At 44.2% G+C, this 72,089-nt stretch overlaps 1 protein-coding gene across 1 annotated transcript; it reads right to left on the bottom strand.

Annotated features, from left to right (window-relative positions):
* Positions 1-16,761: 16,761 nt before the first annotated feature.
* Positions 16,762-42,690, bottom strand: EGLN3 (egl-9 family hypoxia inducible factor 3). Its single transcript, XM_028114736.2, has 5 exons — positions 42,004-42,690; positions 23,375-23,494; positions 21,650-21,786; positions 19,838-19,911; positions 16,762-18,406 (listed from the first exon to the last, which is right to left on the bottom strand). Exons 1-5 carry the CDS (start codon positions 42,358-42,360, stop codon positions 18,375-18,377), a joined length of 720 nt encoding a protein of 239 aa, XP_027970537.1. The 5' UTR covers positions 42,361-42,690; the 3' UTR covers positions 16,762-18,374.
* Positions 42,691-72,089: the final 29,399 nt, after the last annotated feature.

Raw genomic sequence — 72,089 nt, 5'->3', positions numbered from 1 at the left:
TGGTGAGATTGGACATCCCTGTCTTCTTCCTGACCTTAGGGGAGCAGCTCTGTTTTTTCCCCATTGAGGATGATATTAGCTGTGGGGCTTTCGCATATGGCCTTCGTGATGTTGAGGTATGTTGCCTCTATACCTACTTTGTTGAGGGTCAAAACCCTTGGAATTTCCTGTGATGAGAACAATAAAGGGAGCTTTCGTTAGGTTAATGAAGCGACTCCAGGAAAGCACCTACAGAAGGGCGCTGGTCACTGGTAGGGCCAATCAAGCAATTAGAGAGTTGGAATTTTCAGCCCCACTGCACACCACCCCTCCCCAACACACACCTCCTAGAAGGGGAGAGGCTGAAGACCGAGATCAATCACCAATGGCCAAGGATTTAATCAACTACACCTGTGTAATGAAGCCTCCATAAAAACCCGTAAGGCGAGGGTTTGGAGAGCTTCCCAGCTGGTGAACCTGCAGAGATGCCAGGAGAGTGGTGTCCCTAGATAGGGCTTGGAAACGATTCCCCCTACGTTGCCCTACGCTTCTCTTCCACCTGGCTGTTTCTAAGTTATAGCCTTTTATAGTAATAAACAGGTGACCTAGTAAAAATCCTTCTCTGAGTTCTAGGAGCTGTTCTAGCCAATCAGTCAAACCCAAAGAAGGGACTATTGAAACCTCCTGTCTACAGCTCTTCAGAACCCCCACTGACAACCTGGACCAAAATTGGTGACTAAAGTCGGGGATGGGGGCGGGGGGGACACTCTTGTAGGACTGAGCCCTCAATCTGTGGGATCTGACACTATCCCCAGGTAGTGTCAGAATTGAGAGAAATTGTAAGACACCCCACTGGTGTCAGAGGATTGCTTGGCGGTGTGTTAAGAAAACACAAACACATTAGAATTGGTGTCAGAATAGTCACTGGGATCAGAAGCAGAATCAGAAGGAGAGTCGTCCCTCAGTTACGCAACTGTTATTAAGCAGCTACTTTATAAAAGCTAATTCAGCTTAGGGACTTTGTTTCCCCAAGGGTATATACAGAACCAAGTAACATAAAACATGCTCATTAGTAGCCACAAAGGCAGTCTGTGATGAGTTCCTTGAAATTCATAGCGTAATGTAATGGGAAATTAAGACCCAGGATAAAATTGGAGTAGTATTTAATTTTGTCTTCAACAGGTAAGATTTTGGCAGGTAAAAGGACAGGAGAGTCAAGTTTTTTTTCCTCCTCCACTAGCTAATTGTTTTTCAGATATACTCTAATCCCGAAGTGAAAACAAACCCATCGCTGCTCCTGGATCAACAGTTCCAAAACCCAAATCTCGGGGGGGGGGGGGGGGGGTGTTGGACCAAGGATGTCATTGTTATACAAAAACCAGTGCCCACGTGGGAAAGGAGTTCAGAGCTGCACCCGACAAAGCCTGCCACTAAGAATCAACTCCTTCTCCTGGTGCAGATCCAAACCCTGCACTGAGCAACCTTGAAAGTCCTTCGAGTCAAGGGGAAGGCATTCGAGGCAGCGGGCTGCGCACAGGTAGTTAAATGCAGAGGTTGTGCTCCCTTGATTTTGTAGCCTTAGAAAACAGGGCCTTTCCATTACTGCTAATAATGTAGGCCGAGAGGCAGAGACAAGAATGCTTTGCTTTTGAAGCTGAATCCCCACAGGAAAGCTGCTCTGCTCTGTGTAGGCAGAAAGAGACAAAGAGCTCCAAGAAAACAGTCACATCCACCAGCACTTTTATCTGCTTGCTGCCTAGCTACCCTCATAGGTAGCTGCAGTATCAGATCTTGGCTTGAGGCTATGGCTTGGCCATCTGCTAGCTTTAGGATCTTGGTAAAGTTACTTAACCTCATTTTCCTCTTAGGGAAAATGGGGGAAACAATAGCTACCACCACCACGCGTCTCCTGAAGTTGTAAGAACTAATTCTAAAGCACTTACTAAGGTACAGACTACTTCATTCTCTCATTTCATATGCGTTCTATACACACACACAGCACTGGCAAATAAACAGCCATCTGCAGACCAAAAACTGAAGACTATCCACCCTCCAAAAGTCAGAGTAGACAGAAATAAATTGTCAGAGGAAACCATAAGACTTCAGAGCCTCTATGATAATAAGCTAGGGTATTTGGACAAGCCCTCTTGATAACAAAACAAAACCCTAAAATTACTTGGTAAAGTGTTAAAAAGTAAAAAACACAGATACATCTTTCTTAAAAGTAGGAGGAGCTGAGAACACAGAAATAACCAGAACAAAGGGAATTCTGGAGATAAACGAGCACGGAAGCCACTTTTGTCCTGAGATCGGTTTCTCCCATTAGACTTGAACTTGCATTTGAAAGACTTTTGGTGGCAAAAGGGACATATGTCAAAACAGACTCACACGAGATGGAATATCTAATGGGAGACTCTCCCCTCACTAAGCCAGGACCCATAGGGGAGGGCGAACCAGAGGAATCCAGGCCTTCTGTGAGATCTTGCATCCGAGATAGACCCCGAACTCCAGGCTTGAACTAGGATTAGGGTAGTCCTGGACTCGAATTGCCCTCAGGTGCCAAGCAGAAGCACCTGAATGCTCTCTGGAGCATTGTAGCTTTATTCTAGTTTGCCACTTGTTCTTAGAGATAGTCCAAGTGCAATAGTCGGGAATCAATGATGAGGATGCATGTTAAAACCAGTTACCTCAAGAGAGAAAAGCAGAATCAGGCATGGGTGCATGCGTGCTCACGCATGTGTACACACACATGCGTGCAAACCTGTGCACAAATCCACGAAAGATTTGGCCTGTGAGAGAATTGATTATGATTAATGAAATATGTATGCTATGCCTATGCAGGGAATGAGAAGTCTTCATCAAGTCATCTTGCAAATAAGAAAAAGAATCAAATAGAACGTCTACAATTAAAAAATGTGATAACCAAAGTTAAGAAGTCAGTGGATAAGTTAACAGAAGATCATAAGCAGGGATAAAAATCAAGTTATCCAGAATATAGCCCAGAGAAACAAACAGAAAAACGTGTAAGAGGTACAGATATAAGAACAAGGGGATCCAGTCAGGGTCCCCAAAGAAGGACAGAGACCACATTTGAAAAGATAATGGCTGAGAATCTTCCTTAACCTATCCAGATTCAAGGTCAGTGAATTCCAATTACAATAACTAAAAATAAGTCCATACCTAGACACATCATAGTAAAACTTCTAAAAAGCAAAGACAAGGAAGATACTCCTAAATGAAGTCTGAGGGGAAAAAAAACAGATTTTTTTAAACTATTTTATTTATTTGAGAGAGAGAAAGAGCACAAGCAGGGGTAGTGGCAGGCAGAGGGAGAGGGAGAAGCAGGCTCAATGTGGAGCTCCATCCCAGGACCCTGGGATCATGACCTGAGCAGAAGGCAGATGCTTAACCGACTGAGCCACCCAGGTGCCCCCCAAAACAATAGATTTTCTTTTTTTTAAAGATTTTATTTAGTGATTTATTTGAGAGAGAGAGGTCAAGAGAGGGAGCATGAGCAGGGTAAGGGGCAGAGGGAGAAGCAGGCTCTCTGCTGAGCAAGGAGCCCAACGTGGGCCTCGATCCTAGAACTCTGGAATCATGAGCTGAGGCGAAGGCAGACACTTAACTGAGCCACCCACATGCCCCACAATAGATTTTCTTAGAAGAACTGCTGGACTGACAGCAACAAGACAGAAAACAGTAGAATAATCATTTAGTATGTTGAAGATCATTTATCAACCTAACATTCCCAGTGAAAATATTTCTAGAACCAAGGTGAAGTAAAGACATTTTCAGAAAAAAAATTTATCACCGAAACAAAAAAAAAGCTAACAAATGTGCTGTGGGTAGTAGCAAATATGATCCAAAGTTGTTGATGAGAAACATGAAAAGGATTTGTGAGTTCATGTAAATAAACACTGAACGCATAAAGTAATCTTGCGGGTTCTAAATACAGAAAAGTCATTACCTTTTCTAGAAGGAGGACAGTTACCAATTAACTTTAGATTATGATACAGGTTGTGATTTTTCAGGATAACATATAAGAGGAATAGAGAAAGAATATATAATATCTAAACTAGTAGGGGGGAAAATGGAATTATAAAAAAATTTAAAAGATGCAAGAAAGGAAAAAAAGTGAAACACAGAAGTATAAAGCACAAAATAAGGTTCGATTTAAGCCAAATAAAGTGATCACACTTCATTTAATTGAAACATATACAAAAGGATGAAGAAAATCTCTACAAGCTGATAAAAATATGTCCTGAAAATCACCTAAGTGACAAAGCAAGAGGCAAAAAAAAAAAAAAAAAAAAAAATTACCTGTCACCTTTTGTGGAAGAAAGAATAGAAATGCTCATGCTTACTTTTGCAAAATAAAGCAAAAGATAAATGAGAAAATCAGTGGCCTTTGGGGGAAGAGGGCATTAATATCTATGAAGTAGAAGGGATGGAGAAGGGAAAGAGACTTCTAAATCTACCTGTTCTTAGAGTTTTGACTTTTGAACCATGTTAATATTTTATGCATTCAAAAATTAAATTAAAACAAGAATGGGGAAAACACGAAAGTGGAATGCAAATAGAAACAGAAGAACCCAACCATATATCACATTGACTGTATCTGTAATTATACACATAATTACACAGAAGGAAAAAAGTTAAATAATTTCTGACCACCGTAGTCTGACAATACACCCTCAGTGGAATACAGTGTAGTCTAAGGACAAAAAGAAAGCTGCAAAGAAAATGTTTAAATGACTTAGTAAGTTTGTTGTTGATGAAGCCATTATGAAATATTCTGAACTTATCACAGGACTGAACCAACATATTGTTGGGAACCCAGGTTCTCACTGTGGGAGATGAAAGGTACAAATATTGAAGGTGGACAGAAGAGAAAAAAATCCTGTGATACTATAATAGAATTAAGAGATCTTATCAGTGTCAACTTGAGATTGCTTAGCTTTCCACAGAAAGGACCTAGAAGCAATTACATCTCTGTACCAAAGAGCGCTGTGGCATCTACACCTGTTATGAACACTGTTCCCCACTATAAAGGAACATTCTGACATCCTAGAGAAAGGACAGATTGCAGGGCTGAGACAGGGGAAGTGAAAATGAAGCTTGGAAGATCTTGTCCCAGAAGAGTAAAGAAGTGCTCTCAAACCTGGTGGGTATTCTCACAAAAACAGGTTTCCTCGACACAGGAGCTTTAAAGAGCTCGAGATGGCCAAACCGGGGAGAATTTACACTTCAAAATGAATAATGACAGGAATAGATTATAACACTGAATCAACAAAATCATCCACGAATCCACCCTGATCCTAAAACTTTATTTTAAAAGGAATGGGGCAAGAGAGGAGACAAAGGGAAAGCTTTTCTGGAGAGTTAGAATGCCAACCAGTAACTGTAGAAGGAAGGAAAGAAATCGAAAATCATTATTTTGCAAGAGTAAAAATCACCAATGGATGATAAAATATGGGGTAAGAGATTGCGGGGGAGCAGAGTGTAGAGAAACCCTACAGACACCTACCTTAACCCAGGGCTCAAACTTATTATAATGCGACAAACTGTCCCATGTGCCCCTAACACACCCGCTGATGAGAACAGCGTTGTCTGGGTCATACTCCTGCCAGCAATGTTTACCTAGGCCTAAGCGGAGACAGGGAAGGAGTCAGACAAATACAAATAGAGAGATACCCTGCAAAAAAAAAAAAAAAAAACTGAACTGGGATCTTGAAAAAGACTACAGACAGACACACAGACAAAATGAAAAACCAAAGGGGGGCGGGGAAAGAGTCTCTGTTCTTCATTAGTAAATACGCTGGGATATTCCCTTGCTAAAGAAAAAAATCCAAAAGGAAGACATAGAAACCAATGGCAACCAAGAAAGCAATTAAAAACACAAAACAAAAAAAGCCCTCTGAAAATTCTTCATTACAGAAGAAAATAATAACCTGAGAACTAATATCTGAGATTGTGTTAATAGGAGAGGTGGTTGGAATCGAGAAGGAACTGAAGGCATGCAGACATGGTTATTTTGCACAAAAAGAAGCTATAGATTCTGATGAACTCCAGAGGATAAAGAAATATTTAGACACACATCAAAAATTCAAGGTTAACTACTAGAAAAATATAGTGTTTTGCTTCTGATTGACTTGAGTAAAAAACAGGAGCAAGAACAAAAGCAAACAAGAAGTTGATCAAAGACAGGAAAGTAACAAAACAAGAAGCACGGTAAAATAAGGTATGTTACTCCAAGCACATCAGGGACTCCAACGGAGGGCTTGTAGGAGGAGAAACAAAGCTAGGAGCTATTTACAAGAGATACCCCCAAAATAAACCACCACCTCGACGGTAAAAATAAAGAAATGAAAAAAACACCTGAAAAATGCGACAAGAATACAGTAATGTCAGATAATACAGAGTTGGAGGCAAGAGTCACTAACAGAAAACAGAGGCACATATTTAAAAAAAAAAAATCACAATCCACAAAAATCCTAATAGTCACACACAGTTGTGCTTTAGCCCCAGAATTTCCAAGTACAGAAAGCAAAAAATCTTCACAAAAATATAAGAAAGGAAAATCTATAAGCAAAGTCTAATATCCTTGAAATCCTCCCGTATATATCCTCTCCAGTTTTCTCATTTCTTAGCAAAGTCTTGTAAGTTGTTTAGTGCGTAAGTTACTTTTTCTCGGGTGTCTGTATACTTCTGTCCCCAGAGCATGCTAAAAACGGACAACTGATAGAGCTAAGGGTAACAAGGACGGCCGTGGCAGGCCTTGAGGAGAATGGGCATCCCCTTTCAAGACACCTGCTCTAGTTGAGGTGATCACGTAGGTTTCAAGAAAAGAAGGGCAAGCTCTTCAGTTACTGGTGGGCAGGACACTTCCAGGGACAAGGGAAGCTTGCGGTGATTTGGGGCTTTAAGACTGTTCATCAGAGTCTAACCTGACATTTCCATTCCAAGTTTCGGAATCCCATCCTTTCCCAGTCGATGCCCCAAACTCGAACAAAAGAAACTTAACACTATGAACTCAGCACTCCTAACTCAACAATCCACACAATTAAATTTTGTACCTGACTTTTAGCAAGATCAGCCCTGTGACTACAAGTAGTACTAATCCTTGGAGGGCTATAATAAAAGCTCTCTGCTATCCTATAATCACACCAGGATCTGAGCTGAGAACTAATGGACTTGAACTTGTCCTTTCCTCTCTGTAAGCACTCTAGTAGACTCAGGCCAATCCACCTCTACAGCTGTGTTCTTTAGTCCTTATTACTGATCTAACAGTCCAGTCCAGCAGTTGCTTGAGATCTCAAGACATTTGCTTCCATTGACATTGCATCACAATTAACCACAGGTGATAGCTCGATTCCTTGTGATTCCACGGCATGCCAAAGATTAGCAGCATCCCATTTCCCATTAGCAGGAGCAGAGCACCGCACTTAAGCCTAGACAAATCCCCAAATAGAGATAGATAGATAGATAGATGATAGATAGATAGATAGATAGATAGATAGAGAGTGTGTGTGTGAGTGTGTGTGAGTGTGTGTGTGAGAGAGATTTATCTTCTGGGACCACTCCCAGTACCAATTCTATCATTCAGGACCCAGGCACCAATCCAAGTACCATTCTATCATTCAGGACCCAGGCAAGAGACAAACTACATAGGCATTTGATCAGGGAAGATTAATATAGAGGAACTATCTACAGGGAGGCTATACTCATAGAGAACAGGGCTAAGGAAGAGCAACCAAGGAAGGAACAAACGTAAAAGGGCAGCCCCTTCACCAGAGATCCCCAGATTCAGATATCTTTCTAGAGGACAAGCCTACAGCCCACTGGATGATGGAGGAGCACTCTAGATGCCTAGGGTCAGACCTGGTCCGAAGTGGGGCAGCTGAGGCTAGGATCAGGAAGCCTCTGGCTGGGTGCCCACAAGCCGAGCAGATGGGCTAGGGGCTGGGGACACAACGTGCTAGAGAGTGAGCACCTCTCAGTGTCCTACATAGTCCACTGACAGCCAGGAGACAAGCCCAGCAGGAAGGCGCCCCCGCCTCCTGCAACGTCCCTCCAGCACCCTCTACCGACAAATGTTGGCATTGTGCCGGCTGGTAAAGGAGAAAGGCTTACAGAGTCTAGCTCCACTGTCCAGGCAGAGAAGGGCACGTTTGGGGTGGGGAGGCAGTAAATTGGTAACTAACTTATTCACTCTCCATTGCACCCCCCTTTCCTTCACCCAGCTCTATAGCTGTCCTGGGGCTCTTGACTTGGCTCAGTACCCTAAACCTTCATTCCCAGTGGGGTTAGCCCTGGGCAGTGCTGTCTGGAGAGTGCCCCTGGAGCCATCTGCCAATCTGTATTATGGACCTGGTGGTCCCAGGACAAAACCCACGGGGAGCCCTAGATGTCTGCTGTCCATATTTCTCCACATCTTCCTTGGGCAAGGAAACTCTCCTTTGATAGTTTAATCAATCACTCCAGTCAACAGTGGGTTGTGTTGTTTTCAGTCACTGTTGCCCATTTACCCGGTATGACTCCTGAAGCCAGGACGGCCAGGTGGCTCTCTCAACATCCAAATTCAAGAGAAATATCACTGTGCCTCCTGGAGGAAGCATGTGGCCTTTGGGTGCGAACACCTCGGGGCTCGCAGAGCCCAGAATCACAGGGACAGGAAACACTTTGTAAGTGAGTTATCATATCATCATTAGATGGAGTGGAGGGAAAGGTACAGAGGAAAAAACCGAAGCACATAAAGGTTAGATACCTCGCAGAGGTTGCACGGTTTACAGACTGCTGATCGGGAACTCAAAACCACGCCTGGCTCCCAAATCCACGTTGTTTCCAATATACCATGTGGCCTCCTGGCTAATCTGCCAGGCTGCTGTCAAGTATGAGCGATGACCACGACATCAGACCCCGACCTCCGGGGCTCCATCTCAGCACCCAAGAGAATCACCTACACCTCACAGACACACGACGCCTGTAGTCGTGCTTAGCTGCCTGCAGCTTCCCCTCCCTGTTCGTGCTGCTCATCACCCCCAAAACAGCATTTACCCAACAATGTTGAGCCTGGGAGCCTCACCTGTGCAGCGAGAGGGCTCTCCCCTTATGTCAGAGTCGGACTTCCTCGGAGCTACGGGGCCAGACCTCCAGCAACGGTCTGACCACACTTCCCACCCCGTGCGTGGCGGACGCCGAGTCTGCCTCCAGGGCGGCGACCATGATTTTGCAAGGAAGAAAAGGCACACAACAGGGACGAGCGGGAGAAACTTTAAGCTGCTGAGGGAGGAACCGCTGACCTCGGAGACCGCCTCCAAGCACTAGCGTGGCTGTTCGGGCAAAGAGCCGCAGCTGCAAAGGAGCCCTTCCACGTGGTGAGCTAACTAGCGTCTCCTTGGACGTGGTGGGCGTGACTGGCGCAGCTTCAAGACCTCGGCACTACGGTGATCTCTAACCCAGAGGCGCCCTAATGGTTGCAGGAGAAACACGTGGCTCAGATTTGGGGAAAGATCCGAACTAGATCCTACAGATCATGCTGAGTCTAACAGAGTCCTTTTTTTTTTTTTGAGAAGCAGCTGATCCTGATGTAGTTACTCCCTTTGAAGATGAAACTTCATAACAATACAACTTTTGAGCACATGGGTCAGCCCCAAGACCAGGCTCCACTGTGGGTTTTAGAAACATGATCTCATTTGTGTGGCTCTAAGTACTCACTCAGGGTCAGGCATGACTCATGTACTCATTCCATTTTACCACTGAGTCAAGGGAGGGACGAGGCAGAGCCCATCTTGGGAAATGGTGTAGAATGAGAACAAGTGCCCTGAGCTCTGGCATCCAGCTGGGTTGCCGCCACGCACCCCCCTGCATTCCTCCCTCCAGGTACGTGGAGACAGGCCCCCTTCCTGTCTGCTTCCTCCACGCCCTGCAACCCATGTCCTTCGTCTCTCGCCCTCAGACCCCAGATGTCCGCGGTGAACCTGATTCACAAATCAGGGCACGTGTGAAGCGACAAATAGGCAATGTACCATCATCTAAGTAGATCTGTAGTAAAATCTAGCTTTCACCTCTGAAGGGACAAGTGATTACAATGACTTCATTTCTGCTTTAAAAAAGAAAAGAAAAGAAAAGAAAAAAGAAAAGAAAGAAAGAGTGTGTGTGACCCTACGGGATCTGGAAGGGCCTGCACTGCCCACATCCCCTTTCTGAAGAAACAGCCTTATAGAGAACCCCATCCCCTCCACCCACGGCACTGGCAGACACCTGACCACAGAGTAGTCAGTCCAGACTTCCAGTCTGGCCCAAAAAGGTAAACTCTGCAAATTGTATTTTTTTCAGGAGAATTGGAAAACTGAAGGCAGCTAGAATGGCAGGTAGCTAGGGTATCACAGTCCGGAAGAAACTCTTCAGCCAAGAGAAGGAGGGCAAGGGGCGGGGGGGGATGGCTGCCTTGAGAGTTTCCTGAGTCCCTGGTTGCTTTCTAGGCTTCCAGAGCTAGTCCAAGGAGACTTCCCCTCCTCTTGGCCTGTTCTTGGATGTCCATGACATTTCCTCTTGAATTTCAACACTGTGATAGCACTACCTAGAGGGTGAACAAGGTCCATCCGTTAGCAGCAGAGCTTAAAGCAAAATCCTGGCCTCCAAACCAAAACCGATGTAAGGGCGATCATGAAAATACCCAACAATTGTATGGCAGAGGCCCCACTCATCGGAATGGAGGTCTGCCCCAGCAGACGCCAGCGGAGGTGCACTGGCCTCCAGCTTAAGGCGGGCGGTCGGTCATGGCCCTCGAAAGAAGGCCTTCGACAATGGCTTCACACCTCCCTAAATGAGATCATGCTGCAAGAGCTTACCATAAATTAGCAAGTGTGATCCGGTCTTCACATTTATCCCACCCAGACTCGGCCCTTTTGGTATTACCCCACTTTCCACGGTGCCTGAAAGGAGTGGGGGTGGGGCCCTTCTGAAACACAGGGAAAATCTCCCTGGTCTGGCACACAGACCAAATCCTCAGGTGGAACTCAGGTAGTCACTTCAAATTTTGGTTGCTCTGTATCCACACGAGTTCGAATGAGGCAGGGTGTGGCCGTCAGAGCAGGGAGAAAATCTCTCTGAAGTTCTCAGGGGTGGGGGGGTGGGGGTGAGATTGTGGATAAAGACAGTGTCAGTGTCCCCGTTAAAAAGCAGAGGCATGCTGTCTCCCGTAGAGGAGGACCACTCACTCCTTCACATGATCCCTGTTGAGCTCTGCTAATACCTAAATATTTCATTTTGATTTTAAACTGTTGCAAACAATATCACTTACAGTATATTGACATTTTAAAATAAAACTGTCCTATTAATTCCCTTAATAAATAGAAGCGGATAGTGAGATAGAGTATGACCAGAGGTTGAGATGGGAGGCTGAGAAAATCTCTTTACGGAGCTGAGATGATCAGGATCCAGGCAAAGTAGGAGGGCAAGAATTCTCTAGGCAGAGGAAACCAGTACAAAGGCCCTGAGGCAGGAACAAGCCTGGCTTATTTGAAAATCAGGACACTGTTAGTGTTGTGGACACATAGCAAAGAAAAGAGTAGTGAGAGGCTGTAAGAGAGAGGGATAGCCGGGGGGCTGGATCGTGTAGCATTCTGAAGGCCATTTGTGCTGATTTCTTTTGGTCCCTCCACACACTTCACCCCTATGCCCCTGTCCTGGGCTCCAGGAGCCTGACCTGTGTCTCTGTCCGTGGGCTTGGGTGACAGGTGACTTCTCGATGCGCTTAGCCAAGGGTCCACTCCAGCAGGTCTGAAGAGGAAAAAGCAGGAAGGTGGGATGTTTATTGCCCTGGCTCCCTTCTTGCAGGATCCCATGAGCCAGCTGGGTTCCTCCAGCGAAGATCCCAGCTCCTGTCAGGGAGCCTCTCCACCCCTGCCTCTGTTTCTGGTTACCACTTTCTTCCCCTGCCTTCCCCCTTCCCTTCGTGCCTGGGGTGATCCCACCTGCTGAGATAGCGGTGGGTACCTCTCTCTCTCTCTCTCTCTCTCTCTCTCTCTCTCGTGGTTTCCCTCCACCCTCCCCACATTGGGAAAAAGTCCCTTCAAGTAACTCCTCTCCAGTTATCCCAACTTGCATGGGTCATCTGTTTCCTCTTGGGACCCTGCTTGGTACACCAGGTTAAAGTGCTTACATTGTATTAAGCGGTATTCTCAGATCCTTTGATAATTGTCCCCCATCCTGTGAAATTATAAAGCCATATCACAGTTCGTTTTTATTTTAGCTTTCGTTTCCAGGGCTTTGACGGGGTTACAGGAAATGCAATGACCATACACACGATGCATGATGGAGCTACGCGATGCTTGAGAGACAACTGGTCCACTGAGAACAAAATGCAGTTGGAGGCCATGGAGTTCAAGTCTTGAGCGGCATTCCCAGGCACAACCCTCTCTCTGGGGAATGCGGCCACAGTAGCTGCAGGGCCCGCTCCCCTCTGCAGGTTAAAAACTTCCTCTTCACCCTACTGGTGTTGTTTGGACAACTTTTGAGCCACAACCATATTTAGTCATATTTGGGGAGGAGGGAGGCAGGGGCGGATCAAAAGCCAAAAAGAAAAATAAAGACAGTATATTATATATACTTCCATAGCTGAGATCAGTTTACTCCTAGCATACGGGTCTGGGAAAGCCTCAGTCAGAGGTCATGTGGCCAACAAAACCAACCAGAGCAGAAACCTTCTCCTTCAGTTGGGTGGACACTGGCTGCTTTCATTCATCTCAATCCAAGAGACATCATGTCCAGTCATGGCTTTGTCACTTGCTGGGAGCCTTAACTGGCTGCCAGGAAGACAGCCCATGCTAATCACTGCAAGTCACAGCTGTCTTGTTTTGTTTTTTTCTAAAGCGAGTTTCCTTCATCAAGATAACAGAAATGTACTGACAAAAGGAAACTTACAGACAGCCCAGAGGGGAAGCAGGAGGTAAGAGTGAATTGCCCAGTTAACAAGAGGAACATGTGCAGAGGAGAAAGTTTCCCTCCCCTTGGATGCTAAGCCAGGTTCCCAGCACCCTGAGCGGCTCCAGGACGGTACCCGGTCCCGGGGCCGTATGTTGTTACCAGACTCCGTGTTCACACCTTCTGAGAAAGCCAGGGAAGTCCAAGGGACGCGTGGGCTCAGGAAAATAAGAAGCGAAGAAGAAAGGATGTAGAGGTTGGTTAAAAATAAAACTTATCAGATGAGAATTAAGTCCGGAGAATGTTATCTCTCCCCACAGGAGGGTGGGAAATAAAAAATAGGCATGTCAAGGAGAACACAGGCCACAGGATGAATAAGCATAAAAATAGGAGGAAATGACCATGCGAACGTGCCAACTCTGCAGGAGGAGGGCCTTTCTTGAGGTTCCAGGACAGGCCAGGAACCCTCAAGGGGGTACCCAACAAATGGGCCAATGGACTGTTTCTCGCGCCAAAATAGATTTCTTTCCCTCTATCCCTCTTTCAAATCCCCCCCTCCACCCGCCATGTGCCTTTATTACCTTTTCAGAAAAAAATAGAGGTCTATGGAAAAGGTTCTTGGGGAATTCCTACTTACCAGCATTTTTATGGCAGGTAACCTCGTCCCCCATGAATTGTTCAAAAATCCAGAAGTTGGCAAGTGCTTAAGCCCTTCCCCAGCTGCTTGTTACTGCTTCAGTCGACCTTGCCCAGCCCTTAGGCGCTGGGCACAGCTGCTCACCCCCCACCCCCACCACCCACCGCTTGCCGGAGACCTACTCGGAGACCAACTCCCAAAGCTCCCTTTGCAACAGGCCGACCACACCCGGCCCCTGTTCTCTTCTAACTCCCGTTTCCCTGAAAGCTCAGGGATGATAAACAAAATGCTCCTTCCATTTCGCCGTCCCAAGTCACCTTCTGCCTTGTACATCCACCAGGCACCTGTCATTAAGGGTTACGCTGTTTTCCCTCAAAAAAAAAAAAAAAAACTGGGCACAAAACAAAGACTCCTTGTTAAGTTAATTTTTAATGACCCAGTGTTTATCTGCTCCTAAAATTATGAATTTCATTCCACAACTGCTCTTAAATCTGCAATGCAAAATAGTGACAATACAGCACAACAACCACTCTCCGAGCTCCTTCTCTGCCTTTAAAAAAGGAATCACAAAAATGGTCTTTATAAATTTTCTGAAAAATCTCAGCACTTGGGAGCATGAGCAGCAACCACGTCCAAAAAAGCTGACTTTTCCAAGTGCGAAGTTTATCAAAGGTCAAACAAACAGGATTCAAGAAAGAAATCTGGTGCTTTTTCGACACTCAAAGTATTTAAGTAAGCAAAAGAGCTGTGTGAAAAAAATTTAAATGACATCCTTCTACAAGCCACCTTAAAAAGATTAGGCAGAGACTGCCCAAGTGTCTTTGAGAATTAAAAATGTTTCTAAATCCCCACTCAAGGTCACTCAGAGGTGATGAAAGTATTGCTGAGATGCAGGGGCCTTGCTCTGTCTTCTCCCTTAGTTTCTACTTATCAAATGGAGAATCATCAGTATCAGAACAACACTGACATCTCAGCTCGACCTCAACCCCAAATTGGGAAGATGCATCAGAAAGAAAAATCTGCTTTCCTCCCCCCGAGTCCATCAAAACAGGGACAGGAGGGCAGCATTTTGCACACTGCCCAAACATCCTGATGAGGCACTGTGGTCTGCTGGGAGGCCTCCAAGTGGCACCCAGGAAATCCACTCTGTTTTCCCTTTCGTGGCCTCGCCCTGCTCCTGTCTAGCGTGAGCCTGAGAGGCCAATGTTGGACACAGACCCAAAGTTCCTCCAGGATCCGGGAGAGGCATGCAGGAAAGATCCCATTACCAAGTCAAGGGAGACCACCACTAGGAATTGGGTGATTTCTGTTCCTGTGGTTTACAGGGAATACCTGACATTCCTTTAGGAGGCTGGGCAGGAGACCCCTGTTGATAACCAAAACATTATGTAAAAATGCAAGAGGCAAGCCCCCCTTCTCCCAACTCCACTCATTCCCTCTCTTCTGTCTGCCCTCTCCTCCACAGGAAGCAGCGACCACCAAAGACCACGGTCACTGAGGACCCCCAAGTCCCAAGTCAAATCCTGGGTGCTACTCCATTACCTTGTCACCCTAGACGAGCCACCTCACTGTTGAGACCGTGTTGTATGGAGAGAAGAGCTGTGTCACAGCAGCGGCAAAAAAGAAACCTGTGAGAGCCCATAGTGCAGGCCTGGCCTACTGGTATTCTCAGATGCCCCAGAGTCATTTTACCAATTGTTCTTTGTCCAGACTCTTTAACCTCTGACCCTGGCCTTGCAAACGTAAAGGAGACAGGCCTTGGCAAATGCAGCCTCTCCAAGGACCTATCAACATGGAGAAACAGCAACATATTAAAGAATTCACATTCGGATGGGAGTTGAGTGGGTCTGAGAGTAGATTGGTTCTTGAATCTAAACCAGCGTCTATGACCCAACAGAGCTCAACTGTGACCAGCTTCATTTTGAGAAAAAAACTATTTGTCTCTACTCTGTTTTGACAAGTCTCTCGCCACCTCGCTGACCAGTAGTATTCTTTTCATGTCATTCAAAGGATTCAAGACTGAAGCTAGGTCAATCTTGTGTTCTTTGTACTTAAAATAACTTGACCAAGAACATCCTTTGGGCTAGTCCTTATAGTTAATCAAATACAAAAGTACCTGACATGTCCAAATTCCTCTTTTATACAAACTGCTGACCCAGCATGGCATTTCCCATCATTGCTTTCTAAATCACAGGAAATTTCGGGACTGAATGGCCAAAAGAAATTAGGATGACCTAGCCTCGAAAAAAACCTGAGCTATTTAAAGAAGAAAAACAAAATCACGTCTGAATGGATAATTCATGATTCAGACAGCCCAGCATTTAATTGATATTAACTACTCTAGTAGATCTATTTAATGCACTTAGGTAAGACTTTTTATTTCCATGAAATTGGATCTTTGGTTCAAAATTGAATCTCCTGCCGAGGACTCTGCACCATATAGGTGACGTAACACTGAGGTGGGCTCTTAACATTTCATTGCCAGGAACATAAAAGAAATTGATCGGATTATTTGCCAAATAATGTTTCTTCACAGGGGCTGAGTCCTCCCCTAAGTGGGCTGTCAAAGAGAGAAGCAAAAAGCAGACACTATTAGTTTTATTTTCCAGGTTCAATCTTCTAGGGCTCAGATTCAACCACGAGAAAAATCAGTGCATTCAAAATTGATCTGGTATTTAGCTTATTAGTTTACAGGACCTTTGAAAGGAATAAGCCAAGGCCCAAGAGGTCGGATCTTTTGGCAAGTCAAAATAATGACTCAGGTGAAAGATACAACACATACTATTGGAATGACATGATATTCCTTCAGAATCTTGTCACTAGCATCCTCATGACATTAGTAACCGTGGGAAAAACTTCATTACAATTTTGTGGGATATGAAATTCCTAGTGAACAACGTTCTTTCCTTCTCTCATCCTTTTGTTTTTCAAAATTGTTCCAAAGGAGGGATGTACTCTGTCCTGTCTGAGGCTATTCTCATGTTCCCCCTACAGTCCCAAGCTCCCGAAGGGCAGAATTTTTCTTTGTTCAGTTTTCAGACTCATGGTGGTCAAAGACCTATTCCAACAGGGAAACAGATACGGAATGACACTAGGACCAAAGCTTTCTAACACTCTTAGCCTCAATCTGTAAGTCAATGAGAGAAAGAGGTGTATAAAAACTTCTAGCGAGCCTTTTTTGCCAAGGATGGAGGAAATGAATCAAGCCACGAAAACACTAAGGTAGGAGAGGAAGTTTATTCAACAAAGTATTTACTGAGCCCTTAGTGTGCCAGGCACTATTTTAGGTGCTGGGAATACATTCCGTTGATTAAAAACATACAAAAATCCCTGTCTTCATTGTGCTTACACTCTAGAGAAAGGATACAAGACAACAAACATAATAAATAAGTAAATTACATGGGAAGTTAGAAGGTGATAAGCACTATGAAAAAAAATAGAGCAGTTGTGAGAATGAAGACAAGTCTTATCTGGGAATTTTCCAAAACCAGAAATGGAAAAAAAAAAAAATAAGCTTCTTTCTTGGAAAGTGTATATACCTATAAATGACAAAAGAAGAATATATTTCTGGCTCTTTCATGTTCATGGAATTTGTATGCAAGACACTAAGGGGATTTAAAAAACGAAAATGGAATTGAAAACTAGGAAGACTAAACTTTCATAGAATAGGTGCACAATTCAGAATTCTTGAGGCAGTGGAACCTGTGCTTCAGTTCTGTTGAAGAAAGACTACTAGGGACAGAAAACGTGGACAAACTCAAATAGCCTTCTGGGATTTTTGCTTTCCATCTCCTTTTTAAAATACAACACCCCATTTTTTGTTACTGTCTCATTCTGTTAAACAAGAAGGGTGAGCGCATTGAAAAGGAAAACTGAAACACGGGAATGCCTACATTTCCAACCCCACTGCCATTCTCCGACGGACCAAGATGCACACAGGTTTATCGTGTATTGGTAGACCCACGTCTCTCAATACCAGTTACCAGAGGTTGTTGCCGCTGAAGCTACCTGCCAGGTGGGTTCTTTTCCCCTTCGATTGAAATTCAAATTCCATTTCAACAAAGTAACCCAAACAATTAAGGTCTAGTTTTTGCCTCTGGGGAATTAGGTTCTCCAAGTAAGAAGTGAAAATAAAAGATAGATGGTAGATCATCTGTGACCAGAAAGCCCTACTTTCAGCAAAATGGGGCAGAGGCAGCAAGTCCAGGTTGCAGGACCAGGAAAAAGAGGGTGTCCACCCACAGGATACTTCTAAATTGAGAACTAGGACATTACCTCTAGCCCTTTCTAGAGGTAATAATGTCACTAGGTTGTGGTAATTCTCCAGAAACCCCAAAAGCCCGGGATTGAGAACATCTGGAAACTGTTCAGATGACACCAATTTCTGTCTCCTGCGGTGAAGGCTTCACGGATGCCTCTCGGTGGCATCTGTCGCCATTTTGTTTTTCTTTGCAAACCTCCTCCTTTCAAACCAGGAAGTGTACATAAAGTGCAAGTAAGATTCATTCCCTTGCCCATGCTTCCAGGATCTTGTGTTGATAGCCAGTATTACCAAATATATCGGTTCAACCGCTGGCCAGCTAGGTCGTCTGCAGGTATTTCTGGAGTTAGCAAATGAGTTCATCTGGCAAAGAGAGTGTCTGAAGGTGGACGCAGTTTTGGCAAGAAAACACAAAAGTACCATACGTAAGACAGGGATGTGAGGGATGCAAGCAGGAGGGGGGCTTCTTGTCACCGAGTCATGGAAGAGGCCTTCTTTGGATTTCAACTCTTAGAGAGACCTCAGGAACCATTACTAAAATGAACGAGGCCAGCAGATTTCAGAGCACAGTCAGTCTTCAGTGAGGGCAGATTCAGTTTTCCCTGGGTTGGGGACAGAAGAGAAAATAAAGAGGGTAAGGAGCCAGATCTGATGAGTTTAATGCCACAAATGGCATCAAAAAAGCCTCCAGCGAAGACTTCCCATCCTATAATACAAAGTTGAGCACAATGCCCCCTGCCCCATAGGACTTAGCATAATGTGTTTTCTTTGGTTCCAAATGGGTAACAGGCAATGTTGCATACATCTTTATTTCAATCTTAGATGAACTTCTCTTGATTAACATGCCAATGACCACTGTGACTCTTCAAGAGAAGGATACAGTATGTAACATTTCCCACATTTAGGGGGCCAGAAATTTACCTTTCACAAACCAACTTGGCAAGACCACTAGCGGGATGAGTGTTTCGAGACAGCGTATTTTGGGAAACGCTGCCTTACAGCTGGAGGCAGACAGGAATGGCGTTAAGGTTGGAGGGAACAGCGTTAAGTCATACTCAGTTTGTATTACGTGAGCCCAGTGTTTGTAGAGACAGTCACAGTCCCACACCAATATAATACATTAACCATTCTAGCTGCGCTCCATTGTATCCCCTATGAAATGTGCCAAAATCATGGGCCAAACTGAATGCTATGTTTGAGGGGTGAACATCAATGATAAAAGGTTAACTATTTACTGTCACACAATCAGTGGACATTCGCAGGGGAGGTCCTTTGCATTTTTTCTGATTTTTCCAGGGGAGCTAAGGCCAGGGTTTCGGGATTCAGCCCATCAAGACGTCATTACACGTGAGGCTAAGCCACAGCCCAGGACTGAACAGAGCACCATGACCCCTGAACAATATGGATTTGAACTGTATGGGTCCACGTCCACAAAAACTGTATTTGATAAATACAGCGCAGTAGTGAAAATGTATTTTCTTGGGCGCCTGGGTGGCTCAGTCGGTTAAGAGTCTGCCTTCGGCTCAGGTCATGATCCCAGTGTCCTGGGATCGAGTCCCACATCCAGCTCCCTGCTCAGCGGGGAGTCTGCTTCTCCCTCTGCCTCTGTACCCCCCCTGCTCGTGCTCTCTCTCTCATGCTCTCTCTCTCAAATAAATAAAATCTTTGGGGAAAAAAAAAGAAAACGTCTTTTTGGGGGCGGGGAAACAAAACGTCTTCCTAATGATTTTCTTAATAGCATTCTTTTCCTTAGCTTACTTTATTGTAATATAATATAGAATATACACAGAACATACAAAATGTGTGTTGATTGCCTGTTTATGTTTAAGGCTTCCTGTCAACAGGAAGCAATTATTAGTCAAGTGTTGGAGAGTCAAAAGGTATATGCAGATTTTCAATGAGGGAGGGTCAGCACCCCTAACCCCACCCTCATTGTTCAAGGGTCAAGTATATATCAGAATATATATACAAATGTTAACTGAAAGTCATAGATTGACCCGACTAAAAGTCACAGAAAAATTTCAAACACCTACTCGTTAAATTCCTGAATTTCTTTTTGGCTTCTGCCCTTTCTTCAGCATCAAAGTACCAAACGGTCATAGCGTATCTGTGATAAGCAGATATAAAAGAAGTTTAAAAATACTACCAAAAAATAAAAAATACTATGAATCTCACATCAGAGGCATTCTTAAAGCCAACATTTAAAGTCTTCCCTATTATTAGAAGTCCGTCCCAATTTTAATTTAAAATAAACTTCCCTGGTTTCAATTCTATTTAAATGTAATAAAACACGTAAGGAATTCCAAGTATGCAGCAGGCATTATCCTGAGCAATGGGAATTCAAATGATCCTGTGAATAAATCTGCCGCTTTCTCAAGGAGCTCAGGCTCTCACAGGGGAGACAGGCAATTTAACAAATAATGTGACAGGTCAAGATGATCTACACAGATAGGACTAGAAGGGAGTCATTCTAATCAAGACTCGAGAGACCCAAGCTTTTGGGGAGAACACAGAGAAGAGGAGGTGACAGTTGAGTAAAGCTTTGAAGAGTAAATTATTTAAATGACAGAACGCTTAAAGCTCTTGGCTTGCTTTCCTTAGTTTTGGATACTGAGGCAAGGATGCAACAGAATAATGATGCCCTCAAGCTTTCTACTGTGTTTCCATTAATTTGCTTTATCCCATCTATGGGACAGACTGTAATAGGAATCATTTCATGCATGAGTTTTCAAAAAGTTTCATTTCCTAATTATTATTAACTACTGGAATTTCTACAGCCCTTGATTTTTTTCAAGGGCTTCCCATCAACATCTGCTAATGTTTCTCCTGTGACTTAGGTCATCAAGAGATTGGGGAATCCTGAGGGAATTCGGGCACAAATGACAGGGGCCAATTTTCATACCCTATTAAACAAGCCACAACCAGGCTCTGGGGGTAGAATTAGTTACCTGCTCACCTAGGGCACATTCCAACTTGACATTTAATATGCAACTCTGTGTGGGGCTCAGATGGTGATTTCTGGAGGGGAACACCTATAAATCTTAACTACTTCACACATGTGATTCTAATTTAATTAGGCTTGTTAAGGTTCAAGTCATTATCCTACCAAAGTTCTCTCCCCCTGCCCCCAACTGTGATTCCCAGTTCAAGCTGCATCCCCACAGCATGGGGCCACCACCTGGTTTCCAGCTCAGGCCATAAAACAAAGGTAATGAGAGGCATATTCCGAAATTGGTATTAATCTAGAAACTCTTGGTGTAATCTTAACAAGTTTAATTGTTGAGTTACTCTGAAAACCTTCTCATGCTTGAGCTAAAGAAGGGGCTTTTAAAAAAATCCCATTCCTGGAACATGATGGGTACAGTGGGCCCAAACCAATTTTAAGGGAAAGAAAGGGTAAAAAGGAAAAGAAGTCGGAACAAATTCCTCTCTCTTTTCTCAAGGTTCTCTCTCTGTTTGCAATAGGCAACTTGTAAACCCATCCGGAGTTAACCATCAGAATTCCTGATATGTGAGTGCCAACAGTCTCTAGGGCTACTTCAATGTTAGATTTGTTTCAGGGAGGAATGGCAAAGGAAGAAGGGAAAAACACTGGGAAATCTGGAACCCACCATGCTCACCTAAGGGAAAACAATTTGTTAACAGTTCCAGTTGACATTAGGTTTTGTGAAGAACCTAAGGAATACTAGTTTCCCCTTTAACTGTGATTGCCTTCTAACAGGTTTGCTATCAGCCTTGGAGTGTGATTGGTCCCTCATATACACAGGACGCAAGTTTAGGGACTTCTCTGGGAACTGGGTTCTATACAGAAGCTTCTCAGGAGGAATCATGGCCCTGGCTATTACCTGGTCGCATAGGAAGGCTGGACTTCATGTGGGTTCCGGCGGTCTGACCAGAAGAACAAGAGTCTGTCAAAAATGGGCTCCACATCTGCTATGAATGATTTCCCTTCTGGAAATATCCGCAGGACCCCACCGTGTAGCTGAGGGCCACAAAGAAGATGGATTATTTCCTAGCCTCACACATAATTGGCTAACAATGGTATTTCAGCCTCATCTGGAAACAATGCCATCTTCCAACCTCCAGTCCAGGTGTATATTACTCCCAAAATTCTCTCCAACCTTACACCTTGTACTTCTTTTTCTTTCCAACTTAGCTAGTCATCTCTCCTTATCCACCTCATACGGAATGAAGCCTTCCTACCCCAGTCATGAAACCCGTGGACACAAAATGGAGTGCTATTACGTCCAATCACACAAACCTGTCAACATCTGTTTTTGACCTACAAAAACCCACCGGCAACTTCATATGGTTCCATCTAATATTAAGAACTTCCTAGGACAGTCATCACACATAACATCCCCTTCAATTAGAATTTACGGCTTTCTTTTGAATTTCTCCAGCTCCTATGTGATCTTATCAGCTGGAAGTTACATATTCTTTTTCTGAACTCAGACTACCTTATCTACACTTTTCAGTACATGCATCACTCTCTTCCTTGATTTCTTTTTAAAAATATGTACACCCAAATCTCCTGCTGGGATAACCATATCAAGGTAGAATCCAGGCCTCACACATCAATGCTTCTGCACAGCACAATGCCTGGCATTAACAGGCACTCAAATATTTGTTGCATGATTTCATACTTCATGATTTACTATCACTGACCTGATAACTTTACTCTCTTGCCTATAACACTACCTTTCAAGATTTTAAAAGACAACTAAGGGATGTATTCCAATCATGTTACCAAATAGGGAGAAGAGACATCTGACTCACTGGTTTCCCAGGTTTTGTTTCCCTGACACCAGATAAAATATCCTTGTGCTTTCGGACGACCGGTATCTGCCCCAATGAACAGAAAATGGAGATGCAGAAGGTTCAAATGCCAAATGAGCTTGAAAAGTTCTCTGACTTCTGACTCCTAAATCATCCTTAAGTTTCAGAAAGCATACAAATTCCAGACAAATGTCTGTAAGCGTGGAACCAGACTTCACATCTCTATCTATCTATATGTTCAAAAATACAAAAATAAGCCAGAAAGCCTTTGACATTCACAAACCATGGTGAGCCATGGCAAGCGGCCACCAACGAGACATATCACCCCAAGAGAACTGTGTGGGAAACCTCACTTGGGGCCGGTTTTATATCCTACAGTTAGTTCTATTTTTGTGGAATTCTCTCACAACATTGCTGCTGGAAGGAAGAAGTATGTATCTTACTGTGCACTGAAAGTCCTACCAGCTCTGGATTAGATCCCCCCCCCAAAAAAATTTATCCCCATTCCTAAAATAAATTACCTTCTCTTTATCAACCACCCTTCCCACAACCTAGTAATGACCCTCCCTACTGCCCCCCACCCCCGCTGCCCCCACCAGATTAATTTCACATCCATTATTTTCGTCTGATCAACTTAAGTACTAACACCATAGTAGGAGACAAAAAGGAAATGGTGAAGTAGACAAAATTCATCCGTGGGAATTATGAATTCCAAACCCTCCTCTAAGTCATCTGAATTATTTCCCCTAGAGTTTCTAGCCCCACGTTCTACTCCCTTTATGCCAGAGTACCTTGGCGTCCCAATTCTTGTTCAGATAGTAGATGCAGGTGATGCAGCGGCCATCGCCGTTGGGGTTGTCCACATGTCGAACATAACCCGTCCCATTTCCTGGGTAGCAAGCCACCATTGCCTATGGAGAAATCCCAAGAAAGCTGGTTAAACAAAGCCGAGACCATCTTCTCCCACCGGGGAACAGCTGAGTAATGCAGTTTCTTTGGGTGCTATGTGACATTTACAGGCGGCCACGGGCTTCTTAATTGCATGGACAGTACATAAATCGAGACTCACCGTCGTGGTGTAAGATTAACAGCCAAGTCATACCTTATGGCTCAGCCCAAGTGGAAAGTGGTTCAGCAATATTCCCACAGTTCTAGAACATTTCAGACAGTAACCCAGCTACATCATCATGAGGATGCCCTGCTTTTCTCCAATCCTCTTTGAAAAAGCAGATTCTGGGTTCCCATCCTAGACCCACAAAATCAGACTCACTGGGTAATGGAGTTTAGGGATTATGCCTGGTATAATAAGTGCTCCTCAATCACCGAATCACCAGCTGTCTTAGAACAATGGCTAAAGATCCGTGCATTGACAAAGAGATAGGAACCAATCACAAAGGCGGAAAAGATCAGGCTTGCTCAATAAAATACTTAGGACAGGAAGAAAAGGGAAAGGTCAGTCGGAAGGAAGGAAACTGTGCCCCAATTTGTTACCACAGGCAGCACAATCAGGTCCAATTCATAGAGGAAGCCACAGACACATCTAGGTATGTTTCACAATGCTCATCGTCTTGCCTACTGATAACTATCCCATCAGGCAATAACCTGAAGTTCTCTTCCTTTGCCCAGGCACTACCTGTAACAGCCAGGTGGAGGAATAAAGTAGAAAGCCATAAAAACAAATCCTACTAAAAATTACTATTAGAGAATTACTATTAAGCAGGTATCAAACCTCTAATTGTTCCATGGGAAAATTATAGCAAGGAATAGAAAACAAGGGGCAAAATGCAAAAGCTAGTTCTCTTCACAGGACACTGCCTTATTTCTCAAATATTCTCATAGGGATGAGGCATATGCAGGGAAGATACTGGAATTGACAACATAAGATGAGGAAAGGGGTATTTTTCCTATTTTGTTGGCTGAGGCAATCTTAGTGCCTAAAACAGTGCCTGCCACATGGAAGGTGTCTGTTAAAAATTTGATTAAGTGAATAAATAAGCAAATGGCTCTGTCCTCTAAAGGATAAGAGGTCTCTGTCATTTCTTTAAGATTTTATTTACTTATTTGACAGAGACAGCGAGAGAGGGAACACAAGCAGGGGGAGTGGGAGAGGGAGAAGCAGGCTTCCCGCTGAGCAGGGAGCCTGACATGGGGCTCGATCCCAGGACCCTGGGGTCATAACCTGAGCCGAAGGCAAACGCTTAACTGACTGAGCCACCCAGGTGTCCGGTCTCTAGTCATTTTATTTTAAAGATTTATTTCAGAGAGACAGCACAAGTCGGGGGGAGGAGCAGAGGGAGAGACAGAATCTCAAGCAGACTCCCTGCCGAGCAGGGAGCCCGATGCGGGGCTCATTCCCAGGACCCTGAGATCATGACCTGAGCTGAAGGCATAACCGACTGAGCCACCCAGGCGCCCCAAGATTTCTGTCATTTTTAAAAACCTATCTTCAAACATACACTTAGTGATCCAGTTGGTATTTTCCCTCATAAAGGGCAGGGCTGTTTCGCTGGTAAAACCATCAGTCAGGTAGAGGCCCAAACTAAGGCATTAGTGGCTCAATGAATCAGCTTCAACACTGTGGCCGCCAAGTCACTCCCAGCAGCAGCATGAAAACATGAACAAAGCACGGAGCTTCAAAGGCTTCACGCACACGGCATACTAGAACAATCAGGCTCAACAGCAACCTGGCTTTAACAATGATCGTAACTCTTAAATCACCGTATCCCTCATGCGGCTATCAATCCCCGCAACCCGCCTCTGAGCATCTAACAATGTCAATGCAATGTCGTATCTTGGAGCTGAAGTGAGGCTGTTGGCCCGAACCTCGTCCAGAAAGTGGAATGTTGAGGCCACTGCAATCAAGATTTAACAAATGATGGGACCACCAAGCAAAGGATGGCTTGAAGAAAGCTGACTGGTAGCAGGCGGAAATGATGGGCCTGGCTGGGAAGAAGAGATAAATGAAGTCACCTATACTGACTAGGGAATTACTCATCCCTGGGAGCAGCTATTAGGATTGTAAGAGCCACCACTGAGCCAATAATGAAAGTCACTTAAGCCACAAACATTTATAGGCTAGATTCCCTACCCTCTCAACCTCCCCCCACTGTGAGGCCCTGAAAAGCACAGTGCCCCATCCATACTATATAATCTTATATTCTTAAACAGTCCTACTCTACGGAAAAGGTCAGTGGTCTGGATGCCTGCCATCTGGTTCCCTCAGCAACGAATTGTGTGATCCCAGGCCTAGTTTTTTTTCTAGAAGGAGGGGCACAGGTTGGAGGGCCTCCAAAGGTCTGAGACTCTAGCTAAGCAGCAACCCCAGAAGGAGCAACAGGGTTCTTCAGGGCATTATGAAGCACCTGTCTGCCACAGAATTCAGTTTGCAGTAAATACTGAAAAAAGTAGATACAAACTCACAGTAGTACCTCCTTTACGAATACCTGCATCTACAAAAACACACACGCAGAAAAAGAGCTAGCACCTCCCAGGGACTTATTAGCACAAAACTCCTAAGTGTCAGCAAAGTATCTAACTGCTTAGGGGAGGGCAACAGAGGGAATTTTTCTGGCCAGAGCCAATCTTCACCCTCTCTCCTGGTTTCTGAAGCCACAGCATCAAATCTGAAACAATGGAAGGAAATTATTGTGGGCCTCGGTGGGCCCGTCGAAACTACACAGGCCAATTTTATCAGTGTTTTCTGGACAAGAGCCATAGGAGATAGGTCTTAGGCTTGGGCACATTCCCAACTATTTGTTGGTCTCTGACACAGTCTAGAACCAGGAGGCTAAGGATGTGTTGAGAAGCAACGCTCCCTTCAACAACCAGTCATGCATTTCTGTGCCAATTTGTGCAGAGGACAGAAACAAACCCCAGAAACAGAGCGGTTCGACTGCAGGGCTATCTAAGCCTCATCAAGCCTGGGAAGGGATTTATAATATATAAAGGCATCCACCATTTCTTCCTCTGATGCTGCTGTGCCCCCACCCCACAGTCCCCCCTCCCACCACCCCTGGAGGCCTTTCTAGAGCTCTGTGGCAAAAGGAAATGAGCGGAGGGGTGAACCCCTCCCAGGCTAGCTCTAGAGCAGAGCTAGGTGCTCTAGACATCTAGGTGGCCACATTCAGGCAGGGACTGTCTATGCATTCTTTGAAGATGCACACAGATACACAGAATTTTAATAGCCAAATCCAAGTAACAAAATCTGTTCCCCCAAAACCACAGGTAGAATAAAAAACAGTGGTTCTATTGGAGTTATCGCTGAGCTGGCTTAAGAAACCATATCTCATCAATCCCAAAGGTAACGTTGGAAAAGGAAAGCTGAAGATTTCCATTCCAATGCCTACACAGAATGCTCTTGACTGAAAGCAGCCACAGCTTGACTGCATGTATAAACCAGTTTCAAAAAGTGCCATCGGCAACCTCCACTGTCCATCCAGCGATGATGATCACTTCAGACCCCCAGGTGGGAAGGGGGCACACCTGACCCATCCAGCCTCCAGTTAGACTAACCACCTCCCTAATAACAATCAATGATCTAGATTTTGATAGAAACGTATTTCACATCGTTCATGACTTTGGAGTCAGATTCACTAGTATGACTTGGTCTTAAACAAGTTATAAAGGGGCCTTTTACGTAAAATTTAATTTAGCAAATTAAAAATATTAATCAACTCATTTTAATTTGCAATCAATGTGAATCCATTTTAAAGAAATGTGTCAAGAATAGCATAACTTCAAAGCTACCTGGTTGAGTGACGGTCAAACCCGTATTTTGGTCCACTCAGTGGACCAGTCAGTCTTTGTAAGGATTTGCTTCGAATTATGAATGATCTTGAGCACAAGCATACTTTGAATAAAATGCAACCTAAATACAGGATAGCCTGTACTTAACCTCTTCATACCTCTGTTTTCTCATCTGTAAAATGGGCTTATGAGGACTGAAGGAGTTAAGTCGTGTAAAATGCTGAGTGCAAGGCCTGGCATACACCAAACGCTGCTTCTTTAGCTATATATATTAAGCTATTCCCCTCAGCCAGGGCTTCTGAATGTCTCCTCTTCAGGGACCGGACTCTACTTAAGTGCTCTGTAGCTTCAAATCCAGGACTGGCTAACTCAAACAGCTTTTGGTGCTTCCAAGGAACATAAATGATTAGAGCCAATCAGGAATAGATGTGTCAGAACTCCGGTGAGTGCGCTCTGCTGCCTACAAGCAGGGAGTCTGCTGTCCTTTGTAACAAAGGCCCGGTGTTCCAAATCTGCAGACCTTAGGAGAGAGACAGGCAACGGAACCAGATGTGCATGCAAACTCTCCTGAACAGGTTTTATCCCATTTTTTTAACCAGGGCCACTAAAAAATACAACAGGCTCTACTCTGAGGTCACCGTCTGTGGTCTCCTAAGCAGTCAAGCTACTCTGGGACAGTTCCTGAGCGCCAGGTGGGCACTCCCCCATCTCTCCTCGCCTGGCTCAGATGCATCCTGTCCAATGGCACGGCCTCATCCTTCAGTGGCATCCACATTCCATGGGCCTCCTCCAGCCTTCCCGCCATGTCGGCTCTGGACAGGGTCCTTCCTCTCTCCACCATGAGACAATTAACTACACGGAGAACCCGATGTGTAAAGACTTTAGAAGAAATACAAGAGTTTCCAGAAAATGTCACTCTGCAAAGTTCACACCGCTGTCAGTCCCATCCTTCATCTGAAACTGAACCAAAAAAAGCAAGCTCTCAAGGTGATGATGAACCGCTCATAAACATAAAAACTGCTTTAGAAACTTCTACATTCACTCTAACTTCATCCAGGTTGGCATGAAGACATTAGTTGTAGATAACGTAGGCACTTTAGAGAAGTAGGAAACTCTGCAAACTGTCACGAGTTACCTTGGCATCTTGCTTGTTATCTATCCTGTTGGTTAAGAGCAAACCTACCTTTCTCCTTCTGCCTAGTGCTTCTAGTTAAAGACTGATGTAACAAAATGAGGAAAATATAGGAAATATACTTTTGGTGAGCAATAACGTGAGCCTTGGCCAACTACCATGTTCTCCTTCCCAAAGTTTCAGTATCCGACAATTCAGGGGAGTCAGAACACCAGACAAATTACAACTGTAAGGTAAGTAATCCTTTCAACAAGCCTCAAGTTATTCATTAAAATGTTTTCTGCTATTCTATTTCTACACTGAGAACCACTTCTGCCTTCCTCATTTGTTCTAAATCCACACTAAAAATACTTCTTCCTGGAGCACCTGGGTGGCTCAGTCAGTTAAGCATCTGGCTCTTGGTCTCAGCTCACATCTTGATCTCAGGGTCCTGAGTTCAAATCCCACGTTGGGCTCCACGCTGGTTGTGGAGACTACTTAAAAAAAAAAAAAAAAGCCTCTTCCCAAACCCAGGGCACTGCGACACAAAACCTCACTTTCAGTTTAGAGCAATAATCATCATACCCCCCCATGAATGAATTTTGTTGAAATGCAAGAGTTTTGGTAATTCTGAAAATAAAAGTAAGAAGGTCTAACCAATTCTCAGTTGCTCTGGTGATGGGGATCTCTCCACCCCTTTCTGGTCAGGTGACAGCATCGTGCCTGTGGGGGTAGGAATTTACCATCTTCACTTGAAAACCTGTCCCCAAGTAGACTTTTCCATCCATGCCCTTGTTCTGCTCTACTATGAATTTGGTCCTAGCTCTGGGATCATCCAAACCACCACCAACTACCCAGACTCTAGAACCTTCGATTTAGTTCTCCTAGCTCAGTGATGGCAGTTTTACCAGATGCCAAAGCCCCTTGAAATTCTTCATTAAAGAGTTAGGCTGCCACCCCCACCTCAAAAATATGCGCGCGTGCATACACACACACACACATGCCTGCATAAAATCACAGGGGATTCACTGTAAAGTCTGACTGCACTAGATCAAGATTCTATTCCAGGGAATCCTGCACTTCGTGCATGAACTTGAGTGAATCACCCTCCCAGGAGAAGCCACTGAAACTCTGCGAGGCCAAGAATTTAAGAAACTATTGTCATTCCTTTCTGAATTGTGGTTAATTCCTCTCCTTGGAGAGGATTCAGCCAGAGCTCTGCAATTAAGCACAGTAAACAGGCCAGGAAACATCGACATATCAATACAGGCTGTTTGGGTTTGGAAAGGCGGCCCTTCCCGCGAGGCCTGGCTCCCCGCCAGCAGGGTGCCGGCTGAGTGACAGGGCTACGTGCGCTGCGTGAGGGTGGCAGCCAGCCCACACCCGAGCACACCGCAGGGCAGACTGCCGAGGGAACCGGCACAGGACAGCCCTCCCCCGGCACTACCCGAGTCACCAGAGAAATGTTTTGAATAAGTGCTTCCTTGCACTTATGAAATCAGCAAAAGTCAGCCAGACTCAGGGTGAAGGACATTAAGAGGGGCCTTTAACAGTAACCTTTCCAACGCCTTTCTCCTTACTGTATCAGCTGCCATTTCCTGAGGACCTATGCGGCCAGGTGGCACTTGGGGTGGTGCTTTCCACATACCATCCCATTTCGTTTCCTGATTATGGGGAAGGTGAGCAGCAGCTCGAGTCTCCCTGCTCACAAGTTCTCAGGAAAAGTCATTAAAACCCTGGAACCTCCAAGTTACCGTCTTTGTATAGAAAAACAAATTCATGGGTAATCCTTAAGGCAATATGGGGGTAGGGACTCACAGTATTTAACTTCTTTTGTTGTGAGAAACAGCCTTCTCAGAAAAACAAAACTTCACCTGCAGTTCTCAGAAAGGCTCTGAGAATAAGAGGAAAACAAGAATGTTTGCGGTTGCAGGACTGTCAGAAAATTAAATATGGCTGTCCTTAAGTTCTCATCTGCCATGAATCCTCAAATATGTTAAGGGAATCCATAACTCAAATATAATTGGTAAGACAAGATTTTATAAACGGGTAATAAAAAAAAGTTACCAGTCAAAACACATGAAAAATGCAACAATCTTCTTAAAGCTAAAACCAGGCACTTTACCAGCAATTCCCTAGGGACACGGCAACTATGCTGGAAAAAATAGAGAACTTTCTAGGAAGCCAGATCTTTTATTTACATGTGCCCTTCAGCACCTGGAAAAATCTATCTGCTCAATGAAAGAAATGACACACAGCAAATCAGTTGGAATTAGAACCTATGACATTCAGGAGACACACTGATTTACTGAACAAACATTTGTGTAGTGCTTACTACGTGCCTGACACTGTTCTATGTGTTTCCTGAATAGCCCCCCTCATTCAATATTCATAAATAACCCCATATGGCAGGAGACATCCTTATGTCTATTTTACAGATGGGGAAACTGAGGCACCAGGAGGTTCGGTCCCCTGCCTTTTCGAACCCAGTTTGTCTGGCTGCAGAGTGTGAGGCCTCCACCATCAAGTCATGCTTCATCAGCACCACCTACCTAATGTCTACCATGAACCAAGTCATCCATTTTGGGGGGTACAAAGATCTTAGGTTCTACTTTAAGTATCTGAATCCCTCTCACCCTTGCCTAGCACCCTTTCCCTAATCATAGAAAACTGTAAAGGGCAAAAAAAAAAAAAAAAAAAAGACAAAAATATGAAAAAGGAGGGTGCTTGGTATTGAGTCTGTGAACGAAAGCTCCAAGATGGTTTGGGGTGGGGGGGGTGTTAACAAAAGCACAGGGCAAAGGAGCCTGACTCATTCCTGGTGCAAAGTACCAGCTGTCCACATGGTCTTTGCTTCAGCTACTCCCACAGCAAACTCACCCCCACTCTAAACTCTCTGCAGCCCCAGCACAACCCACATCTGCTTTGGATACAATTGCTCAACAATTAGCCCAGGTCATCCCCAGGCTGCTCTTCCCAGGCCCAGGTTCTATGGGAGGAAATCGGCGTCTTGGGACCTTTCCTTGTTAGCTCCAGCCAAGGTTTTCACACTTGTTTCAAAGTCAGAAGATAAATGACCAAGGGAGAAAACATTTTAAAGGAAATACAAAAGTGTTTTTGTCAAAGGAGCGGCACCTGGTAAATGCAAAGGAATGCCAGAGATGAGATAAGCTGTCCTTACTCACAAGCAAAGCTTGCTCAGGAGACAACTCCAGTAGTAGCGTGTCAACTGGAATCCACTGTATACAGAACTTTCTGAAAAGCACGTTAACTAGAATACACTGGATACAGACCCACTGAGGCCTAGGGGAGGAGTGAGATGCAGAGGGGAAACTTCGAGGAGTAGAAAGTAAAAGGCTCCTCTGAGAGCAAAGTAGAAACTATTTGGGGGAGCGGCAAGGGGACTAGAAATAAAGGAGTGGCTGGCTCTGAATCTGGGGGACAGGGATCATTAATTTATGTGTCCCCATGTTCTTCCAAGGAACATACAAAGCCCCATTTCACAAACATAGGGTGAGAAACCCGAAGTAACTCATGGAACGTTACAGAACTAAGCATGGTCTTTCCACTACTAAACACTGCTTCTAAAGTATCAGGAAGCATTTGTTAACTGAAACAGGTGCTCTTATTTCCAGAGCAACCGCTTTAGCTCCAAGATAAAGCAAAAAGGTTGATTCTCAGATGACTCTCCTGACTCACCAGATACACTCCGGGCGGAAGAAAGGGCCAAGCGGCAGCTACTCTCCGCCCTTCTCCAGGTCCTACCCTTGACTTCCCACCACGATGGATTTGGTTGTCAGCGTTCCTCCCCACCCGGAAAGAGCTCCTCACCTCGGCCTTCTCAGGTCTCCCATGGGGCAGCCATCCGACCCCAGAGGGCCAGACACCACCTTGGGCTTCTGTGTGGGATTCATGGGGAGCGCACGACAGTTAACACATAACCAAAGCAGTCTGTGCTTCCAGTTTGTGCTCATCCAAAATCACGAGGATCCTGTCTCCTTCCTCCTGGTGCCTTCAGCTCACACTTCTCGCGAGACTCTTGGGCCCACGGAGGGCGGCAATACCCTGATGAGGTCATTAACAAAGATTCTTCCTTCCCCCTCTCCATTTAACGTGAACAGGAGGGAATCAGATCCAAACCGCGCTCCAAAGCTGGCTCTAGAAAATTTAAGTTTACTGCTACAAATAACAGAAAAAAGTGTCTTAACATGTTAACAGGTAGTGGGTTTTTCTCAAAAAATCTCCCAAATAAACTTCACGTGCTTGTATGTTTTCGTTGTAGCAACGAATAAACTCAGATCTGAGCAAACAATTGAACTCTGATTTTCTTACTAACAGGGAAAGTGTAGGAAGCTATAGCACCCTCCCCCCGCCTCCGTTTAGCCTCCTCTTACTCATTACACTCAGTGTTTCTCAAACTTTAGCATGTGTGAGAATCACCTGGAGGACTCATGAGCTTCTGATTAACAAGGTCTGGGGAGAGGCCCAAGAACTTGCATTTATGGCAAGTTTCTAGACAATGCTGATGCAGCTGGTCCAACAACCCCACTTTGCGAACCATGACGATTCCGTGGCAAAAACCAAGAGTTTTTGGGCAACGCCTCACCCTAGATGGTAGCAGGTGGAGAGTCATTAGTCACGGGCGCTGGTTAATCTGGGGAGGCTGGTGGGTAGACGGAGGAGGTGGTGGGCACAGCAGGGATTCCTCAGGCAGTTTCTGGCACAGGCTTGGCAGTGTGATTCCTAAAGCTGGCAGGGAACATTCCAATTGTAACTCTGGGGCATTGCTGAGGATTACTGTCATGTCAGCGCTGGAGTGTGACCGCGGGTAGGAGTCTCTTCGGGAATCAAATAAGAAGCACTGAGAGCACCTATTTGCCCTCTCAGATGGAAATTCAGTCTCAATTTTCATTTAATTCCCTATAATCCCGGAGGCAGAGAAATAGTATCACATCCATGGTATAGATGAGGAAAGCAAGGCTCAGAAAACAGACTTGCCCCAGATCACGGCGAGATGAACTAAAATGTAATCTGCCCATCCTAGGGCCTAGTGGTTGGTACCAACTAAATTAAATTAAAATATAAAAATAAAAATCTATCTCATGCATGCAGAAACGGAGATGGAGGTCCTGAGACACCACTTGCCAGAGCCAGGATCAGAAGCCAGGGCTCCAAGCTCACGGTCCTGGATTTTCTTGCTTCCCGGCGCCAGCCCCGTAGGTATGAGCTGCCAGGATCCAGGCGTGCCTTGGGTATTTTCTGGGGCCAAGAATAAAATTTCACAACGGAGGAAAAAAAACCTCATAAAGCCAAAGTCTTGTCTTTGCGAGGCTCCTTCATAGCATGTTAATATAATAAAATATTTAAACACTTTGACATCAAATTAGGGGCCACACTGCGAAATCTTTTTTTCACCTAACAAAATATTTATAGCTTTTTTGACACCCTGACAGCCTTTGAAATCAAAGTTCCTTTTGAAGATGAAATTAAGTCAGGCACCTATGAATTGTAAGAGACTATTCTGAGGCACTAAAAGTATGTATCAAGCTTAAGAGTCTCTGCATTTATAAGTAAATGGAGGGTAAGGTAACTAAGTAAGTAAGTAAATACAGGTACGTCTATATGTAGCAGGGAGGCATGGACTGAGCTACCCACAGAGTTCTGGGAAGCAGAAGGCACTAAGATGGATTCTGAAAAGCAGAAGACAATAGGGAAGCTCAGTGTGCCTGGCAAATCAGCTTCCAGCATTTCAGGGAGTGGGAGGGAAGGGAAGTCGGTCAGCAGGAGATTAAGTGTAGGTCAGATGGGGTCAAATGGGGTCAGACATGGAAGACCTTAAATGACATGGTAAGAAGTTCACAGCACGTACGGTAGACACTGGGGTGAGAGCATGGTTGGGTCTGCTGAAAGCATGGAGACAACATGATTAGTGTTGGGTTTTGGACTACTTACAGTCTGGCAAAATCACATTAAAATGGATCACAGGGAGAACAGGAAACAAAGGCAGGTGATTTACGGTTAAAATAAGTCTCTTTAAAATAATTCCCTCCGCAGGGAGTCCTACCTACTATGAAAGCAAAACAAAATTTAGTTAAAGAAAAAGAAAAAAAAAAAAAGACAAAACCTGAGGTTCCACAGTCAACCTAAAACAAAACCAAAACAAAAATCCAAAACAGTCCAAAACAGGCCAAATTTGAACCAATAATATTGCATGTTCCTGCCAGAGTGTTCAATGTTTTGGGTTTTAAAACGCTGGCTCAGTCAGTAGAGCATGGGACTCCTGATCTTGGGGTTGTGAGTTTGAGCCCCACGTTGGGTGTAGCGATTCCTTAAAAAATAAAATCTTAAAAGAAATAAATAATTAAAATTAAGAATAAAAATATAAATAAAAAGGTTTTGCTTATCCACCCACTCCGGTCATTCAAATTAACCTGCAAAACAGTATGAATCCGAAAGAAGCCATCCAAAAACACCCAAAAGCACACACACAAAAAAAGACTCCCTGTCAGTTCTGTGTGGGGGTATGGAGCTCTCTGAGTAATAGTCCCTCAGATTTAACTAGAAAGATGGGGAGAAATAGGAGGGGGCATGGAGGGAGGGGCACAGGAAGAAATCTTTGTTCTACGTGTTGTGTAGGGAGAACACAGAGCAAGCTCCCGAAGAAGAGCGAACTGTTTAAAATGGTATGTCCTTACTACTTTCAAGCAATGCTCAAAAGAGTATTATCCTGAACACTTCAAAACAGCTTCAAGCTCCCCCAGCAGAACCAGAAATAGATGTCACTGACACCTGGAATTGAGTTTGTCGTTTTGTTTTCTTCCCAGTGAAAAAAAAAACCCGAGACTACCATCATAGTCTTTGATCCTTTGTAGCTTGGAACTTGTTTTACATGGTAATAGCATTTTGGCCTCATTTTGGGAGGAAAAAGAATATTTAGTATGAAATAGACACAATTATTCCAGAACTTGAGAAACATCGATCACTATATCTCCTGAAGGATAAAAACCTGGCATGGCCTAATAAGGAGGTATTCACATGGCACAAAAATGAGGGACGCTCAGTAAGGAGGTACTGAATGAATCCAGTCCCAGATCTGAAAGCCCACATCATATGACCATACACCCACATGTCCGTAAATCTGGGATCGAGTTGGGGGAGGGGGTGAAAAATAAAACCCTCAGTCACTCCCAGTTCACCAAACCAAGAATACGAATATAACCCACAAATCACCATCAAAAGAAGATACAAAATTAAGGTAAGTGCCACCCTGGTTTGAGATTAAGATAATCGAGGGAAACGGGGTATAAATTCTATGTATAATGAACCAAGCTAACTAATCTCGCTTGGCAAACAGACACACGGCTCTGAATCTGAGCCAAATCAACGGCTCCTGGCCACCAGCCAAAACTGAATTCCTTAGTCTGGCATCATAAAATGATTTGTCTGTCGCATTTACAATTCCAGTGCCTCTGGATTCCACTACCCGCTGGGCACCCCTGGCAGTTGCCCAGCAGAATACATCTGAACTATCATTACTGTCAGAACGTCAGCATTTGACAAACACTAGAGAAAAATGACACCCATTTCTTAGAGCAATATTACTTAACAACTACAAAGTGCTACTACAAAGAAATGGTCAAATCTGTTGCTGTAATAATTAACAAAGAATGAATAACCTTCTCCATAGTGCTAAAGCTGCAAGCTGCTTCCTGGGTGCTCAACAGACTTGGGTCAAAATGTCACTTAATGTACCCAAGGCCACAAAGGTGTGTCAGAGGCAGAGGTCTTGCCAAACTGAGTAAACGTGGCCCACAGGCAAGGTCCTCTACGTTTTATCCTGAAGGGCACGATGCTGGAGTGCTTGGAGATGCTTCTCATACGTGCTCTGCTCATTATGGGTTAAACTCCACCCCACCTTGGAGCTTCGGCAGAGAAATCTTCCATACATGGTGTGTTTACGGAATGGAATAGTAACATGCGAGGCTGCTTGTTATTTACAAATTTGAAATTTTTCTAGCCAGAGTCAGGATACAGGAAGGAATTTACAAATTTTGCTTGAGCTGAGCAAGGTCAGAAAGGGAAACAATTCATGACACCCAAAAGTCGAACGCACATAATTCCACCTAAGGGTGTTTATCATTTTTAAGTCATCACTATACTTAAAATTCCCAAATCACACGCTGATGTGACTGAATTAACCTAACAACCCTGTCTCCTAGCCTACCTGACTCATGAAGCAAGCCCCTCTCTAAAGTACCTTTCTTTGCTCAGGCCCGAGACACATCCCGATCCCTTCTCTGAGGGCTTGCATAAGACCTCATCTCTCCAAATACAAAAACACCTTACCTGCTGAGTGACTGACGGACTGGATAGGTGTGATTTCTCATACCTTTCCAGCTCTAAACTCCTGTATTATTAAAGGTCTGTGTATTTTTGGTCACTTCTCACTTTAAGTAAACAGAGAAATTGTTGAAAGCCCAAAGAGGAGAAAACAAAAAGTGACAAATCAGTGTACAGGGGGACTGTTTAACCAGAAAAAGAGAAAGCAAAGTTGGTGACAACTATCTCACCCCACTCTGTTTTCAGCATACTTCTTCTCTAGGTGGTTTTATAATCACTTTCCACCTCCCTTTGCCTGTCCGTGTACTGGTCCACCGCAGTGCAAGGCATTTAATGATTTGTGGATAAATAAACTGATACCTGCTGATTTGTCACATCACTGCAAGCAGATAAGATGTGGTGGAGTGGCCAGGGGCCCAAAATTGAGCAAAAGAAATTACAAGGTAAACACATACACACACACACACACACACACACACACACACACACACACGTCTTTTCCTTGCTCGCATGTGTCATTCAACAAAATCGACCAAGAACATTATGAAAGCTCACCCAATGGGGAAACTTGCTTCCCTGTCACTGAGGTTGTATCCTATAAATTATTTCCTTGAATTAATGTCCTTCCTCCAGGAGCTAAGTTATTTTGAAATATAAAACCTTTTCTAGAAATTCCTCACATCCTTACAAGAAGATATTCCAGTGCTTCAAACTCAGTGACTCGTCCCCCTAAAATATCTTCTTCACAGATAGATTTTTAAGATCTTAATTACAGAGACACCGTGTATGGTGTCTAGTCCTCAAACACCGTGCTCTTTAAGAACGGGACCTTTCGTTGGCCCCGGCAACTATGGTTTCATAGGATTCTACACTCCCACTACCACCCCCAACCCAGGCTGACAGGTCCCCTGGACCAAGGTGAAACCATCAGACTTTACTCCAGAGAATGAAAACAGGGATTCTGGAATGTTAGTTGAGTCTCTGTATGTCTCAACTGAGGCTGGGTGGCCATTGTGAGGCAGCCATCTTGAGCCATATGCACGGAGAAGCAGCCAAAGCTAGATGGTAAGTAGGTTGGGGCAGAAATTAAGGGCACATGCAGAGAAGCAAAGATGAGGGCCATAAAGCTCCGCAGAAAACAACTAACACACCAGCTGTCCTTCGGACTTTCGGGTTCCTGGTTCATGGCCCCAGTCTTCTGCGAACCCTGATCGCATTTCCTGCACTTGGGTCCTGAGACATATCCTGATCTTTGAGTGTATTATGCCATTTTTGCTTAAAGTAGCTTGCAGCCATGATAAGCTCCCTCGAGTAAAAGATATTCCCGATATCACATGAGAAGGGTGGGCTACAACTGTTACTGCTCACCCACCACCTTGCAACCCATTTTCTTTTACTCATAACTTACTGCTGAGGCATCTTTTGTCTGTGCTGCTTCAGGCGGGCTGATCTATCTGTTCACAGTACAACTCCCGTGACCCCACTGTCCAGAACTACTCTGGTCAGGGATCCTCACAACCAACCTTGTTAGCAAATACTTTTCCTGCAAATAACAGTAGGAAAACATTAGCCCAGCGCTTCACTTTCCTCTTCAATGTTTGGGTTTTGTCTTTTTGCTGTTGTAAGCTTGGGAATTAATCGAGTGGGAACTACAGGATCCTACCATTCGAAAGTACATGGCAATGGAAGCTCTATGAGGCAGAGATTATGCCTGTTTACCTTGGTATCCCCAGCCCCTGCACAGTACCCCCACACAGAGCGAACGCCACTGAGCAAATCCAAGGACGGAAAAGAGAATAGTCAAGAACCCAAACTCTGGAGTCAGACAGAACTGGGTTAGAATTCTAAATCTTCCGCTTACAGCCTCATAACATTCACGGGGGCACAGAATTCCGCTAAGAATTTTATGTGCGTTATCTTATTTAATGCTCCTTCCCCCAAAAAAGCTTTAAGGTATTATTACCCCTCGTTTTACACTTGGTGAAAAGTAAGCAACTTACCTGAGGCCACAAAGTTCCTGAGCCCAAGCCTAAGCCCCTAACACCTAAGATAAACTGCTGCTTACCACTCACTTTGTGACCTTGGGGGAACAATTCAATCACTCAATTTGCTGAAGTTTCTGATTCTGAAGACTAAATCAGATAGACAGTGTTTATAAAGTGCTTAGCACAGGGCCAGACCAGGCAAACTGCTCAATAAAAAGTAGTTACTATTGTTAAAGTTACTAAATAGTGAGCCTACACTGAGATGCTTCAAGCAGGAAGAACATTCGGCTCCATAAATTACACGTTCTCTGGAAAACAGCCATTTCCAAGATCTAGGCAGCCAAAGCAAAAGGAGCAAATTATGACCAATGTTTATCTTGGATATGGTCTAAATTCTCCAAAAGGCAGTAATAGATAAGAAATCTCTTGATAGCCTGGAAGCAATGACCATGCTTGAAGTTAGGGGGCGCCATGCTGCTGTGCATTTTAGGAAACCACTTCCCCAGAGGGTCTCCAGCACCCTTGGATTTTTCTCCAACAAAGTGAAGGAAGATAAATTCTGACTGGTAACAACTTTTTTTTGGCAGAAAGGGAGAAGCCTTTAATATTTCTTTCCATTCTCTTCCACGGTTTCAACTTTAGGTCCAACATATATATTTCTATTTTATTCCCCATGTCTTTGCTTTTGCTTCACTGAGATAAAGGGCATTCTTGCATTATTCAATGACCTTTAAAAGTCCAAGGAAAAAAAGTATTTAATTAGGATAACCCCAAGAAATATCTAAAAAACAACTGGTCTAAAACAAATGTATAAATTGGCGATCGTTGAAAATGGGTCATAGGAGCATAACTCATTACACCAACCTCTGTACCTCATATACATGTTTGAAATTTTCCATAATAATACATCATAAATAAAATTTGAAAATAAATGTACACATTCTACCTTTTAAAAATTTAGTTTCTACTGAACACCTGCTTGGAGGATGCAGCAGGAAACTGGGCTTATATCACTACTCTGGGAAGCAGCACAGAGTAAGGCACTCAGTTGAGGGAAGAGAATAAAGTTAAATTAATGTGAAACTAATGTACATCATGTAGATGCTTTAACAAGACCCAAGGGCACAAAGCTAAGGAGAACTATGTAACAAGCAAATCAAACTTTTTATTTTTTGACTCTAATAATTGTTTGGTCAAGCCTGGTTTACATTCGGCTCCAGTTGGCCACGGAATATCCCAACCTAGAGATGATTTTTCTAAAGGACAGGAATGAAGAGCTTTGTGCCAAGACAACCAAAGAAAAGCTGGAGATCTAGGTTATGGACGAAAGATGAATTTCTCTTTTCAATTCAGTGACCCTCTGAAAGGGTTAACTGAGAAGTTATTTGTTCTATCCAGAAGATAATCTATAACTGAAGAATCTTTAGATCTAGAGATCTTTCTTTTTCCTTACCCAGACGTACACAGTGTTTCTCATTCAATTTGTCGAGTCAAATCCTAGCCTACAACCCTACCACGGACAGTCCTTTAAGTCACAGGTAAATACAAATCCTTAACTTTCAAATTTGTTAGTGACATCTTTCTACCAATTAATTCTGACCTCCCTCTGAGCAAATTACTTCCCAGAATGCCGGGGGGTAAAATTCTTAGCACCTGAGTTGAAATGAAACTTGAAAAACTGATAAGAAGTCATCTGCTCTTCCAGACTGAAGCAACAAGCACTTAGGTAACACTGAGGCTAGCCCTTCACCCCCCCCCCACCATTCCCGCCCCAGGAGGCAAGGTCACTCAGTACAAAAACAAAACTAACCAAGACAAATGGCTTTCTAATCACCCAAATGATAAAAGAGTAAAGAAACACTTCAACATCAACCTTCTACAGAGTCCAGGTAACTGAATTTTCCCCAAATCAAAATTTAGAAAGCAGCATTTTCTCTCAAGATTTACTTTGTGTCTGATTAATAAGTGCTCTCAGACATTCTATTCCTGTCCTCCTGGCTTGAAAGGAATACAGCAATGTGTTTTCTCCCCTACTCTGTTCCCCCACTCCAACCTCTTCCTTCCTACACATGCCAGTCTTCACCCTTTATTAAAAATGTCCCCTCAGTCTACGAGACAAATGAGACGATAATGGTACGTTTTATCAAAGGGTCCATCTTGAACTGAGAAATACTACACATGTGGTTAAGAATGGTGCCCCTTTCTTCTCATGCTAGCACGCTGTGCCTCACTGTGTTAAAGTTCTCTACAGCTCCCCGTGCACCTTGACCAGTGCGCAATAAAAGGGCAAATCACTCAGAACTGCCACGGGAAAAGCACTGGATTATCATTTGTAGAGAAGACTGAGTAGCCAGACTATGCCAAAGTAATGTACATGGACCTGCATGGCTGTACTTCACGTTCCCATAGTTCTGCCAGTGTACCTGTAAATGTTTCCAAGATAAATTACCACCCAGGGAGTCACTTCTGGCTGTGTGAACAAAAACATGGTCTCTTCCCAGAGGTACTTGACTTCCTTCTCCCCATCGCTTAACTAGTTGTTTTGGGTGGATCTGATAGGAAAGGGAAGGTGGTGGTGTAGGGCTCAGCACCAGCAGCAGAGAATCTTCTAATCAAGTGGGTGATCTCCTAGTGTCCTGGGTGCAACAAGCCAAGGGCACCACTCACTCAAAAGTGAAAAGCAGCTTTACTCTTTCACAGGTCAAACTTTCTTCTCACCTGTCAAACTCCACACACCAAATGCCACACCGAAAAATCACAACTGTCTCCAGAATTCTTGAGCAGTGCCTTTTTTTTTTTTTTAAGGAATACCCTCTGAACACAATGAAGTACAATAGTAGGTGCCTTTAAAGTGGCCATTTAATATGAATTCACACGTGTCTCAGATCATACGCAGTGTTTTGAATAACCTGTCCCTCATCTGGACCTTTGAGAACCTTCATGTATTAAATTCAGACCAAAACAAACAAACAAACAAACAAACCCACAGCTTGTCCGCTTTGACCCACCAGACCCATTATTTCAGTTAACAGAAGGTCATCGTAACGATACACCTGAGTCCCTTAGCATGGATTTTCGCTCGAAGGAGGGGTGGAGGAGGGGGAGCCAGACCGACTGCTCGCTCTCGGTGAAAAACTAAAGTTCACTTGCAGCCCTGCGAAGGCAACAGACAACGGGCTCCGAAAGTCCCCAGTCCCCGCGGGCTACAGCGGCGGCGGGCAGCCCGCGCGCGTCCTACCTTGGACCTTTCCTTGACGTAGTATTTGCCCAGCCGGCTCCCGCAGTACAGGACAAGCCTGTCGATGAGGGACAGGAGGAAGCTGATGGCCTCGCAGCCCTCCTCGTTGCCCCCGATCCACGTGATCTGATCGCCCCGCAGGTGCCGCTTGGAGACGCCGGCGCGCGGCCCCGCCAACTGGCCGTCCCGCAGGGCCCCGTTGCAGTGCAGCTGCTTGACGCGTTCCAGGACGCAGTCGCCCACCACCTCGCCGAGGAAGTTGTCCAGGTAGCAGAAGCCCACCTCGTGCAGACAGGGCACGATGTACTCCAGGGCGATTTTCTCCAGATCCAGCCTCATGATGTGTCCCAGAGGCATCTCGCCCTCAGAGCCGAGCCCGGGGATCCCCAGCGTGCACGGAGACCCGGAGCGACCGACGCGCGCGCGCAGCCGAGGCGCGGAGAGCGTGGCCCGGGGTTCAGCTACCTGCGGCGGCCACGGTCCCCGAGCCGCCGCCGCCGCCGCCGCGCCAGGGAGAGGGGAAAGTTGCGCGAAACTCTGGGAGGAGGGATCCCTTCAGAGACCAGTGGGAGCTGCGCGGGGCTCCACGACCCGGCGCCGGACTGGCCCAGCGTGGAGTCGAAGGGCCCCTTTTGGAGATGCCGACCCACCCCTGGTGCCGCGGCGGCCCCAGGCGGGGAGAGGATGAGGTCCGGCCTCCAAGCCGGCCGACTCGGCGCGTCACGGGCCCCGCCCAGGCCCCGCCCCGGGCCCGCCTCCGGGACTGCCCTTCCCGGGCCCGTCCCCCGCTGCCCGGCTACCGCTGCCCGGCTACCGCTGCCCGGCGCCAGCCTCGGTTGTTTGTGACTAGAGGAGAGGCTGGAGAACATACGGAATTTTTAGACTGAGATCGATTTGCATATGTTTGGCATAAAATCCCATCACAAACTTGAAAACCTGGATCTCAACTCTGAAAATGTAAATGAAATTAGCACGGTTTCCGGCCACGTTCTGGGCTGGTCACCTCTTGAACAGAGTAACAGACTCCGTAACAAGTATGTGTATTCAACAGTGATCTCGTTCTAGCTTTACCTGGTGCCTTTCCTTATTCCCCTTGCCTCTGCTGTTTGACCCAGGTCAGGAGACTCAAGCCACTGAGAGACTGGGAGAAATCCAGTTTTAACTAAAATTAAACATTTCCCTAACCCCTGTGTCCCCAAAGCCCTGTGTCTTTTCGATGGGGGGGGGAGGGAGAGGGAGAGAAGTAGATATGCACAGTGAAGAAATGCAGGATATTATCTGACTGAATATCCTGAAATAACCTGAAAATGCTGTATTTTGCTTTGCTGGATGTTTTCATCGACTTCTCTTTCGAGCTTCTTACTCAAAAAGGGTGTTCTGAAAGTTTGCCTTCAGAATTAATCACATGCTCATGTAACAGCCATCTAGGTATATCCGCCAAAAGACAGACTAAATGCTAGGTCTCCGATCTCACTTTTTCTACAAGAAACTACACTTACATAGGAGGGATGGACACCACCTAAAAGACTTTTTGGTTATCCAAAGGTAAGCTGACCGATTTATGGAGTTTTTTCATTCCCTTTCCTACCGAACACCAGAGATTAGAATCAGGGAAAAAAGATTCCTAAATTACATGCAAAGTCACTTCCATATTCTAAATTTTACATTAGATTGCATTCAGGCTCTTCATTTAAATGGAACAAAAGAATGTACAAATTTTACAGGTACTGTGTATTTGTACACATCCTCTACAGCTTTTTCACTTTTATTCTCCTTCCAATAGTCCTCTCCACTCTGCATGCTAGGGGAGAAATAGGAAAGGAAGAAACAGTGAAATCCTAGCCAAGAACAAAGAGTAGAATAGGAAAGGCGCTGCTGCTACGTGATGGAAAGAAGCAGACAGGGGCACTTGGTGGAGCAAGAACCTGAGGAATGTTCCGGAGGAGCGGTCAGTAAGAAACCTTTGGTGAAACTTCTGTTATCCTGAGAGGAGTTTCTCTGTCAGGATGGTGATTAGTTGGTACTGTTAGCATGACCCTTCAACAGGAGCTGCACCAAATGGGGTGAAGTCTTGACTTGGCCAGCCTCAAGGAGCTGTTGTCCAAATTTCCACGGCAGCTTCATGATGACAGGGGCCCATCCTCCTGCCCCCCCCCCCCAGTCCCTGGCACCTAATATGTGCCTGATAAATAGTTACTAGGAACCTGGTGTGTAACCCTGAGCCATGGCAACCTCCACGAGGGTTTGGGGGCATGTCTGGACTTGTCTGAAAGGCTACAGAAGGGTCCATTTGCTTGAGGACCTGGGGAATGTCCCCAAAGAGAAGCCACTGGAAGAGTGTCTGGCAGATGAGCCTGGTCCAGAACAAAACCGTGGAGGCCAGTGAAGGAGGCAGTTGGGCATTCTGCAGGGTATTTGTCTCTTGGCTTTGTCTCCCCATCCAGCCATGGTAGATGTTCAAGTCCTGGGAGCAGGAGACCTAAAGCGAAAGCTGAAGGACCGACTGTTCATCTGTGGCAAAGAGGGAAATGGAGATGCCACACCGAAAGGGAGGAAGGCCCTTCTCCCACTTCTGCCGGATCGCCCACGTAGCCAGGAACTGCTCTGGCCCATTCAGTGATCTCCTCCAGGGGCATTATGGATACTGGGGTAACCAGGAGAGATGTGGTCTGAGGTGGCCTGAATATGGGTCCTGTTAGGCCGTGGCTTGTAGTGTTTGCAGCTTTGGGGTCTGTTGTAGACTTTAGAAGCTGATACCCTGAATGGAAAAAGGAGGAAATGACAGATAATCCTTGGTAGCTGGCTGAAATTTTTCTAGCTAAAACTTCTCTGCAGATACACCTGACACTCAGAGTAGTAATTAGGAGGGAACTTACAGAGGGCTGGAAATCTGCAGTAGCAGGTGGGGGAAGTGGCAGTCAGCAAAATACAGAAAATTGCGTACCCATCTCCCAGAATGAACATATCGACCCAGGACTTTAAATCCCAGGACTGGGTAAATTAGGCTTACTAGGCAACTAATGTTTCAATAGTTTTAAAGCTGTAACTAGTCTGGTTGTAACTAGAACAAGAGTCTATAAACAAGTTCTAGTGACTGACAGCCTTCAACTGTTCTAGATGATTTGGTTGCACAATGTGCGCAGTTTAGAAGGGTGTTCAATCCCTCGCCACCCTTCCTGCTCAGCAAGGGCACCTATTAATCAAGCCTCCCCGCCCCCAACCCCGATCCATTTGGGGCTGCCAGCACCGCACTTGGCAAAGGAGCCCGAGATACTGTGCCTGGCAAAAAACATAGTGTGTGATTACACAGAGGGGAGCAGACTGGCTGGAGCCGCGTGCAGACTCGGAGGCTGAGCCTCAGACTGGCAAACCCCAAGCTAAGTGTTAAAGTACATGTGTTTTCGTTATTTACCCATTAATTTGTGGCATTAGAATAATATTAAGATGCTTTTTATATTCATAACTAAAACAAATTAATGTCCATGTCATTTAATTACAATGATATTGTCTTCCAGAGTACATGTGCGGTAGAGATGCCGTCATTTTCAACCATGTGGTTGAGTCAGGGAGAAAGAAGCATGTTGAATTTCTTTGCCTTCATGTGTGAACTGAAAGGGATCCTAGTGGTCACTCAGTCCAACTTCATTTTCCTACAGATGAGACAACCAAGGCCCCCAGGGGTTGGACATCAGCTCTTAAGTAAGGAGTCTCTGGTAAGTGGGAGAGGAAACCTAGAATGCCTCTTGTCTTCTCAGCTAGAACAAAGAGAGCGCTCCCTCTCATCCTCTTATGTATTTTTTTTTTAATGAGGTAAAAGTGACAAAACATAAAATTCACTCATTTAAAGGGAACAATTCAGTGGCACTTAGTATATTCGTATGTTGTGCAACCACGGCCTCTGTCTAGTGCCGAAACATTTTCATCACTCCACATGAAAACCCTGTACACGCTAAGCAGTTACCCTCCCAATTCCCACCTCCTCCCAGCCCCTGACCACCACCAGTCTGCTTCCAATCTGGATAGTCCCCATAAGTGGAACCACAGGATATGGGACCTTTTGTGACTGACTTCTTTCACTTGGCGTGTTTTCCAGGTTCATCCCTGTTGTACCGTGTATCAGTACTTTATTCCTTTTTATGGCTGAATGATACTCTATTGTATGGATATACCACTTGTGTTTACCCATTCATAAGCTAGTGGACATTTGGGTTGTTTCCACCTTTGGGTTACTTTGAGTAATGCTGTTATAAGCATAAAAATGTAAGTATTTGAGTACCTGCTTTCAATTCTTTGGGGTATATATCCAGGAGTGAAATTGCTGGGTCATATGGTAATCCTATGTTTAACTTCCTGAGGAGCCACCAAACTATTTTCCACAGCACCTGCACCATTTTACATTCCCACCAACAATACGGAAGAGTGGGAGAGGTCCATCACATCCTTTTTTTTCCTTTCTTTCTTTTCTTTAGAGAGGGAGAGAGAGGCAGCGGGAAGGGGCAGAGAAAGAGGAAGGGAGAGAAACTTAAACAGGCTTTACACCCAGTGTGGAGCTCGACATGGGGCTCAGTCTCACAACCCTGAGATCATGACTTAATCAAGAGTCGGACACTTAACTGAGCCACCCGGTTGTCCTCCTCCTTTTTTTTTAATCTCTGATGAACACTGTCTACATTTCTTCTGCCCTTTCAGTGTCCTGCCGTGCCTGATGTTCCCTCTCTCCTAGCTGCTACCCGAATATTCTTCCTTGTGTTTTTGCCATGACACATCAAGACGTTGATCCTTACACTGAATGACTTGAATGCGGGCAAGGGCTATCTTACTTGTAACATTTACCACATTCCAGGCACTGTGTTGAAGTGTTACAAATATTACTTCCCTTAATTCTGATGACACCATCAAGAAATAGGTACTACTATTATTATTCCATATCGTGAAGATGATGAAAATGAGACATAGAGAGCCTAAGGAACTTGTCCAAGTCACAAAGTAAGAGAGTATAACCGCACCGGACAAAATCGGAGAGATTCCAATGCAGTAAAATCAGGGGAAAAATCATTTTGGGCCACTTGCTTGGCATAGCAATGTTTTCGCCCTTAAATACTCTTTTTTTTTTATAACTCTTAATTATAACACTCTGCAATGACAATTTTAATTATTGGTTCCCTTACTGATATTTGGTACAGAAGGGAGATAAGCAAAACTTACCATAAATTAGTCAACTGCATTAAGAGTAATCTTTCAAACCTCCAAACTACAAATTAAGATTTGCTCCTTGCCCCATTCCACCAGCTATGGCCCATTGTTTCCAGGAATCCCACATAAATCCAGTGATACACAGTCTGCTGACAGTAGTCAAGTAGTCCTTGGTAATAAGCCACACCTCAGTCCACTGGGTTGCGTGGCTTACCCTTCAGGACACAGAAAGTGCATTTAATTTAAATGGAGCTAGTGAAACAAGAGGAGAATGCCTGAAGGGAATTTATGCTCCAGCTCCCTGCTATGAATTGGATTTAAAGAAAGATGCATATGATTATGTCCCATTCCGTGAGTCAAGCCATCCTACTATTTTCCAGGTCTGGGGGATGGCAAAGAAAGCGACTTTCTATATGTGCTTTTTGTTTTGTTTTGTTTTGTTTGTTTGGGTTTTTTTTTTTTTTTTTTTTTTTTTTACAGGGGGGTAGGGGCTGAGGGAGAAAGAATCTTAAGCAGCTCCACACTCATTGCAGAGCCCGACACAGGCTCGATCTCACAACCCTGAGATTATGACCTGAGCCGAAATCAAGTGGAGGCGTCCCTATATGGGTTCTTAATTGTTCTAACATATGGACAAGCTTAAGCCTCTCTCATTTGTTCTTTGATAATTCAGGCCATGTGCAGATTCTGGGAAGTGTGAAATATCAGGAATCTTCATTAGTATTTTCCAATTCAACTCCTGCTTAAGCTGAAAATGTTTTAAAAGCATTTGCTCTGGCTAAAAACATGACACTGATCATAAAAATACAGCAGGGTCAAGTTTATATTAATATGGAGTATTTTAAAGACTGTTTTATGCTTAATTTCATAAAGCCTTTTCCAAAAGTGTTTTCATCTATTAGAATTTCACAGCTTAATGTATCGTATTTTTTTTAAGATTTGTATTTATTTGTCAAAGAGAAAGAGGGCACAAGCAGGGGGAGCGGCAGGCAGAGGGAGGAGCAGGCTCCCCACTGAGCAAGGAGCCCGATGCAGGACTCGATCCCAGGACCCTGAGATCATGACCCAAGGCAAAGGCAGATGCTTAACTGACTAAGCCACCCAGGTATCCCTTAATATATTGTGGTTTTAAAACCTTTGTATTTTAGAGTAGTTTTAGATTTACAGGAAAGTTGTGAAGATTTATAGAGAGTTCCCATATGCCCCATGCCCAGTTTCCCCTATTAATACCTGATTTAGTACAGATATGGTATATTGTCACAATTTATGAACCAATATCGATACGTTATTTTTAACAAAAGTCCTTACTGTATTCAGACTTCCTGTGTTTTTACCTAATGGCCTTTTCCTTTTCCAGGATCCTGTTGAGACTGTACAGTGGTTGAAATGAGTCCACAGTGTTTTCAGGAAAGTATAGACCAAGACAGTCTTTTCAGCCCTTGGGCTCCTGCAGAAACTGCAGGAACAGATACCAATAGAACATGTCTTCTTCCCATCCTACCAGCCCATTGTGGTGGCTGAGCCTTGGTGGCGGCATTGAGAAACCCTCTCTGTACAACCAGGGGTCTCTGGGGTTCAGGTCACTAATCCCTCCCCTCTCCTCCCTCTTCCTGACTATGAACGGAGGGAGTACTAAAGGCTCCCGTGACCTGGGGCTCACTGTTCTAACAGACCTTGATTTTGTTCACATATTTATCTCCTCCCTAGCTCCAGAGAAGAAGCCTGATTGGTCTAAGGCCATGTGTCTCAAACATCAGCATCCATCAGAATCACCTGTCAAATCTTGCTAAAGCCCAGATTACTGGGCCCCACCCCCAGAGTTTCTGATTCAGTAGGTCTGGGTGGGGCTCAATACTTTGTATCTCTGACAGGTTCCCAGTAGTTGCTTCTGCTCATCTGGGTCACACTTTGAGATTCACTTTTCTAAGCCAATCTATTCCTGACATCACCCTGGCAACTGTTAGTGCAAGGGGTGGGCAGGTGACCTTAACCAGCCTAATCCCGTGGTTCTCCGCCCTGGCTATACATCGGACTCACTTGGGAGCTCCTAAAAACTACCTCCAGCCAGGGCCCACCCCAGACTAATAAGTCATTATTTCCAGCAATAAGGCGTAGGTATCCAGCAGTTTAAAAAAGTAAAATAGCAAGTATATAAATAATACATCATCATCACCATCACCAATTACTAAACAATAAATTAATTTAAAAATCAATCAATTAAAATGAAATAATAGCAATAAATAAATAATAAAGCACTCCTGATGACTTTAATGTGTAGCAGTATTGAGAACCACTGGTTGGCTTGAACCGAAAAGAATTTATATTGGAAGGAGATGTCTCTGTTTTTCTTTATGCTGAATGTGGAGAAAAGCAACAGGCAGCTCTGTGGCCTCTGGCAGCCATCTAGTCACCGTGAAGGGTGCCAGTGTCAGGATGAAGCCAACACCGAGGAAGGCGGAACCTAGTGTTGAAAGAACTTGGGACCTTGATGACATCAGTGAGTGGCTTATCTTACTGTTCCGGGAATCTGTCCTACCTCTGGACTTCTAGTTATGTGAGAATGTGAGATAACACATTTCCTCATTTTATTTATTTATTTTTTAGTTTTATTCATTTATTTGACAGAGACAGCGAGAGAGGGAACACAAGCAGGGGCAGTGGGAGAGGGAGAAGCAGGCTTCCCGTGGAGCAGGGAGCGCAATGCGGGGCTCGATCCCAGGACCCTGGGATCATGACCTGAGCCGAAGGCAGACGCTTAACGACTGAGCCACCCAGGCGCCCCCATTTCCTCATTTTAAAAACCAATTCAAGTCATGGTTTTCAGCAACTAGTACTGAGAAGCATTCTAACAGGTGACCAGAGAAACTGTCATCCTGTAGCTGTCATAAATGGCGTCTGCTCTTAAAGACACCCTGGCTCAGTGTCACCCCTCTGTACACTCCAGAGGACTGGACAGATGGGTAGCAGGACAGTTCTAGGGTAGTCCGGCCATGCGCCTCTCCCTCTCCAGACTGCACTTTTCCATCTCGGAAATTCTGTTGTCTTCTCCCCAACAGAGGAAATGAACAGGATGAGAAAAGACCTGGCATTTCACCTTCTGTTAAAAGTAATTAGTTTCCTCTACCTAAGTGAATAATCTCATAATAGTCAAATTGGAGGTTACAATCGTATGCTTCATGAGCTGTTTTCTTAAATTGCAAATTTGTTTTCAGGCAATAATTCCTTTTTTATATTTTATAATAGGAAAATGTGAGTAAAACATAAATATTCAACACTGGGAGCTAGTTGGAACAAAGTTAAGTGTCCAGCAAATGTTTATTGCATAAGTTTAGTGCAGGTTACAAAACTGAACGTAGAGTAAGAGTCGCTTTTTGAGAGAGAAAAAGAGACTGAGACCAAGATGTTATTAATAATTATTTCTGAGTTAAGTGGGAACATGAAAGTTTTGTTATGTTCTATTATTTGCCTGTAGTTTCTAACTTTAATGGGCACATACTGTTTTTGTAAAAACAATGAGATATATATTTGTAAAGGATAAAGGAATGTTTTTCCTACATAAAACAAATCTTTAATTCTTCCATGTGCTGGTCATTGGCTTGTGGGGTACCAAGGACCATTCCCGCCATTCTGCACAGTGCTCTGCTGGAGGTGGCTGGGGTCCTGTGAATTGCATTTCCCAGCCCCCTTGCCAGCTGGCCAAGTTAGATGCTGCCAGTGGGAAGCACTGGTAGGAAACTGGAGGAAATGATGGAGAGGCACCCTCCCCTTTGTTAAAAGCTTCTGGCAGTGGCTGTGGCCGTGACCGGCAGCTAGGGGCTCCAGCAACAGTATCGGTGGCTGGGGCAGTGGCCAGTTCCCACAGCAGGAGCAGCTTTGCGGTGTCAGAGGCCATCGCCGCCTCCCTTTCTCCCCTCCAGCATTAGGACTGGTCCTGACTTCCTGCAGACGCTTACTCCAGGTTACCACACCTTCCCCCCTTATCATTCCTCTAATCTTTCCAACACTTGTAACGGATTCCTTAAGTTGAGCTCCCTCTGTTTGAAATACCCAGAATGATGTCTGTTTTCTCGGTTGGAGACTGACTGATATGCCTACGTACTCTCAGTTCCTGCATCAAATTCCCCAATAACTCCTCCTACTGCCAAACTGTAACTCCAGCCTCTCGTCCGCTCCCTACCTCCATTGCCAGGACCAGTCCAGACCACCATCGCTTCCCACGTGCATTCCTACAGCCTTCTCTCAGGTCTCCCTTCTTTTACACTTGCCCTACAACAATCCATTCTCTACACAGAAGCTAGAGAAATCTTCTGTAGGCATAAGTCAGACGGCATCATTCCCCTTTGTGAAACCCCTGCCAAACTCATTACCATGGCCTGTGAAGCCCCGGTGACCAGGTGGTCCTTGTGCCTTGTCTTCTTCACTCACCGTGATCCAGTCACACTTTTCTTTCAGTTCTTGAAACAAGCTGAGCCCTTTCCTACCTCAGTGATACTGCATATGTGGTATCTTCACTCTGGAATACATTTTCCCCTACCCTACAAAAGGTAGCTCCTTCTGATCATTTCCTACGTTTTATTTCTTCAAAAAGGCCTTCTTTATCACCCTAATGAAAATGGGCTTGCCCATCTCGGCTCCTTGTTTATGTCCTTCAATAATGCCTATCAAAACTTGACTTTTTTTGGGGGGGGGTCTGTTTTACATCTATTTCTCCCAGAAGTCTGAAGGTAGGGACGTGTTCACCAAGGTATTTTCCAATGCCCAGCACAGGGCCTGATAGAAATGAGATGTTTGCTATCCATTGAATGACTGAGCTGCATATTTAAGTGTGTTTCTAAATTCATGCATAGAACTCAAGGAAATCTGATTTTCTCGATAATTTTTTTCAATGTTGGATGTTTATGTTATGTTTCTGTAGAGAGTAAGCCAAAAGTTATGTAAAATCTAAAAAGTAGAAAGAAAAAAAGTAAACATTTTGGAAAAACAGACCAAATTGACAAAAGATAAATAAAGAGCTGAAATATCGTCCCATGATGTAGTTGCAAAACGTCCTACCAAATCTGATTTGGTCCAAATTCTCCTGTGGACAAATCTGGTTTTGCCTGAGTTGATTTAAGCCCATTAGCTAAAGCCGATTCAGTTATCCAGCCTGGGTTCTGAGTCTCTTTTAAGGCTGCATGAAGGTCAAGCAGAAAATTTCACATAGGATCAGATCTCATTCTTAAAACACTTTTAGCTCTTGCGTTTTTACATCCTTCAGTCAGGACTTCATTCATTGAATCAATCAGTCAGTCAGTCAGTCAACAAATATTATCTTGCATGCTTTCCCTGTGCCACACACTCTACTAGGTGCAGGATACAGAGGTAAACAAGACAGACGGGATTCCTGGGCTTTGGAGGCCTACATGCGAAAGGGAGACAGGCAGTCAACAAGGAAACACATAAGTAAAGAACAATAATTTCCGGTACTGATTACGTGCTATGGGAAAATACAACAGCAGAATGTGATACGTGGTGGAGGGGCACCATTGAGTCACTGGTCAGAGAAATCTTCCCTAAGAAGACCCCACCAGCAAGGCCACCCTGAGACTTGAACTTATCAAAATGATGGTGCCTTCTCTCCTTCCCACCGCCCCCCCGCCAGGTAATTAAAAGTTTAAAAAGCCACCGAAGGCTTAAAATAAGTACAGAGAAGGTCAACAAAGTTCTGTTCACCCTCCCCCCAACCTTAATGACAACTACTTGAATACTTTGGGGGAAATATCTAAAATCAAATTCATTCCACAATATTTTCTCATTGTTAGGGCTCTTTTTTTGCTGAGTCTCCCAAGTATACTTTTAATCTGTTTACTGAGTTACCTAGCACTCAGTGCCCTCTCCACAAAAACCTGAGGAGAAAGTATTCCAGGGAGAAGGGAGAGCGAGAACAAAGCCTCTGATTGAGAACTTGGTGCACACAGCCTTTGGGCCGAATACAGTTTTACGGACACATTCTTTGTACGTTGTCTGTGTCTACTTGCACCAAGAGGGACCATCTCCTTTAACTTTGTTCCTTCCCTTGGGCAACTTGTCTTCCTCCCCCTAGCGCGGCCCACCACCACAGTGTGACAGCACAATAGTTACCATGCCAGACAAAACCTAAAGTACTGAGTGGCCTGCTACAGAAAAAGTTTGCTGATCCATGGATTTTATTTTTTTTAACTTATGAAATAAGATCAAGAGCTGGTGGAGAATTTTCAGCTGTGGAGGGAGCTTGATTTCCTTTTCCTTTTCTAAAAGGTGAAGATGTCAGCTATGCAGAACATGGGTGGGGAGGCTGGGCATGCAGAGACCAGGAGAAGCTTTGGCAGCAGTGGTGGTGAGTCCCCGGGGCTGGGACTTGCGTGGGAACAGTAGTAGGTGTCAAGTCTCCCAAAGCGCCAAGCCTTCTGTAGCTACAACATGGGCTTATTTTTCTCCCGAAAGGGCTCAAAGTATCCTTTCCAGGGTCTAGCTCTTCTTACCAGTTGAAAAAGATGCCTTTTGAGTCGTCCCATTTGATTAATCCTCTTCTTTGAGAGGCCTCTGATGTACTTCTGCCCATTCCAGGCGTTCCCAGATGCCTTGGAAGTGTCCCAGGGCTTCCACCAGCTGCCCGAGCCATGAGAAACACAGTGCGGACGTGGGTGTCCCTCTCCAGCTTCTGGTGACAAGCGGCTGAGAGCCCTGCGAGGCTAATGGCAGAGTTCTGGTGCTGTGCCCCCCTCTCTGGTCCTCCTCACAGGGCACAGAGTCTTCCGGGGCTCTGCTGATGTGCCTACCTGCCTGGGCTTCCCTGCTCTAGAGCTGAGACTTTGGTCAAAGCAGGCCTGTGTCTCTTTAGTGGGATCCACAGCAGCGTGGCCTCTTTCCTCTAATTTGAGAACTCTGAGCCCACTGCCTATCTGGTGGCTGTCTGGGTCCACTCTGTATCTGCTTTCTTCTGAGTATTGGCTCCTACCGGCAAGGGAAGGCAAGTAGGCTATGGAAGGTGACGGAAGCCGAAGTTTTTGACAAAACTTCCTAGACTGATTGAGAGTGGCTGGTTTCTGCCATATCTCATTTGTTCACTCTCAATTGCATTCAGGTTCGATTCCTTTTTTTTTAAATTTTTTATTGTTATGTTAATCACCATACATTACATCATTAGTTTTTGATGTAGGGTTCCATGATTCATTGTTTGTGCGTAACACCCAGTGCTCCACGCAGAATGTGCCCTCTTTAAATACCCATCACCAGGCTAACCCATCCCCCCACCCTCCTCCCCTCTAGAACCCTGTTTGTTTTTCAGAGTCCATCGTCTCTCATGGTTTGTCTCCCCCTCTGACTTACTCCCCTTCATTCTTCCCCTCCTGCTATCTTCTTCTTTTTCTTTTTTCTTAACATATGTTGCATTATTTGTTTCAGAAGTACAGATCTGTGATTCAACAGTCTTGCACAATTCACAGCGCTCACCGTAGCACATACCCTCCCCAATGTCTATCACCCAGCCACCCCATCCCTCCCACCCCCCACCACTCCAGCAACCCTCAGTTTGTTTCCTGAGATTAAGAATTCCTCAGATCAGTGAGGTCACATGATACATGTCTTTCTCTGATTGACTTATTTCACTCGGCATAACACCCTCCAGTTCCATCCATGTCGTTGCAAATGGCAAGATCTCATTCCTTTTGATGGCTGCATAATATTCCATTGTGTATATATACCACTTCTTCTTTATCCATTCATCTGTCGATGGACATCTTGGCTCTTTCCACAGTTTGGCTATCGTGGACATTGCTGCTATAAACATTGGAGTGCACGTACCCCATCGGATCCCTACATTTGTACCTTTGTGGTAAATACCCAGTAGTGCATCAATTCCATTTTTAAAGATTTTTATGTATTTACTTATTTTGAGGGAGAGAACGTGTGGGAGTGAGGGGCAGAGGAAGAGGGAGAGAATCTGAAGCAGACTCCCCCCCCCCGAGCACAGAGCCCCATGAGGGGCTCAATCCCAAGACCCTGAGATCATGAGCTGAGCCAAAATCAAGAGTCAGACACTTGACTGACTGAGCCACCCAGGCGCCCCAATTCAATTTTTAAAAAATAAATTGCTCTTCTCAAATTACTGTGGATTTGAGCTGGAATCTTCAGTTTGGGGCCTGCCTGAAAATGCCTTTGTTTTCTAAGTCCAAATGCAAATCAGATGAACGCAGAGCCTGGGAGCTACCACGAAATATTAATGACAAAAAAAGAAAGCTTTATAGAGTGTTTTTAGCTCATTTTATTCATTAAAAAAAAGGAAGGGAGGGAAGGAGGGGGGAATTTAGGAAAGTAAATGGAATCATGTCTTATTAAATATGGCGGAGCTACTCTGGAGTGCCCCTTCATTTTTCAAAGTTCTATGCCTCATTCACTTTTTTTTTTTTTAATTGTGGTTAAAAAAAAACCCCCCACATAACTTCACTTCTGATTTATGAGACTATAATCTTTCCTGCCAGCCTGGCTTACTCCCCACGCTCCTCAAAATCTCTCAAACCTCCCCAGCAGCAGCATGTGTTTGTCTGACAACTGGCGAAACAGAGACAAACAGAAAGTGAATACCCAGGTGATTTTAAAAAGATAAGAACTATTTGGAGGCTGCTTGCTTCCACGAAGGCTGAGTGGCTTAGAGAATGATCTGGGAACTTCAGGATATTGCCATGTTTTTGATAAACTTGGGGTGAATAGTAGCTGTGTTGCAAGGCAGAGGTCAGAAAAGCCAGAGAGACGAAACCATTCTGCAGTTTGCATGGCTGGTCTGGGCACCTCAAGGGCCCAGAGAACTAGGCTGACAAAGACAGGGAGGTGCAATGAAATGGACAAAGGCCTTCTGGACTTTAGCTGCGAGGTTAGTCTTCATCTGAGAGTGAAAGTGGTCTTAGAGCCTTAAAGGAGAAGGGGCAGACGGGGTGGCTGTGCAGGATTGGGGATCTGTGGGTTGAACACGGAGTAGGGGTGCATTTCAAAAGGGGGAAGCATATCAGAATCACCTGTGAAACTTTTTCAAACTTGTCATTTTGACCCAACCCCGTCCACCATGCCCCCAACCCCATATTGATACCTCCATGTCCTTCTCTTCCACCTTATCACTGTAGAATGAACCTCTGTTACTCACAGGAGTGTGTCTGTCTCCCAAGCGTGTTGGGGCCAAGAGTATATCCAGATTTTGGGGGGGGGGGGTGTCCTGAAGCTGATACAATTTTAGGGGCTCTCTTTAAACAAAATACAAAATAGCAGATATAAAATGCCTGTAAGCTAATATAAAATGCTCTCAAAGCACTCCCATGCCATAGACAGATCTGCCTCATTCTTTTTAATAACCGCATACTACGTTGTTGTATGAATGCACCATAATTTATCCATCCCCCTATTGATAGATCCATATATTGTTTTCAGCCTTTTGCTATCATATAAAACAATGCCATGAGTACATTTGTACATATATCAATTCCCACATTCAGGAACATATCTGTAGGGCAAATTTCTAGAACGAAAAATCACAGGCTGGAAGGTGCATTTGCGCATTTCTAATTTGATAAATATTATGAAATTTCCTTTATAAAAATTGTCCTAGTTTATACTGTTACCAGTAGGATACGAGAGTACCTGTTTCTCATATCCTTGCTGACATAATACTATTATTGATTTATCTTTGCCAATGTGATAGATGAAAAATTGTATTTCGCTCTCTCTCTTCTTTTTTGAGTACTTTTTCATATATTTGAGCAGCATATGTGGGTTGTATACTTGACCTGTTTGTATCCTTTGCCTGGTTTGGTTTGGTTTTACAGTAGACCAATAACCTAATTGGTCTTTTTCTTACTGAATTGTAGAAACCCTTTCTATGTTAGGGAAATTATCCCAGTAATATGTAAAGTGCAAATATTTTTCCCAGTTTTTTCTTGGTCTTTTGACTTGGCTTCTAGGGGCTTTGCCATCAGTTTTTTTTTTAATGTTATCCAATTTAGCCTTCCAAGACCGGCCTATTTTATTTTTATTTTTTTAAAGATTTTTATTTATTTATTTGACAGAAAGACAGAGCACCCAAGCAGGGGTAGTGGCAGGCAGAGGGAGAAGCAGGCTCCCCGCTGAGCAAGGAGCCCGATGTGGGACTCGATCCCAGGACCCTGGGATCATGACCTGAGCCGAAGGCAGACACTTAACCAACTGAGCCACCCAGGTGCCCCAAGAGTGGGCTGTTTTAGCTATGGCAGTGTGGGAAGGCTCTTCTAGAAGGGTGGCCGTTGAACAAGAACCTCAAAAGTCTCACATACATCTGTTTGTGCAGGGGTCTCATGCAAAGCGCAGGAGACAGGCGCTCTCCTCAGAAGGCTCTCAAGAAGGACTGGGCTCAGTGTGTTAGCAAACAGCGAACAAGAAGTAAGAGCTAGACAGGGCCCAAATCATAAAGGTTCTGAAGGTCAGGGAAAGAATTATAGGTTAGCTTTAAGGCCCCACAGGGGAACCAAAATCAATGGGGGAAAAAAACAATAGGAAGCAATTTTAGATTCTCCATATTATTAGATGAATATTCTAATAATTATCACCATCCAGTGCAGACTGGGCTCCAGGAGTATTCATCAGTGAGTTTCAGGCAGAAGTATAACACAGCTGGGTGGAAACGCTAGGAGAAACTGAAGCATTTGATGGGAGTTCAACTCGGTGACATTTCTTTCTTTACCAAGAATACCAAGATTGTGAGATTTTCCATGGTATATCATATACACTCCCCTGTCCCGACTTTTCTCTTCCTTCGTGGGCTCTCTCCTTCTTTTCTGTTCATAAACCTTTTTTCCTTCCATCTTTCCTTCTTTCCTTCCTTTCCTTCATCCTCTCCCACTTGATAGTACTGCCAATGCTTTATTCTGGGCGCCACTGATAGCATTAAAGGACAAGGTGAGATAGCGGTTCTGTGGAAATAACTTTCTATTTTCAGTGACACCTGTTGATAGTGATGCCATGCATGTAACTGGCATTGGAACCCTCTTTGACCCAGAAGTTCCTGAGGGCAGGAACCACATCTTTTCCCTCCTGTGTTGCATTCTGATGCAGAGACATGGATCTACCAAATGCTCAAAAAACAGGTGATGTTGGGGCGCCTGGGTGGCTCAGACAGTTAAGCGGCTGCCTTCGGCTCAGGTCGTGATCCCAGGGTCCTGGGCTCGAGCCCCACATCGGGCTCCCTGCTCAGCGGGGGGCCTGCTTCTCCTTCTCCCTCTGCCTGCTGCTTCCCCTGCTTGTACGCTCTCTCTCTGTGTCAAAAATAAATTTAAAAAATCTTAAAAAAAAAAAACAACGGTGATGTTCATATGCATTCACAGGCCGTGTCTGCAAAATGGCTAATTGCAGATAGTATGGTTTCCTCCTCACAGGTCAGATCTAGGAACAGTTGAGGGCAAAGACTGGTCTGAGGGGTCAGGACAGGAAGTGGATTTGAGAGTCTTCCCTATAGATGAGGCAGAGCCATAATTAAAGATGGGATCACTACACCAGAATGCAGTAGAGAAGTTGTATGTAGAGGGACACGAAAACAAAGCCTCCATCCATCGGCTGTCTAGCAAAGGAACACCTTCAAAACTTGAGACAGACAATGTCACGTGATACTAAATTTGGAGAAAGGCCGGGGTAGGGCCAGAAGCTGAGATGGCAAGAGAAGAAGGAAAAGGACCGAGCAGGCTGCTCTCAGAACCCGGCCAGAAGCGCAGCAGACAGTATGAGGTCAGACAGTATGAAGCGCTTTACATCTTTTGCCTCGTTTCATTTCACGGTGGTTCTCCAAGTTACAAATTATGGTCCTAGTTTTACAGCTGTGGAAACTGAGGCAAAGAAAAGTCGAGGGACTTCCCCAGAGTGACTTCCCCGGGGTAGGTCGTGGTGCTGGGATTTATGCCTCGTCTACTTCCAAGGCTTCACCTCTATCAGTCAATCAGAGCAAAAGGAAAGTTCCTGTCATCGAAGAAAACACTGGCCGGGCAGGCCAAGCGGAGTCAGGGAGGTCTTCCAAGGTGAGTGCATGATGTGCCTTCAGCCCGGTGAGCTGGGCCAGCAGATACGCTCTGCTCTTGGCAGAAGAAGGAAAAGAGAATTGTAGTTACAAGTTTTCTCGGCTTTTCCCCCCAGCCAAGTCGACATCATGTTTGTTCTAGGGCCATCTTTTATCCCAATAATATCTTAGTGTTTCCTCCAAGAAGGTATCAACGTGCTTAGTTTGGGTGCACGGACTTCTTTCCGATTTCTTATTTCCCTGGGGCCACATTCTCTTGACACGTCTCTCTTCCACACAGAGCAACCACACTAACTTGGAATTGGAATCCTACACAAAGAGGGAAAAGACCCAATAGGGAAATAAATCTTTTTTTTTTTTAACCACCATCGATTTAGTTGGAGATGAGAGGGGTCCCGCTTCAAACACACTGCAGTACAATTAAATACATAAGCAGAAAGAATCCTTAAATGTTCCAATTTTCTCACTGTTTACATTACAAACTTAACTAAATACAAGAACAAAGGCAAACATTTGCAAATGGAGGAGAGAGGTGGGCAGCCAAAAATATACCAGGAAACAAGAGGTGGTTTTCTGCTTTTTAAAAAATTGATGAATCCATTCCACATGACTCCTTGCCTACCACAGATTTTTCTTATCAATGGGTACATAAATAAAGTACATCTAGAAAGCCGTTATTATGGAACAAGTTCAAACGAAAAAGAAAAAAATGACAGAACTCAGAGAATATTCCTTATGTAAACCCTGAATTCGAGAACGCCAAAAACCAATGGAAAATGACGGTGCCAGCTGACTTAGGACTTAGCACGAGGCCCTCAGAGACGCTTCCACTTGCTAAGGCTTCCCATTTCAGTCTTTGCCTCACTCACTATTGGCCAATGTAGACCCCACTTCTGCCACTCACTCGGTGAGTGTATGAGGCTTGGAGGAGTCAGTTCTGCCCTCTGGGTTTCAGGATTCTCACCTATCAGGTGAGGGGCGCAGGATTGACAGATTCTTCAGATACCATCTCCCATGGTTCAGTGCAGACTGTACCTCCCACCGCCTTGTCCCATTCATACTCTGGTCTAAGCCAGAGCCGCTGGATGTGTAACACTGAGGATTCTGTAGAAGGAGGTGCATCTGGTCTTTGGGTGCTTTTCTTGAAGTAAGACACATGGTGCATAAAACATGCCACCACCACCCAGGCAGGGGTCCTTCTGCACTTTCTCCTTATGGGGCAGGCAGGACTGCGAGCTCTGTAATGTGTGATTACGTGACCCGGGTATCTCAAGAGTTAGCTATCGTGTGAACCAAAATACTGTGGCTCAATTTTACTCAAAATCTAGTCCAGCCTGTTCATAAGCAAATCCTCTCCCATATAAAATTACCTAGAGTTTAGTTAAGTTGCCCCAATTTTTTTTAGTTCATAATTATTTTTATTTGTTCTTTAACACTAATGATAATAATAGAGAGTACACTGTTCACCGAACCTCGTGTACCTTTGGCAATACATTTCCATTTGATGAACCTTGATACTTGGTTAGGAAATGTGTGATCTCATAAGAGCAGGTTTCCTCAAGACAAACCGCTCTCAAAAACAAGTGAGAAGTTTTTCTCTCTAATTCCTGTTTTAGACACGTTATAAACATGCAAATTTATTTCCCAGTTGATTCAATCTGCCACCTCTAAATCTTTAGGGAGAATTACAGAAATGGAGATAAAATCTTGGTAATTTATTCAATTTTATCACTTCTACTGATCCCATAAAAAGACTCCATCTGTCAAATTAGCTTTTCTTAAAAAAAAAAACACAAAAAAAACCTTTTATAATTTTCTTTATATGGGAATGTTGAAAACGAGTAGTTTAAGTATCTGTGTCATGAAAACTATTGACGTTCCAATAAAATCTGTTCTTTCTAAATTATCTGTTCCTTAGCCTCTTTTGAGAGGAAACTTCAGCTTCTATCATTTGTTTATAATTTGCTTGTGCAGCTTGGGATTTATTGCTTTGGGTGAATATATTATGGCATGTTTGGGAAGTGTAGAATAAAATATTCTTATGTTAACATATTCTGTGATTTGGATTCCAGTCCATAATCAGTACATCTTTCTTTTAAAATTTCTGCTGCCTTCGTTTTATGAAAGCACAAATAGTAAGAATAAAGAGACGAGAAACCTAACTGAATCCTATCTTTTATCATATATTTTAAACCTTGTTTCTGTAATCACAGGCTGCATGAATGCCAATGCACCTGAGTGGCTGAGCTCCATTTGGGAAACACCCCCCTTGTCCCCCCACCCCCCACCATGAATTTGCTGGTGTCTAATCTTAATCAGGCCCTCCTTGCACTAATCTTTGGTTAGCTCTCCCATTCTCTCAGTGACTATGCCAAAGCTTCACTTTTCTCTCGAAGGGCCCACCATCTATTGTGAGGCAAAATACAGAATGCCCAGTTAAATTTGAATTTCAGATAAGCAATGAGTAATTTTTAGTGTAACTATGTCCCGTGCCACATTTAATATGTCCTCTATTTTTATTTGCTGAAATCTGGCAACCTGTCTCTAACGTCTCTTCCTCTCATAGCCACCTTTGTCTCCTGATACAATCTGAAGTCATTAGCAGGAACTCCCTCAATTTCCTGCCATCTCTTCTTCAAATTCCCCTACCTTAAGATACACATTGACCTGTTTCTCTCCCACCCCAGCCACTAGCCTGTTCAAGACCAGCCTCCACAGTGAGTTCCTAACCACTCCTGTGTGAGGTGTCCTAACACAACAAAGTACAGAGCCCGAGGCTATGTGGCAATATGAATGCCTCCTACAGAGCCCAGCACTGGATGCGCATGTTTAGTGGAGGAAAAGCAGGTTTGAAATGTATGGAGCCAGAAGCTGGTCTACGGAAAACTTCCAAATTTTGCAGCTCAAAGAGGAAAGAAGCCTGATAGTTTTCCCAGATTTGACAACAATCTTAAATATTTACACAACGTCATCAATAATTGTTGTGATGCTCAAAGAAAACTTTCTAAACTATCAATTTTTAAGTTTGAACAACCATGCTAGAGGAAAGAGAAAATTACCTATTTACGAAAAGTGATATTGCAAAATCAGTATCATATGAATCAGTGATTAAAATTATGAAGTCAAAAATTTAGGGGAAAAGGAGTTGATTTTTTTTAAATTATGTGACTTTCCAGATTTTTGTGATGTTGAGGTATTTGTCAGCTTTTAAAAATTTGTAATTATTGTCATTTCTCTTTTCATTCCAAATAAATATTTTTGTACCTTATTTTGTATTCATAATTTTGTATTCTCTTTCTTAAAATGGCCTCCGCTATTGTGTGAGCTTCAAGGTCCCATTCAAACCTGGATTCATCCTTGTGTGGAGAAATGCCAGCACAGAAAGCAGGTGGAAAGAGAAGCAGGCAAAGGATCTAGAAAAATCCCTCGAGAGAAACAAGCAGTGAACTTGATAAATTCCAGAAATGAAAAGCAAATGCCTTTCGCAGCTCTTGACACATTCCTGGAGTTCTCTTCACTGACAAGTCAGGTTTATTTTGGGAGAAATGGTTCCCTTTCCTCTGCTCAGCCCTCAAGTCAGATTCCTCAGGATTCTGTTCGTGTCCTTCCCTCCTTACTCCGCACAGTGAAAAATTACCTACACCATCTCATCGATTCCCAAGTTTATAATCAACACCTATAATCTAATGGCATTTGACTTTCTGTAGGACTCGCCTCTCTCTCTGAAGCTTCATACTCAGAGGGAACACTTCGGAGCATTTTCCCGACTCACAGTGACCACTCCAGCGGCAGCCTCCCGGGCAGCCATCTTGTGTGATGTGCTCTGGCCTCCAGGCCGCAGTTGGTTGGGGAAGGAAGGGGCAGTCGTCTGATCCGGGCCAGAGTTCCTTTTTCTCTACGTTTGGAATTGGGAGAGAGAGAGGGCAAAAGATCAACTGACTTTCCTTCTCCAGAGAGCTAGACCTGTAAAAGGTAAGTGAGGCTGGGTTGTAGGGCAAGCCCTTCCTGCAGCAGAGACCCAGGAGAGGCCAGTGCGCAAGCAAAGAGAAGGAGCCAGGGTGTGCAGAGAAGCAGTGCTGACTCCTGGCCGGAGCGGCTACCCAGCTTTCCAGGTCCCCGTGTCAGGACCTCCCCAGGATCCCACTGACAAGGCACCTCTGCGTTCCCATATTTCTCATTTTAGCCTAAGTTAGCATGAGCTGATTTCTGATATTTGGACCCAGAGAGGTACGTCTAACTAATAGAGCCACCAGGTCACGCACAAACTCAGATTAATCAACCCCAAAGCATTAGCAGAGAAAATTCTCTCTCCACAGGAACTCCTGCCATTAGATTTGAGGGCAGCTGAGAATTTTTTTTTCTAGGTAGAATTTTTGGAGCTCACTTCAATTTAATTACAGAAAACTTTATTGTCAAATATCATCAGCTTCATTACAGTCATTTGGATCACAGTCCAGCTGTTCTTTATGGATATATAACTTCGTGTAAATTGGATTTCCGTGTAGGATATGGAGATTATTCCAACTTTTCCTAGAGTGATAGAATGAGCTGCAAATTGATAAAAATTATCCTTACGAGGTTTACCAATAATAATTACAGGAAATATTTCCTTACGTGGCATATTACACTGGAGTGTATGCAAATAAAGCCTGTTATTTAAATTTTTGAAGAGCTGCCTTTATCTAATGATACAACGACATAGTATTGATTTGATAACTATCATTTTCTTTTTTTTTAAGATTTTATTTTTTATTATTTGAGGGGGAGAGAGAGAGAGAGAGAGAGCATGAGAGGGGGGAGGGTCAGAAAGAGAAGCAGACTCCCTGTTGAGCAGGGAGCCCGATGCGGGGACTTGATCCCAGGACTCCAGGATCATGACCTGAGCCCCAGGCAGTCGCTTAACAAACTGAGCCACTCAGGCGCCCCTGCTTTTCTATCATTTTCACTATCATTTTCATTATCACTATCATTTTCTAAAAATGACTTTACAGTTGTGTCTTAAAGAACTTAAGAAAGTGAAGAAAAATAGATTCCCGTGGTAAAATGTGTGGTACAGTAGTTAATTTCAAAAGTTTTCAGGAAAGGGAAACTTTAGAAAGTCTCTTTTCACCGGCTTTGTGCTAGCATCCTTATTGCAGCATGATCTAAAAGCTGGAAACAACCTAAATGTCCAACAATAGGATGTTGGTTAAGTAAGCCATAGACATCTCTGTAGCTATTAAGAATGATGAGGCTTATAATCGTTGATGTGGAAATATATTCACTGGGGAAAAAAACAGGTTCTAAAGCGGCAGGCTTCAATCCAATTTTTGTAAAATAAGTCAGCAAATAAATAATACTGTATGAATCTGGAGTTTCCAATGATGTATGCCAAAATGTAAATGGCAGTGCTTTTCTCTGGGTGATGGAAATCTGGGTGAATCATTTGAATTTCTAGGTTTTTGTAAGAACTGCCTTTTTAAGACAATGTACACATATTACCTTCATCATTATAACCAACAGTAATATTATTTTCATTTTTTAAAATCTCAACTTGAAGGGTAGAGTCCAAGAGTTTTGATGCAGAAGGGACAGTAAAAGCTTCCCTCATCCAACTCTGCCACTCCCCCGCCTCTTGCTGCCAGGGCTGGAACCCCATCTGGAAGATTCTGACAGACCATCACCTCATTAATGAATGAGTGGGAAACTCACTACTTTCCAAGTAAAACAAGATAATTCTGATGACAGCGGAATTCCATTTGGGATGGGAATAGAGTTTGGAGAAATACAGAATACCAGGGGGGGCAGTAGGGTGCGGTGAGCCCCTAAGACCATGGGGTATACCCATGATCAAGTGCTCTGTATGAGACAAGGGGAATCATTTGTGTTCTTCCTGAAGGGAATGGGAGAGAGCTTTGCAGAGAAAGATGAGGAGAGAGGGCATTTCACAAGCTAGAGAGAGGCTGGGACCACTGCTGCCATCTTTGAGAGAGGCTGGCGGGAGGTCTTTCTACCTCGTGCACCATGAGACTGTTAACTTGCTTTGTTTGGGTTTTGTTTTTTTTTCCCTGCGATGTTAAAAGCTCCTTGCCTCTTCTGCTTTGCTTCCTCCCACTCTAATTTTTTTTTTAGTGAAAATCACAGTCATGGGTGACTTTAAATCTCAATTGGCATGCTGAGAAAGAGCACCCAGAGTTGGTATTAACCACAAGACCAGAACTTGCCAAACTCTTGGTCACAGCTCTGGACCCTCACCTGGTGGAAACTAGGGAGGAGGGTCCATCTTGCTGGGGGTTCCACAGGCCCACGCCCCAGTGGGACAGCCTCTTTCACTGTTCCAGCTCTGCTCAGAGCAGCCCCCAATCTGCATCTGACTCCGTGCCTTTGGTTCTGCTCTGTAACAACTCAGTCCATTTCATCCCCGTTCCAAATGAAAGATAAAGGAAAGATGATGCCCTTGAAATATTAAACCAGAGTAATTTTCATTCCCCATAAGTGGTGTTGTCCTATAACCCCTCACTCGTTGAATCAATGGGTTTGACTACTTCAGGGAAAGGCTGCATACTTAAGTAGAACAAAGTCATTACTCAGCTTAGAGTGTCAGACTAAATTTCTTCAGTTCACAGCAAGATAATTCTAGGCTTTGTTAAGAGGGAAAAAAAAGGGTTTTGCCTAAATTCGAAAAGTTTTCTTTTCAACACTTAAAGAGCAAAGCTCAGGGGTCTGAGCCCAGACTTCACTAGAATGCTTTGGTCTTCACCCTGCTGTGTGTGTCCCTCTGGGAGTGCATGAAGATTTGCTAAGGGATGCGTGGTCACTGGGGATTTTAAGGGAACGGTTTTCAAAATAATCAACTTCCATGTGTATTCTTTCCTAAAATTAACCTACTTTTAGAATTTGCAGATTACCCTGCTTTTTCAAAGTAATCTCCTCCTTTGCAAAGGAAAAGCATAACTCTCATTGTCCAGAATCCTACAATAGTACATTGCCCAAGGGCACAAAAACCTCTGGGTCGCCAAATGACTGGACAGTTGGAGAATGCATGCCCCTGAGGGAAGGTTCTTTGGGAGCAGCTCCAGGTGAGCTCCCAGGAAAATACTGAGGGCCACGGGCCTCAACTCATCCAGGCTGCAGCGTCATCCACGGCTAAGTGCCTCATCTATTTATCTTTGTTTCCTTGTATTAGAATTCAGAAGTGATATGGTTGTCATGAGGACTTATATTGAACATTGACTTATAAACTGAGAAATAAAACCCAGACTTGTCCAGACAGAAAGTATGTTTGCTTTGGCTGACGGGCTAGATAACAAAAACTGACTTTGCCAGTTAGGTTCTGCGTGGTTATTTTCCATACATTGAAGGAGCAAAGTCAAACGTATTAAGGTTTTAACAAAAATCTATTTAGAGTCATATATACACGATATAAAACACAACAATTAAGCGTGCAACAATTAAGCGTGAGATAAAAATTTTCAGATGTCAACCTAAAAGTGTGGAAGCTTTCAGAATTCTTGTAGAGGGTACGAGAGGAAAGTCTGCTACAAAACAGTGTAGAGGAGCACCTGGGTGGCTCAGTTGGTTGGGCGCCTGCCTTCGGCTCCGGTCATGAGCCTGGAGTCCCGGGACTGAGCCCCGCGTCGGGCTCCCTGCTCGGCGGGGAGTCAGCTTCCCCCTCTCCCTCTGCTCCTCCCTCTGCTTGTGCTCTCTCACTCTCAAATAAATAAATAAAATCTTTAAAACAAACGAACCGTGTAGAGAGGCAGGGTAAGGTGGAGACCCATTTTTGGTTAGACATGAAGGGCAAGTGAGGTGAAGGACATGAAGTCTTACGTGAACGTGGGAGCTCCCACCCGGGATAAACCTAAAAATCCAGGAGCCGGTGGGGAGTGGGGAATACTTGGAATGAACAGAAAAATTTGAGAGAATCCAGAGCACAAGGACTTGTTTCTTCCCCTTCAAGACATAGTAGCTGAGGAAAACCTCAAGCATCTTAGCCCAAGACATGAAGTAACCCCAGGGCAGTGGACATGGTGGTGAAGTATCCTTAAGTAGAGAAAGCACTGAGAGACCACCAGGCCCAGCTGCCTATGGCCGTCACGTGAGGTTGAAGAAATTCCCAAGGCCCTACAAGACCCACTGAGAGGTGTGCAAGATGACTAGGAGTTCGGAAGGGCCAAATCTTTAGAGGAAGGTGGCTGAGCTCCCCAAGCGCAGCCCTACTCCCTCTCCGCTTCCCCTTTCTGTGCCCTGATATCATCCAGGAAGAAGAAGGGAGGCTGGACGAAGGAAGAAACCTGAAGGAGGCAGTTTTAAACCAGCTGTAGGACTCCTAACCCTGCGTCTGTGAATCATCAAATAATTTACACAGGTAACCACTTTTTCATTAGAGTAATATATATAGTCATTGAGTTTTATTTTGTTGGTTTTTTTTTTCTCTATTTTCTATTTTTTTCTCTCCACGTTTTTATCTAAATTCAAGTTAGTTAACATATAGTGTAGTACTGGTTTCAGGAGAATTCAGTGATTCACCACTTACATATAATACCCAGGGCTCATTACATCAAGGGCTCTTTTTAATGCTCACCACCCATTTAGCCCATCCCCCTACCCACCTCCCCTCCGGCCACCCTCGGTTGGTTCTCTGTAGTTAAGAGTCTCTCATGGTTTGCCTCCCTCTTTGTTTTTATCTTATTTTATTTCTCCTTCTCTTCCCTCATGTTCATCTGTTTTGTTTCTTAAATTCCACATATGAGTGAAATCATATGGTATTTGTCTTTCTCTGACTGGCTTACTTCACTTAGTATAGTATGCCCCACATAAACATACACATAGTTGCAAATGGCAAGATTTCCTTCTTTTCGATGGCTGTATAGTCATTGAGTTTTAGAGCTTGAAGGAACTTGAGAGATTGTCAGCCCTTTTGCTCTCATTTGACAAATATGGAAACTAAAGCTCAGAGCGATCATGTGAGTTGGCCTGTGTTTGAGAGCTGGTGGTGACTCCCACTGGCTCAACTAAAGACTGAGTCTTTGGTAGTCCTTTATGGCACCAGCCTTCTAATGCTTTTTAGAACATAAATTCTTCCCACTCAGTTTGGATGCTCTGCAATGTGTACAGAATACCTCCAGTTTGGCTGAGCTGCTGATTCCTCCAGAGTAGCCAAGAACACTTGACATCTTCCACTGCTTTAATGGTACATGAAGAGAACAATAGTGAAACAAGCTTCGTAAACACTGGTATTAGGCATCATGAAACCACTTTGCGGTTGGGCTGCCCAGCTGTGAACCTTCAGCAATTTTGGAGATGTTCTATATTGGCCTTGTGCAATATTATGGCCACTGCCTGTTGAAGCTTTTGAGCACTAGAAGTGTAACTAGTATGACTGAGAAACTGAATTTTAGATTTTACTCAGTTTTAATTAATTGTAACATATATGTATAATCACATGTGGTGCAACTGTACTGGACAGTGTAGATTTAGAATATTCATAAAAATGAGGTTCCTCTTCTTTTTCATCACAATGATCAGGAAATTGGTTGAAACCAATAATTTCTGGCCTACATACCAATGTCTTCCTCAGATCTTTTATCTCCCAATTCTTGAGGAGACAGTATTTTAGATTGTGCCAGAACAAGTCATTCTCTGGAAGATCAAACATGTTCCTTTGAAGGCCAAAGGCTGAGCATAAATCTTAGTCACTAGACCAAGATTTATTGGTGTTATTTAATTTTTTATGGACTTTTACTGGGCATGTGATTTTCAAAATTAAATTCAGTCATAGTAGTGTTAACTTCTAATTAATGTTTTCCTAATTCCCCTACATTTTCAGATGATATTTGGTCTCTAGTACTACTGTATCCATTACTTATCACTGCATAAAAATCATCCCAAAACTTTGTGGCTTAGAACACCAACATCTTCACTGTCACAAGTTTCTGGGGGTCTGGAACCAGGGCACAGCTTAGCTGGATTCCTTGGCTCAGAGTCTCTCAAGAGGCTACACTCAAGGTGTCAGCAGAAACTGCAGTCATCTCCAAGCTCGACCAGGGGAAGATGTACTTCCAAGCTCCCTCCTATGGCTGTTGGCAGGCCTCGGGTCCTGGCTGACTCTTGACTGGAGGCATCAATTCCTTGCCATGCAGGCCTCTGAAGAGTGCTACTCACAACATGGCTGCCGGCTGGTGGCTGCTCTCTGTTCCTTGCCACATGGGCCTCTACACAGAGCAGATCACAACATGGCATCCTGCTTCATCAGAGAGAAGGCAAGAAAAGCCTGAGACAGAATGGAAGCAAAGGGTCTGCTCTTTCGTAATCTAATCTCAGAAGTGACATCCCATCACCTTTGCTGTATCTTGTTAGAAGCAAGTCGTTAGATACATCCTGCACTCCAGGTGAAGGGATTAGACAAGGGGGTGCACATCAGAAGGCAGGGATCATCAAGAATAATGTGAGAAGCTGATCTCCACAACTACTTTAAAGAAGGCTCTTTTCCTTGCTGGTCTAGTCAATCTTGAATCTTAGCTTCAGGGTCAGCTCAACCTGGAGCCACACCCAGAATGTAGGTGTGTCCAATGTCACCCACCCAGAATCCAAGACTCCTAAGTTCCTGATCAGTCCTCTGTTTTCTCTCATGTGTGTTTGGTTACGACTCTAGCACAGGTACATGGAGCCCCACAGTACCAAGCAGAAGAATTTTGACTTTAAAACACAGGCTCTAAGGTTTCTAAACAGAAGAGTGCTATGACAGAAGTGATTTTTAAAGAAAGATTAGTGTGATGACTGTAAAGTGAATTGGAGAGGGAAAGACTGGAAATTACATTAATTCCAATTTACTTACACTTAGCATATTTATGCTCTACGGTTTTGTAGTTTGTGATTGTAAAAACATCCCATGTGTTTTCATAAGTCCTAATAAAATGTCTTTGAAAGAATTATTCGGGCCAAAAATATATCAAGTAAAATGCTACATTGGAAAGTCTAAGACCAAGTTTTATGATACACAGTATTTTCACACGTGCACACTGAAATAAACTCTAAAAGTGATCTCCAGTGAATTTCCAGAAATAATGTCTTCTACTAACACAGGAAGCTCCTGGGAGAGTCAGGACTTGAAAACCCTGAGAACATACTGTAGTCTGTAAAGTGTTTTAAAGTACTGTCCTTCTAAGCCTCTACCTCCAGCCATGACAACCCATAAACTTGCATTTAAACAAGTAGGATGGTGTGGCTAAGTCTTCTACTTATCTATCAATATTCACCCTCGCCTTCTTCTTTTAACAGTAAATTTTCTGAGGCTTAGCTGGGCACATTGCCTAGTCAAGACTACATTTCCCAGCCTCCCTTAGGGTTAGGTGCGACCATGAAGACAAAGTTCTGGCCAATGGGCTATGAGTGGAAGTGATGTAACTCCTGGTTGTGTCCTTAATGGGAAAGGTATGTGTTCCCCTTACTCCTTCTTCCCTTCTGACTCGTTGGTTATGCAGATGTGATGACAGTAGTTGGGAGTAGTCAGAGGTGAAAGCTCCCATAACAGCCTGGACCATTTACCTATGGAAACTTCCATGACAGTTAAAAATTTCTTTTTTGCCTAAGTCATTGTGGTTTGGAGTGTCCATATTAGAGCAGTTTATACTATAACTTAACTATTAAAATAACTATCCACCTTTCCTTTATCTTGGTTCTCTACCTAAAGAAATAACAAAAAAAATTAAAAAAAAAAATAACAGACACCTAGACAAAAGTGATAAGGAAAAGGGATGTATTGGGCCATGTTAAATTCTTGCTGTCCTCTCATACTTACCGGGGAAGCAACCAGGATCATAATGGTAGCAGCAAACTCCTAATTTTTCTTGCTATTTGACTTTACTCTTCCTATTTAAAAATATATATATATTTATTTATATTTATTTATTTTAAAGAGAGAGAGAGAGTGCACAAGTGAGCTTGAGCCAGTGGGGGGTGGGGAGGGACAGAGGGAAAGTATCTCAAGCAGACTCCCAGGGCGTATAATGCTGAGCTCTAGCTCTGAGATCATGACCTAGCCAAAATCAAGAGTTGGAAGCTCAACCAACTGAGCCACACAGGTGCACCTACTCCCTCTCTTTTTAGCCAATAATTAAAAGAGCAGTAATATACATCATATAAGTTCAGACTTGCTACTGAAGCAAGGGTGACTTTAAGTTTCCCTTTCTCGGGTTTGACTAGGGTCAGGAACTAGAGATCTAGTCAGCTCAGTAACCACTGGCTCCCCAGGGCAAAACAAGCCCCAGTTGGTAGAATTTGCCAATTTCCGTGGTGTAAATACTCCCACCATGGTCAGTTGCAAGCTAGGAATAGGAGAAGAAATGTTCACATTTGCACTTTGCAAGGTAATACCAGCTGGCTCCAGAACCCTGGGATCTATCTGTCGCCTCAGCCTGGGATTGCTTCCTGATTTCCTTATACTCTAGAGGATGATGCTAAATTTCCATTGATGAGCAACAGGAATAGTAAAGACAGTGTGGGGTGTGGCTCTCATGCTCTCGGAAGTGCATCTGGGGCCTGACCTTCATCTAATTTATGATGCTCCTGCAGTAACATTTCATCCTTTTGGTTCAAGTCAGTGGCTGGTCCACTTGACTGCACACTGGAAACATTGGGGAGTTTTAAAAACTATAAATGTCTGGGGTCCAGCCACAGAGATTCTGGTTCAATTGATCTGGTCTGGGAGTGTTAAAAGCAGATGATTTTAATTGCAGCCAAGGTTGAGAACTGCTGGTTTAAAGTAGTAGACCTCTAGGACACCTGGGTGGCTCAGCCGATTAAGCAGCCAACTGGTCAACTCTTGATTTCGGCTCAGGTCCTGGGATCAAGCCCTGCATTGGGCTCTGTG

Source organism: Eumetopias jubatus, unplaced genomic scaffold, assembly GCF_037043125.1.
Source record: "Eumetopias jubatus isolate StellerSeaLion01/CBP00866 unplaced genomic scaffold, mEumJub1_p1.0 scaffold_7, whole genome shotgun sequence".
NCBI lineage: Eukaryota > Metazoa > Chordata > Mammalia > Carnivora > Otariidae > Eumetopias > Eumetopias jubatus.
Note: the sequence above shows the minus strand (reverse complement) of the source record. Positions and strands in the feature narration are given on the sequence as shown.

Excerpts from the sequence above, each read along its gene's own strand:
- EGLN3 (XM_028114736.2), bottom strand. The coding sequence starts at position 42,360 with ATGCCTCTGGGACACATCATGAGGCTGGATCTGGAGAAAATCGCCCTG. Across the intron at positions 21,787-23,374 it reads ACAAGAATTGGGACGCCAAG|CTACACGGTGGGGTCCTGCG; the intron begins GTACTCTGGCAT and ends TGTGGCCCTCAG. Across the intron at positions 19,912-21,649 it reads CAGCCTTCCTATGCGACCAG|ATACGCTATGACCGTTTGGT; the intron begins GTAATAGCCAGG and ends TGCTTATCACAG.